The following is a 72089-nucleotide window of genomic DNA, read 5'->3' on the forward strand; positions in this document are numbered from 1 at the left end:
GTTAAATGGTTCACAAGTTCTACCGAATGACAAAATTTGGTATATATAGTTGGTCATATGCATGTGTTGTTCAATTGTTGACAACGACAAAACCTGATTCTATCTTCATTCTATTTATCTTGTTTAATTGTTCATAAGTTTTGCAAATGACTTTCTATTTTCATGATATACCAATCAGAATGAGGGTCCTACCTACGTACATGATTGATGGGTGGGGGTAGGGAGGGGCGGGGGTTCAACTTAATGCGGGAGAGGCATGAGTGCAGTTCGATCTTGTGGTGTATTCGTTTATAGCCTCTTTCTCGTTGATCATTGTCGAATGGAAAAATCTTGCTTGTGTTCAATTTTTCACAAGTTTTGCAAGACAAACAAAACTTGATATTATCTTCATTCTACCTATCTTGTTGAATTGTTTACAAATTTTGCCGAATGGATAAATCATGTCTGTGTTGTACATATGTTCACTCAACATTTGTCAACGATTCAATAGCAGAGGCATGAAGGGTGGACAGTGCGGACTTCACAGACGACATAAAAAATAGATGGAGTAATGTTCCAATTTGTCATCGATTCAAGTGGTCAGAAAATAATTCTCACTGACAGTGAATCATTCTTTCATATCAAACTGTCTAGTGAGTCAGAAAGAAGAATAGCCTCTCTTTTATGTACACAACATTTATCTACATTAAGAATGAGAATCACAAATCAAGAGCTGGTTCCCAATGACCGGAGAAGCAATGTGTTCCCAAATAGAGCAACAAGTAACAAAACAGTAACTGCGTGCTGTCATAAGGTATTGGTGTTGGTGTAACCAGAAAACAAGATGAAGCGAGTAGAACGTAATATGCCTCAATTGTTAGGCTACTACGCGTTTTGCTTTAGGGTGTGGCCTAGCGGTCTAAGCATTAATAAGGTGACCTACCAGTCAATGAAATGAATTGAAAGTTATGAAAAATCACGGTCCAAATACAAGCAATGTAAAAAGCCAATCAGGTTATAAACCAAAGTGGATAGGAGTTACCTATACATGCGAATAGTGAGAGGTAGTTGGATGATAGTTATGAAAAATCAGGGTTCAATTCTTAGTGTGGGTACCAAACGTTAGATGATTTCTTCTCATTTATCTAAGACAGGTGGGTAGCCTAATGAAATAGACGATGAGCGTGCAAATGAGTCTGCGCATCATCATTTATCAAATGGAAAATGCCTTTTATACATTTCCTTTCAGAGAAATATCATATAACAAAGTTCTAATGCAACTCAATAAGTAAGGCAGATTTGTAAAAGTCAATAAGCCAGAACTCCAAAGTAGAGAACAAAATATATTGCAAAACAAACAAGCATGCACCATTGCGCACTTGCATCCGAGACAACACATCGCATTCAAAATTTAATATTGCAGGAAACATTATGTGAAACTTCTCTCAAGATCCTCATGCCACATTTTGAAGGTTAAGCACCGAAAAACAAATGCCCCGGTTACCTATTCATGTAACTGGAATTGATCTACTAAAAAAAGTTACCATCTTGTACACTATTTAATCATAAGTCCTACGAAAAATTGAAAACTGTACATGTATATGCTAAAAAGAAGAATTATGCTTCTATATTTGCCTGGAATAACCTCCTTGTTTGTCATTTGTTGATTTGTCAAAAGAAAAGGATGTGAAAAATCACCTTTTCTCCTGTAATTCTGCAACAGGTACAAAGATAACCGAAGATTCATCTACACGTGAAGCATCTGCTCTTCTATATCTGCGATTTGGAAGCCTTAGTAAAATGTCCTGTAGTCTCGCTATTTTGTCCTTGATTCCGCAAAGCTTCTGCATCTCAGCTTCAGCTTCTTGGATTCTTTCCCTTTCCTTGGAATTGAGTTTTCTCCTTTCCTTTTTTGCTCTCTCTCTCAGTAGTTTCAAGCTCACATCATCGCCAAATTCTACAGTTGTCTGCTTGGAACAGAAAATTCTTAGAACACAAATATAACGTACCTCGGCCTTTCAAATAGACTTCTCAAGTGAAAAATGACTAAAATGGGAAATAAATCTGTTTTTTCAACTAGAGTACACATTGAACAATAACTAAGAAAGGAATACGGGAAATGCTACTTGTATAAACTTCTACGAAAACTGAAAAAGTTTGAATTTTGAAATAGGAAATAGCAAGCAAATTGTGCTTGAAATAGCATGCATTGAGATAAAAACGGGAGGGTTTCCACGATTGCGTTCATAGATTGGTTGCCTATTTCTGCAGCTAAATTTGCATTCATTATTTTTTGAAAACCTGTAGTACATGTCACTTCAGTCATGGTCACGATCCTCTAACCGGCAAAAAGTATCTTCTCACCCAGATGATAAGCTATTTTCTTTCCTAATACTCTTTTGCCTTTGTTAATTTCCTTTTAATTATTCTTTTAAATAATTTTCTTTTTCTGATAGTTAAACCCACATGATAACTTTCTCTAGAGAGAATATGATCCCGAGCTAAGAAATGAAGCGCAGGCAAAGAATATTTTCTTATACTTCAGAATAGAAATCAGTCATCCAATATGCTATAGCATATATTTATTAATGTAGAAGAAGACCAAATAGAACTACACATGGGTTCTCCGATAAAACGTACCTCTAATTTGTCAATTGATGGTTTTACGGCTTTTTTGCCATGCTTTTTCTTGGAAGTACTGATCATCAAGTTGGCAGTTTCTTCATTAGGTGATCTCTCAAGGTTACATGCATGGGCTGCATTTTCTTCTTCATCCCTTGACGAAATCTGATCTGCAGGTTTATCCTTTACAGTCTCATATACACATCCTTCTGATGTTGTAGGACTAGTAACTTGGCACGGTTCTGCACTCTCAACCTGCTGATACCCATGAATGTAAAAGGACTTCAGAACAGAAATATTCAGCTCTGGGCCAAATGTACGTCAGCCCCTGAAGTTTAGAGTTCATAAAGTAGCCCGTAAAAGAACAGAAAAGTAACTGATAAAATGATAATGCCAAAGGTAATGTAATGATCATCATAGTCATGACAAAAGCAGAAATGGCAAGAAAAAAGATGGAGAAGGCTCTGAGAAACTTAAGGACTAAAATTGAAGTACGGATCATCAAGGAGAATCGGAAGAGGCTCTGGGTAACTTAAGGACTAAAATTGACGGACACCTGTAACTTTAGCTCAATCCTTACCTTTCGAGCTTTAAGAGCCATATACCGTGCATTCTTGAACCATTTGTTAACCTAGAAATAGCATGAAAAAGACAAATAAGCAAACGGCAACAAAATATAAAGCTAATAGTTTAAAGTAGCTTCCACCAACCTATCCCTCAACAGACATCTCATCAGGCCTTAAGGTTTAGGCTTTCGAACATTCAATTTATACCCCGAACATGTAACAATATCAGTTGCTAGAGTAACACATTAAACTACGTGGATTATTGACCAATTAAGTTGCCAATTTCTAACAGTTTTGGCTTCAAACGTTAGCTTTAATAATAATGGAAGACTACAGTACTACAGGAATTAAACTTCCAGGTGTTTATCAACAAACTAATATTATCATTACCTTCTCCGATTCAAGTCCTAGCTGCTTGGAGAGGTTCTCCCTCATTTCTTTAGATGGAAGTTCATTCTCAGCAAATGCACGGCGAAGTTCCTGGTAAAGATCAGAAGTATTGAACGGTTAGAATAGTGTAAAAGATGATACTCTTTGATGTAACAGCAAATAATGCAAAGACGCATATCTACCTCGACCGCATCAGGAGGAATCCTGAATATTGCTCTCTTCGCTGGTTTATCAAAAGACTCTTTTTCCTCATCATCCGCTCTTTTTTCAGGACAATTTTTCTCACTTTCTAAAAGGGTTATAAGGGTGCTTGCAGCATCTGATTCAGACTCCTTTCTTCTACGCTTTCTTTTACCTGGACCCCAATCTTCGTCTTCACTATTTTGCTCGATTGCAGGAGCATGCTTTCCAAACATTTCCTGTGCCACATAAGAGCATCAATGGTTTCTCGCTAACAGCATGCAGTAGAAAGTTAAATAGCAACTTATGGACACTAATGTACTCACATCATTTAATTTGATATAATCAACAGCTTTTCTCTGTCGGGGCCCAGATAGAACTTCAAAGTCAGTCATCTCCTCATAATCTAACCCAGCAATCTGTTCAGAAAGATAATCTTTTCCACTGCTTCCGTCTTCTGGCTTTCCTGTTAAGGCTAACAATTCATCCTCAAGTGATCCCAACATGCTTGCACTGCTTGCTTCACTGGAAGAACCACTCTCAAAGCTGTCAGTACTACTATGACTATAAGCAATTTTTTCGGGATCATAGTCATCATCTTCAGAGTCATCAGATGGCCAGTCTTGTTCTGGGCATAACAGGGATTCCCCACCTTCGGGCAGAAGAGCTTCTTCCTTAAAGATATCCTATATTAATCGAATAGATACATAATCATTAAATACTGATCAATAGATATTTCTTGGAGGGGTGAAAGATGATTTTATGAAGAGTACAACAATGTATTAGCCAACCTCCCAATTACTATCCATAGCAAAGTGGGTGCCGATATGAGCATTTGTTGCGTCTATTATTTCCATCTTACATTTGCAAAATTTGCAAAACCAGCCTTCATCATCTGGCGGTACTGCAAGTTAACAGAAGTTACAAATTTAGACGTAACACGCTGCTCTGCATAAGCAGTGGAAGAAAAAGGAGCAATAAAAACACATATTCAAGCGAACTTACTATTTTCTGTTGATAGTGGAGGATCAAGACACTTCTGATGGAACGCGCAGTTGCATGTACCATCACAAAGTATGATATCATTGTCAGGGAATGCCTCTTGCAATTTGCATTTGGCACAGATAATCTGAAAATAAAGCAGGAAAAATCTAAATTCTGTACCAAGTTTGATTATCTGTCTATTTATGCATTTTCCCCCTATTTCAGCTTTGATGCTGCTATAAGTTTGTAAGAGGGTAGGGAAAAAGGGAAGTTGTGCAAACATAAGTATGCACAAGCAAAAACATGAAATGAAGTGTAATAACAAATAGAAAAGAGAATCAGCCACTCATAGTACTGGGTGACACGCAAGAGTTAATTAACAGTCGAAGACAAAAACGTATTGTGAAAGGATGCTTACATGTTCATGATGGACAGATCCATCAGGAGCAATAGCAGAATCCTCGATCTGCCCGGGAGAGCTAAGCAAATCCAGACGGTGAACTATCTCCCTTATTCCAAGCTTGCATTTTAATATTTGTTTCTTCGCTCTTTGTAATTCTCTTTCTGGCCTAATTTTTTCTCGGCTGAATGAAAAACCGAAAGCTGTCACTTATCACATGAGCTGCTCACTTGAAAGCAAAAAGTTATACTAGCATTTACAAATTGAATATGTCTAAAGTGGACACTGAGTGTAATTGATCCTTTCATTCTGCTGATTCTACTGTCAGAGGTTTAATTTTGGGGTAGTCACTTGTGGAGTCAAACAATATTCGGATTGCAGGTCAGAAAATGATGGGCATGGAAATTGTTACCCTAGTTTAAGACATAAATACATCTTCTGGACTGGAAAAAAATTATATCGTGTTTTCTCTTGTCATATACGAAGGCATCGCTGATGCTCAGATCCATATTAATGTTTTAGATCTTTACTATTTTTTTATTTATAATGGTGGTGTCCGGTCCAACTTGTGTGTAGCATCGTATATTAGAAGTAATCAATCTAATATTTCCCTCATTATTCCAATCTCAAATTTGATGCATATCGTCTTTTATTTCTCAAACCACATAACGGATCTTACTCACTATTTTCCTTTTTCGATTGAACTTACTCTTTTTCAGCATCAATATCATCATTAGCAATGAATGATCAAAAATAAAGAAACATCACAGCTATGTGCTTATACAATGTTCAAGACCCATTTGGCCAGAACAAGACCAACCTTGGATGGAAATCCAAATAGATCTCTCTATCTATCTTTATACACACACACATATACCATAAATGGAGTGCGAGAGAGAGGAGCTACGTGTGGTTTGGGTAAATGACTGAAGCAGTAGAGAAGATTAGAAATAATTACGTCTGTCAAAGGTGCTAGTATCACACATAAAGGCTAACTTCAGAGAAAGTGGCATGAGATGGTTTGGCCATGTCATACGCAGACCTCTAAAATGCACAAGCTAAGAGATGTGACACTATAATGATTGAAAATGCTGAAAAGGTACGAGATAGATCTAAAACTACTTGAGGAAAATTGCCTCAAGACCTACAATCTCTTGAAACCTATCCAAACTTAGTGAATAAGAACATAATGGAAGCAAAGAATTTATAAAGGAGATACCAACTAGTCAGGTTTCTGTTGTTGAAACACTTAGTACATTTGTCTTCTAATATCTTGCAACTCAAAACTCAAACAGGATAATCTTTCCCGCTATTTGAACTAACTATACATTAATATCTAAAATAGAAGGTCGATCCAATTTCTTTTCCAATTTAATATCAAAATGGTACATCTTTTCAACTTGCAATGTTAAAAACCATACAGAAGTTGAACCAGGATATTCCGTTTGAAGCAGAGCAAACTACATGAGCTATTATGAACAACATGGAGTCCCTCATTAACAATGGGCTGAAATTTTCCTTCTGCTAAACCTCTTACTAGAAGCAGTCCTCCCAATACCACACTCTAACTTAAAGAGCAGATAGTGATATTTGCATAATAACTTTATACCCTTCAGTATATCAGTTAGTCAACCGGTTGAAGCAACTGCCCAGCACCATTAAGATTTAACAGCAAAGGAATGTTGAATATCTTTAGCGCCAAATATTTCAAGTTCCTCAATTTCTCATTCTTTTAGAGCACAAGACAAGTTTCAAAAATTACCTAAAAAGGCTTATTGGATTAGAGCATTCAACTAAAAGCTTAAAGCAAAAAAGTTGAAACTTTTTAGTTAATGGTTAACGAGGAAACAAATCCATCAAACATGCATATTTATCACACCTTCGACCAAGCGGACACAAACATTTTTACTTTTGCAATTTGTTTCTTACCATTTGAGGACCAAAACAGTTCAGATACTCGGTATAGAGTCTCTAGGCAAGTAAATCCGTCTATGTAGATAAGAGGGATAAGGCACGCACCTCTGACCTTTCCAGCCTTCTGCAGAATAAGCATCAATAAGGTTCTGCTCTAGCTTCATCTTAATCAAGAGGTATCTCGTCCTCCTTTGTAAACGTGAAACATCATCGGGATCTGCATTATGTTTTCTCTTTTTCCTTCTCCTTCTCTTTAACTTCTCAGACCCGGTATCCACGTTTTCATGTTTTAAGTTGACTTTTGAGTTGCAAGCTTGAAGCTCTTCTCCTCGACAGCTCAATTTAGACTGCTTCTTTGACGATTTAGCTTTTTGCGGAATTTCCTTTCTCTTACCTTCACCAGCAACTGTTCTCTTTGATGAAGATGCACGAGCAGCCCTCCCGTGAGATTTTGATTTCAGCTTTGATCTCTTTTTGTCTAATCTTCTCAATGCATCTTTTACTTGTGACAAGTTTGCAACCGTTTTGTGCATATCTTTATTTGTTTTCCCAGCCATAATAGTTTGTTGCTTGACATGAAAAGTCCTGCATGGACAAGAGGAATCAGTGATCAATGAACTCTAAGACAACGCGACAAGGCAGTATGAAAATTGTAAGTTTAGTTTCATTATTCACAGAAAAGAAAAAGAGAAAAAAGAAAGAAAGAAAGAAAGAAAGAAAGAAAAACTGCGTACAGGCATAGTAACTCTTAGTTAACTGAGAAGCATGAGTGCAGTATACCTATCAATTAGGAGACTAAGTACACAAATCTGAAGAGCCTAAAATGTGGATGTTCATCTCCATGAGAATCTTTTCTGTTACAGGCAAGAAATTTCATCTATGTTAAAATTGTTTACTTTCCTCGACTGAAGCTGTCAATGAAGCATGATAAAGAATAAGCAAGACATCTGAGCAAATACCAATATATACACAAGAGTAACCTCTACGATCTAAACATTGACAAGTATCAAGACCCAGCTAATGAAGAAAAGTGAATTATGCTAATTGAGATATCCACGAAAAGAAGCAACCTTCTTGAAAACAAATAGTACATACTTACTATTAAAGTAAAACTAGTTTACTCTTGGATCAGATTGGGTTTTGAGACACCAGAGAACTGTACTGAAAGTTATCAGACAATGTAACATGCCAATGGATAACGACTGTTCGACAATGGACTTGTGTTTTTCTAATTCTTTTCCTCTGATATACAGTTTCAATTGATTAATTGGGGAAAAAGTTGAAATGGGGTATTGGCTTTCATCAAATAGAAATCATCAATCTAATAAATCAAACTCTCAATCAGGATCCAATCTTTCATTAAATCTTCCCCCAAATAAACCCCAATTCAAGTCACTCTATGCACAACCAGCAAAGCTCAATGTATTCAAGAAACACAAAAAAAAACTTACAACAATGATTCATGTATCACTTAGTGTAATAACAAAAGGTGAAAACTTTACAAATACCCATAAAATAATTAACCAAGAATTCTCAAAGAAACCACTAAACACACACATTTACACAGCAAAAAATCCAAATTTCAACTCATGATCAATCAGTTCCCAACCCCAACTAGGCACAAAAGACTCAAAACTTTACCAAGAATTCTCAAATAAACCAACAAAAACTTACTTACAACAGTAAAAGATTCAAACTTTACATAATTAATCAAATGGGTATCCTTAAAAAGATGGAGAAACCAAATGGGTTTACCTTATAATGGAGGAAAAGAAAGATCTTGAGAGTAGCAGAGATTCATCAAACGGACGGTTAAGTATCTTACTAGTCTTTTTGAATGCACAATTCTACCTTCTTGCTCTTTGAGAATTTGGATTAAGGAAGTACTTATTGCTTAAGTGCTTCTAATTACTCAATCATAATGAATAATAGGAATAACAATACATGATTTATTGTTCATATATAGTACTACTACTTAATAATCTTCAGTAACTTGATATGCCTACCGTTTCTGTTTGTTTCTTTTCTTTAATCACTTCTAAGTATTGATGAGTTTCATGTTTGGTTTGGTAATTTTTATTACCACATTTATCATTATTATATCTCGTCATATTAAATTCATGGACATTTGAGAATAAAAAAAAAACTTAATGGAGAGCGTTTTTCTTTTAATGATCTCACATAAATTTGAATTCGATCAATTAAAAAAATATCATGTAAATTTGAATTAAGCGGCTCAATACTAATACTAAACACCAAGCAGAAAACAAAGTAATCAAGTTCTTGTCACAATTTATTAGATTATACTATGATAATATTATGTCGAAGTGTAATTGATACTTGCTTATGAGTTTGTTCTGAATTGCCTTCTAAGCGTTGATAAGCAGGGGTGTATGTCGTACGGATTAATCAGTTTTTACTTAAAAAGGATCAAAATACTATGCCAATTATTTTTTCAATATTTGCTCGTGCTTTTTATCTTTTATTTTTTGTGATCACATACACATACTCACATATCATATATTTAAAAGTTTTACTGTAATAATTTATGTTGAAAATAAAAAATAAAAGATTTTTTTGAACATAAAAAAATATTTATTTATTTATAATAACTAGAGTACGGACAGTAGCGAACTACCGTCGTTATAATTGCCTCGATGGGCTATAGTTATGCCTCTTAGGGCATTATCATTAACTAAGGTAGCCAACTTACAACACAAAATATTCGTAACTTTCCCTACACAAACAAAACCTTCCTGGTCTTTGTGATAGGCATCTATCATTGATTCAAAAGGCGAAACTAAAATAACAATTTATTATAACTAGGGTGCATACGAGCTTCCTTTGCCAAGAGATGTGCCACACTATTTCCTTCACGAAAGTTATGTTTCACCACGATCTCCTCTATTTGCATTGCCTTCTCCATTAAACACCTGTAATCATAGATTAAATCATTGTAAGTTGGATAATCATCATGCAGAGATCTTATAATCTCCATAGCATCTGTTTCCATTTCCACTGTGATTATTTTTTCCCTGACAATGATTTGATGTGCCTGCTTCAGTGCTTGTAATTCTACATGTATGCCATTTCCCACTGGCCCTTGCTGTTTCGGATGGCTCCGCTTATTCCTCCCTGTAGGTTGTCGCTTTTAAAAGCACCATCAATATTGATTTTGTACCAACCCTTTGAAGGAGCTTGCCAGTTGATGCTAATATTTTTCTTTAAGTTATTAGTAGTAGGATTAGAAGTTAAGAGTTTGTATTTTATAGCTTGGTCAATAATCCTTTTTATATGAATACGGTTATTAGTATAGTTTTGGTTATTATGGTTTCTATTGTTCCATATAGTTCACAGGGTGAATGGGAATAGTTCTTCCCATGTTACGTACTTGTTTTTTATGTTGATATTAGCAATTTTGAGCCTATCAACCCAGTGTATTGCAATAGTTTGAGGAGTTATATTCTATTCCATTAATCCCAATACGATTTTGTAATGTTACATTCCCAGAAGATGTGGGCTATTGTCTTATTTGTGTTCTTGCATACTCAGCAGTTAGGATCAATATTAACACCAATTTTACTAAGGTAAGCCCTGCTTGGAAGTCTGTTATGATAGCATTTTCACATAAACTTAATTTTATTAGGACATTTTAAGTCCCATATCCAATTGAAGTTATTATTATGAGATTCTTGATCGTCAATTAACTTATAGCAAGAACTTATAGAAAACACGCCACTAGAATTTATATTCCATGGGAGATTATTGGGAGATCTAACAGGCTTGTTTGGGGTTAGCGCATTAATGTTATTTATAATATTTTCTGGGAGTTTAAAAGAGATTTTTCCCAGATCCCATATTCCTTTATCACATATAACCTTTATTCTCAAATTGCTCTTTTTCATTGTTAATGGGCCAGTAATATTGCTCCTAAGGTTAGTAATGTTTGGAATCCAATTTGTGTCCCAAATGTTTAAATCAAAGTGTTGGTTTATCGTCCACCTAATGCCCTTGTTGCAAAAGGACCATCTTTTTAGGAGACTATTCTGTAATGACCCGGCCGATCATTTTTAGAATTAACGTCCCGATCCCCTATTAACTACTTTCCCCAAGTTTATTTCTGCCAATTTGATTTGTCGGGACGTTCGGTTTTGAGTTTCGGAGAATTTTGGGACACTTAGTCCCTAAATGAGAGCTTAAGTGTTGGAAAGTTGACCGTAGTCGGAGCAGTGTGAAGATGGCCTCAAAATGGAAATCCGATGGTTCCGTTAGCTCCGTTAGGTGATTTCGGGGTTAAGAGCGTGATCAAAATGTATTTTGGAGGTCCGTAGCTAATTTAGGCTTGAAATGCCGAAGTTTGAATTTTTGAAGTTTCGGGTCCAATAGTGAGATTTTGATTCGAGGGTCAGAATGGAATTTCGGAAGTTCCGTTATATCATTTGGGATGTGTGCGCAAAATTTCAGGTCATTCAGACGTGGTTTTGTTATGTTTCTGATCGAAAGCGTATTTTGGGAAATTTGGAGTTCTTAGGCTTAAATTCTTAATTAATTCGAGGTTTCGATGTTGTTTTAGGTGTTTTAAGGATTGGAACAAGTTTGAATGAGGTATTAGGTGATGTTGGTGCTTTTGGTTGAGGTCCGGGGGGCCTCAGGATGATTTCGGATGGATGACGGAAGAATTTTTGAAGTTGAGAGATTGCTCATGCAGCTGGTACCTGTCATAACTGCACCTGCGGTTTGGGTTCCGCAGGTGCGGAGCCGCAGAAGCGGATTTTTGGCTTCTTCTTCAGTTTCCACAGATGCGGAATGTATACCGCAGAAGCGGTTGCGTATCTGCGAAAGAGTGATCGCAGATACGGTCTCTGGCCTTTTTAATGATAGCCGCAGATGCGATGTTGTGTCCGCAGAAGCGGGACCGCAGATGCGGTTCCTTTGTCGCAAATGCGGAAATCGCTGGGCAGAACATATAAATAGTTGCCTTTGCAAAAATTGGCTATTCTTCCACCATTTTCATCCGGGTTTGAAGCTTTTGAGAGGTATTGTTGAGGAAAACAAAGGGAAATCACATGGAGGTAACGTCCTTGACTTCATAACTCGTTTTTATGTGATTAAAGACCTAACTAATGGTGAAAATTTTGGGAAAATGGGAAATTAGGGCTTGAGTTTATGAGACCTTTAATTGAGGAATTGAAGGGCCATTTGGACTCTGATTTCAGTGTTCTTGTTATGTATAGACTCGTGAGAGTACGAGGCTTCTGAAAATATAAATTTCACCCGATTCCGAGACGTGGGTCTAAGGGGCATTTTGGTCATTTTACATAATTTCGCTTATTAGCTTAGAATTTAATTGTAGAATCAGTTACTTGAAGTATTATTTACATTATGAAATTGAATTGAATAGATTTGGGCCATTTGGAGTCGAGTACTCGTAGCAAGAGTGTGGTATCCGGTTGAGTATTGAGCCGGTTCGAGGTAAGTGGCTTGTCTAATCTTGTGTGGGGGACCTTCTCCTTAGGATATGATATTTGATACTTGAAATGCCTTGCACGTGAAGTGACGAGTGCGTACTTGAGCTAATTGTTGAAAATACAATTTTATTTCAAGTATGTAAACTGAGTTCCTTTCTTTCCTGTATTATTCTACTTGTAAACTTAGCATGTGTTAGTTTAGAGAAGCATGCTTAGATGACTTAATTGCTTATTTGCTTAAACTGCCTTAATTGCATTTCGTGGAGCATGTTAGACTAGAATTAATTGTTTATTTAGTACGAAATTAGCATGTTATTGAATATTCTTGTGTTGCTACTGTGTGTTTAAATTTGGGACTATAGGACGACATCCCGGGAGATCCCCTTCACGTATTTATGATCTGGACTGAGGTGTGGGATACCAAGAGATACCTGGCACGTATATTGAGGATACTGAGAGATCCCCGGGATACTAAGAGATCCCTGTCACATATTGAGGATACCGCGAGATCCTATATTGAGGATACCAAGAGATCCTCGGGATATTAAGAGATCCCCGATTATTATCCTTGTTGTGAGTGGTATTTTCTTGTAGTTTTCCTTTATCTCTGTTTCCGTTATTGCACTCTTATTATATTGTGTAGATCTTTAATATAGATTCTCAGTTTTACTGCTTATTTATCCGGTCATTTTATTATTTATTAACCTCAGTAGGGCCCTGACCTTCCTCGTCACTACCCGACCGAGGTTAGGCTTGACACTTATTGAGTACCGCTGTGGTGTACTCACGCCTTTTCTACGCATGTTTTTCAAGTGCAGATCTAGGTACTTCTACCCATGACTACCATCATTGAGGGAGACATCTGCTACGGAGACTTCGAGGTACATCTGCCGCATCCGCAGACCGAGGAGTCTCTTTCCTTTCTAGCTGTTGAACATTTTACCCCTTTTGTATTTTTCCTTCTTGTTAGATATTCTGGAGTTAGACTGTTAGATATTCCAAAGGCTTGTGTTCCCGTGAGTTTTCGGGTTTTGGGATAGTGTTTTAGAAATTATGAGATGTTGAGCTGTATATGCCGAGTGACATTCTATTTACTGTTTCTCGTTGGTTATTCTTGGCTTTTAATTTATATTTTTGCAAGTTTCTAACTATTTTCGCGTTTGTTAGGCTTACCTAGTCGTAAAGACTAGGTGCCGTTGACAGTTCACATAGGGCGAACTGGGGTCGTGACAAGTTGGTATCAGAGCTATAGGTTCATAGGAGTCACGGATCACAAGCCGGTTTATTAGAGTCTCGCTGATCGGTATGGAGACGTCTGTACTTATCTACAAGAGGCTATGTAGTTGTTAGGAAAATTCCACTTCATTTGATTTCCTTGTCGTGCGATATTTTGACATCATAATTCTAAACTTTTGTCTTCTATTCTCTTACAGATGGTGAGGACACGTGCTACTCGAGATGATGAGGCACCCGCGCCCCCTATTGTAGCCGCCAGATGCCGGGGCCGGGGTAGAGGCCGAGGGCGCGCACATGGTGCAGCCAGAGCACCTGCGCGAGCTGCCGCCGAGGTACCACCAGTAGATCCAGCCGGAGTCCAGGCACCTGACACGCCTACTGATACTACTACTCCAGCCCTTCAGGAGACTGGCACAATTCATGAGCATGTACACCATTTTGGCTCAGGCAGGGTTGCTTCCCCTTGCTGCAGCCACATCCCAGGCCGGGGGAGGAGCACAGACTTCCGCCGCCCACACTCCTGAGCAGCGAGTGCATGTTGAGCAGGTCCTTGAGATTATTCCTGCACCGCATGCAGTGCCAGTTCAGCCCGAGGGCATGGCAGCGGCTTCCGAGCAGGAGCAGCTGAGACTTGAGAGGTTCAAGAGGTATAAGCCTCCTGAGTTCAGTGGTCTAGCATCAGAGGATGCTTTGGGATTTCTTGATGAGTGTTACCGCATTCTCCATACTATGGGTATCTCAGATCGAGCGGGGTTTCTTTCACTACTTTCCAGCTTCGAGGAGCTACCTATGATGGGTGGCGCACCTATGAGTTAGACAGTCCAGATGAGGCTGCTTCACTGACTTGGGCTCAGTTTTCGGATTTGTTCTTGAGAGAGTATGTTCCTCAGAGCCTCATGGACGCATGGCACGCAGAGTTTGAACATTTACACCAGGGCGCTATGACCGTTTCAGAGTATGCTGTCCGTTACACCAGTTTGGCTAGGCATGCACCAGCCTTGGTTGCTACTGTTCGTGAGAGGCTTCGTCAGTTTATCGAGAGGCTTATTCCCAGCATCAGGTCTAGCATGGCTCATGAGTTGGGGATGGATATTTCTTATCAGTAGGTGGTGAGCATTGCTAGGAGGATTGGGGTATGCATACTAGAGAGAAGGAGGAGAGGGAGGCCAAGAGGTTTCGAGAGTCGAGCCATTTCTCTGGTGCCCGTGCCCCAGCTTTAGGTCGTCATGGTAGGGTTATATGAGTCGCCCCGTTCATTCAGCTCTTCCAGCAGCCAGCAGTGCTCCAGCTCTTCCTAAGCCTCACGAGCCTTATTATGCACCTCCGGTTTCTAGCGCGCCTCCTGCGCGGGGTGCTTTCAGAGGTTAGTACAGCAAACCTGGCCCGAGCCAGTCATAGCCACCACGTCCTCCCATAGCTTGTTTTGAGTGTGGTGACACCCTCCATGTGGTGCGGTATTTCCCTAGACTTGGGAGGAGTGCACCTCCATAGACTTCTCAGCCACAGCGTGCCCCACAGAGTTCTCAGGCTATGATTACAGCTCCAGTTGCTACCCCACCTGCTCAGCCAGCTAGAGGTGGAGGTCGAGGAGGTAGAGGTCGCCCTAGAGGGGAAGGCCATGCCAGATATTATGCTCTTCCTACCCGTACCGAGGTTGTTGCCTCCGATTCTGTCATCACAGGTATTGTCATGGTTTGTCATAGAGATGCATTGGTTGTATTCGATCCAGGATCCACTTATTCTTATGTGTCTTCTTATTTTGATCCGCATTTGGGAGTACCTCGGGATTCTTTGAGTTCCCATGTTTATGTTTCTACTTCTGTGGGAGATTCTCTTATTGTGGACCGCGTTTATTGGTCGTGTTTGGTTGCTCTTAGTGGTTTTGAGACCAGAGATGATTTATTGTTACTCATAATGGTTTATTTTGATATTATCTTGGGCATGGACTAGTTGTTGCCCCATTATGCTATTCTTGATTGTCACGCCAAGACCGTGACGCTGGCTATGCCAGGTGTACCACGTGTTGAGTGGAGGGGTACTTTAGATCACACTCCCAGTAGAGTTATTTCCTTCCTTAAGGCTCAGCGTATGGTTGAGAATGGGTGTGACACGTATCTAGCTTATGTGAGAGATGTCAGTATTGATACCCCTTCTATTGATTCAGTCCCTATAGTACGGGACTTTCCCGATGTGTTTCCAGCTGATCTTCCGGGTATGCTGCCTGATAGAGATATTGATTTTGGCATTGATCTGTTGTCGGGCATGCATCCCATTTTCATTCCTCCTAAGTTGAAGGATCAGTTACAGGAATTGCTTGATAAGGGTTTTATTCAGCCCAGTGTTTCACCTTGGGGGTGCTCCGGTCTTGTTTGTGAAGAAAAAGGATGGTTCTATGCATATGCGTATTGATTATTGCCAGTTGAACAAGGTTACAGTGAAGAACCGTTATCCTTTGCCTCATATTGATGATCTTTTTGACCAGCTTCAGGGCGCACATGTGTTTTCTAAGATTGACTTGCGCTTAGGTTACTATCAGTTGAAGATTCGGGAGCCAAATATCGCGAAGACTGCCTTCCGGACTCGGTATGGTCATTACGAGTTCCTTGTCATGTTATTTGGGCTGACCAATGCCCCAACAACTTTCATGCATTTGATACACAGTGTGTTCAGGCCATATCTCGACTCATTCGTCATTGTCTTTATTGATGATATTTTTGTGTACTCTCGGAGTCAAGAAGATCATAAGCAACACCTGAGGATAGTGCTTCAGACTCTGAGAGAAAAGAAATTATATGCAAAGTTCTCGAAATGTGAGTTTTGGTTGGATTCCTTGGCTTTCTTGGGTCACGTGGTGTCGAGTGAGGGTATACAGGTGGATCCGAAGAAAGTAGAGGCAGTACAAAGTTGGCCCAGACCATCCACAGCTATAGAGATTTGCAGTTTCCTTGGCTTGGAGGGTTATTATCGTCGATTTGTTGAGGGGTTTTCATCCGTTGCAACACCTATGACTAGACTGACCCAGAAGGGTGCTCCGTTTCAGTGGACGAAGAGTGTGAGGCAAGCTGAAGACAGCTTTGACTACAGTCCCAGTTTTGATATTGCCTACAGGTTCGGGTTCTTATACTGTCTATTGTGATGCCTCAAGGATTGTCCTTGGAGCGATTTTGATGCAGGAGGGTAGGGTGATTGCCTACGTGTCTAGACAGTTGAAGGTACATGAGAAGAATTATCCTGTCCATGATCTTGAGTTAGCTGCTATTGTTCATGCCTTGAAGATCTAGCGTCATTATTTGTACGATTTACCTTGTGAGATTTATACGGATCATCGGAGCTTGCAGCACTTGTTCAAGCAAAAGGATCTAAATTTGCGCCAGAGGAGGTGGTTAGAGTTGCTGAAGGACTATGATATCACTATTTTGTATCACTCGGGCAAGGCCAATGTGGTGGCCGATGCCTTGAGTCGCCGGGCAGAGAGTTTGGCATATCTACCAACATCAGAGAGGCCTATGGCGAGGGATGTTCAGGCCTTAGCCATCCAGTTTGTGATATTGGATCTTTCGGAGCCCAGTCGGGTTCTAGCTTGCGTGGTTTCTCGGTCTTCCTTAACTGATCGTATCAGGGAGCGGCAGTATGATGACTCTCATTTGTTTGTCCTCAAGGACAGGGTTCAGCATGGCGATGCCAGGATGTGACTATTGGTGATGATGTGGTATTGAGGATGCAGGGTCGGGTTTGTGTACCCAATGTTGATGGTATTCGGGAGTTGATATTAGAGGAGGCTCATAGTTTGCGGTATTTTATTCATCCGGGTCCTGCGAAGATGCATCAGGATTTGAGGAAGCACTATTGGTGGAGGTGGATGAAGAAAGACATAGTGGGATTTGTAGCTCGGTGCCTCAACTGTCAGCAGGTGAAGTATGAGCACTAGAGGCTGGGTGGATTGCTCCAGCAGATAGAGATTCCGGAGTGGAAATGGAAGAGGATCACCATGGACTTTGTAGTTGGACTCCCTCGGACTGCGAAGAAGTTCGATGCCATTTGGGTGATTGTGGATCGGCTGACCAAGTTCGCGCACTTCATTCCTATGTGTACTATTCATTCCTCGGAGCGGTTAGCAGAGATTTATATTCGGGAGATTGTTCGTCTATATGGTATTCCAGTTTCCATCATTTTAGACAGAGGTACACAGTTCACATCACGGTTCTGGAGGGCCATTCAGCAGGAGTTGGGTACTCGGGTGGAGTTGAGCACATCATTTCACCCTCAGACGGACGGACAATCCGAGCGCACTATTCAGATTCTTGAGGATATGCTCCGTGCGTGCGTGATTGAGTTTGGAGGGTCTTGGGATCAGTTCTTGCCATTGACGGAGTTTGCTTACAACAACAGTTATCAGTCCAGCATTCAGATGACACCGTATGTGGCTTTATATGGTAGGAGGTGCAGGTCTCCGGTGGGTTGGTTTGAGTCGTGTGAGGCTAGACTATTGGGCACAGACTTGGTTCAGGATGCTTTGGAGAAGGTTAAGGTGATTCAGGATAGACTCCGTACAGCCCAGTCCAGACAGAAGAGTTACGCGGGTTCTGCTTCGGGTCTCGCCTATGAAGGGCGTCATGAGATTTGGGAAGAAAGGGAAGTTAAGTCAGATATTTATTGGCCCTTTTGAGATATTAAGGCGTGTTGGGGAGGTCACTTATGAGCTTGCCTTACCTCCCAGCTTGGCAGGAGTTCATATGGTATTTCATGTTTCAATGCTCCGAAGGTATCACGGTGATCCGTCGCACGTGTGGGATTTCAGTTCAGTCCAGTTGGACAAGGATCTATCCTATGTTGAGGAGCCAGTGGCAATATTGGACAGGCAGGTCAGAAAGCTGAGGTCAAAGAACATTGCATCGGTGAAGGTTCAGTGGTGGGGTCAGCCGGTCGAGGAGGCGACCTGGGAGACCGAGCAGGATATGCGCAACCGATACCCTTATCTTTTCACTACTTCAGGTATGTCTCTATGCTCGTTCGAGGATGAACGAATATTTAAGTGTGGGAGGATGTAACGACCCGGCCGGTCATTTATAGAATTAACGCCCCAATCCCCGATTAACTGCTTTCCCCAAATTTATTTCTACTAATTTGATTTGCCGGGACGTTCGGTTTTGAGTTTCGAAGAGTTTTGGGACACTTAGTCCCTAAATGAGAGCTTAAGTGTTGGAAAGTTGACCATAGTCGGAGCAGTGTGAAGACGGCCTCAGAATGGAAATCCGATGTTTCTGTTAGCTCCGTTAGGTGATTTCATTGTTAGGAGCGTGATCAGAATGTGTTTTGGAGGTCCGTAGCTAATTTAGGCTTGAAATGCCGAAGTTTGAATTTTTCAAGTTTCTGGTCCGATAGTGAAATTTTAATCCGAGGGTTAGAATGGAATTCTGGAAGTTGCAGTAGTTCCGTTATGTCATTTGGGATGTGTGTGCAAAATTTTAGTTCATTCGGACGTGGTTTGGTTAGGTTTCTGATCGAAAGCGTATTTTTGGGAAATTTAGAGTTCTTAGGCTTAAATCCTTGATTAATTCTAGGTTTCGATGTTGTTTTAGGTGTTTTAAGGATTGGAACAAGTTTGAATGAGGTATTAGGTGATGTTGGTGCTTTTGGTTGATGTCCGGGGGGCCTCGGGATGATTTCAGATGGTTGACGAAAGGATTTTTGAAGTTGAGAGATTGCTGATGTAGCTGGGTTCCGCAGGTGCGGAGCCGCAGAAGCGAGGTTGGAGCAGCAGAAGCGGATTTTTGGCTTCTCCTTCAGTTTCCGCAGATGCGGAATGTATACCGCAGAAGCGATTGCGTATCTGCGAAAGAGTGATCGCAAATGCGGTCTCTGGCCTTTTTAATGATAGTCGCAGATGCGACGTCGTGTCCGCAGAAGCGGGACCACATATGCGGTTCCTTTGTCACAAATGCGAAACTCGCTGGGCAGAACATATAAATAGTTGCCTTTACGAAAATTGGCTATTCTTCCACCATTTTCATCCGGGTTTGAAGCTTTTGAGAGGGATTGTTGAGGAAAACAAAGGGAAGTCACTTGGAGGTAACGTCCTTGACTTCATAACCCGTTTTTATGTGATTAAAGACCTAATTAATGGTGAGAAATTTGGGGAAAATGGGAAATTAGGGCTTGAGTTTAGAAGACCTTTAATTGAGGAATTGAAGGGTCATTTGGACTCTGATTTTAGTGTTCTTGTTATGTATAGACTCGTGAGAGTACGAGGTTTCTAAAAATATAAATTTCACCCGATTCTGAGACGTGGGCTTGAGGGGCATTTTGGTCATTTTACATAATTTCGCGTATTTGCTTAGAATTTAATTGTAGAATTAGTTACTTGAAGTATTATTTACATTATGAAATTGAATTGAATAGATTTGGGCCATTTAGAGTCGAGTACTCGTGGCAAGAGCGTGGTATCGGGTTGAGTATTGAGCCGGTTCGAGGTAAGTAGCTTGTCTAACCTTGTGTGGGGGACCTTCCCCTTAGGATATGATATTTGATACTTGAAATGCCTTGTACATGAGGTGACGAGTGCGTACTTGAGCTAATTTTTGAAAATACGATTTTACTTTAAGTATGTAAACTTAGTTCATTTCTTTCCTGTTTTATTCTACTTGTGTTAGCCTGTGTTAGTTTAGAGAAGCATGCTTAGATGACTTAATTGCTTATTTGCTTAAACTGCCTTAATTGCATTTCATGAAGCATGTTAGACTAGAATTAACTGTTTACTTAGTACGAAATTAGCATGTTATTGAATATTCTTGTGTTGCTACTGTCACACCTCCTTTTTCCGCCCCCGCGGCGGTGAAGGAGTTTTCTCCAATTGAAGGACAGTCGAAACGGGATTTATTTAATTATTTCAGAGTCGCCACCTGGGAATTTTAAGGCGTCCCAAGTCACCGGTTTTAATCCCTGAATCGAGGAGAATATGACTCTGTTTATTATTCTGCGAACCAGAAATCCTGAGTAAGGAATTCTGTTAATCCGGAAGAAGGTGTTAGGCATTTCCGAATTCCGTGGTTCTAGCACGGTCGCTTAACTGTTTTTATTCTTGGCTTAATTATCTCGATTTTACATTTTTTATTGCATGATTTTGTTATCGCTTCTGTTTAGATTGTTTATAATTAAAGACCCTTCTTCGAATCGAATCACGCATACGTGTATCCGTTTTATATATTATATATTTTTTAACGTGAAAAATTGTGTTACGCATACGTATACACAATGATATTGATAATATAACAATAATTATTTATTTTTTTTTCGAAATTTTTATTTATTTATAAAAATAGACTTAAGTTCGAAATTGTGCTTAAAATAAAATTAAGAACGTCTGTCGCTCTTGTATGATTAAATAGTGAACTGCACATCTCGGGTTATATGAAATTAATTTGATATTCTCCGAAGAACCCCTTTTTAATAAAAATTTGCTCGAAGTTGCGCGAACGCATAATCCGAATTGCCTTTAGAAGTATAATCAAGTCACGCGAACGCATCCTTAATTATGCAAATATTCTTTTCAGTAATATAAATTCTCTACAAAAGTTTATTGCATCCATCTATTTTTAAATGTAAGAGACATGGAGAATCACCGATTGGGATGCCACCAAATTTCTTGACAAAGAATTCAAAATTTATTAGGCGTTGACTGCGAGTTATATTTTACGCGTATGAATTATATTCCTCCAAGTCATTCGAATTTAAGGAGTAAAAATGAACAACGTGTGATTACTACCATTTGTAGTGAATACATTATTTGCCTACCCAAATAAACAACGTGCGAATTACGTATAAACATTGGGAAAGAATTGATGTAAGAAAGGAAATGATATTTTCCAAGAATTTTCATCATTCTATTTGAGGCGAATACTATATTTTTTTTATATTTTTTTAAAATGTTATAATCTATAGACCTAATCACCTTCTACGTTACTTGTTTTTAATCCAAAGTTATAATCGTTTAGTTAATTTGTTTTCAATGGTAGATAAGAATCAAGTTGATAAGAAAGAGAACTATTATACAAATTGATTCAATAAAATTGCATCACATGCTATATCAAATCACCTTCCACATATGATTATATATATACTCATCTTCATGCCATATATGAACATATAACTTATATCAATCTAAACCAAAATCAGATTTTTTGCAAGATATACTAATAATGTAATTTCTTGATACTTCCATTCTATTTTACATTTAGCTAACAATATTACGAGATGTAATTAATGGCCCATTTTATACCATGTTCCCTACCTTGATATTTCAATCATGACTTCGCTTAATGAAAATTCCGAAATAGGTGATATTATTACAACACTTAAACGAACTTTATGAGGTAACAATTATCTTATATTCATTACGTCAAACGTACTACTATATTAATCAACTGAAACAAAAAACCAAATTTTAAACTAATGAATCTTGAATGAATGGAAAACATAATTATAATTCCCGAACTTCATTAATTTGTCATGTTGAAGCTTTTCATGACATGAATTTACAGATATGTACCTGATATTGGAAGCAAAAGAAAATGATGATGAGAATCAACAGCAGTAATAACAGTACAATAGCAACAACTGCCCAGCAACAGTAACAACCCAGTAACAGACCGGTGGAGTAGTAATCCCAAAAATAAAAGCTTTAAGCTTTGAATGAAACAACAACCATTAATACTAATTTCAAACAAAGAAAGAAAGCAGAAGATTTTTTAGTTTTTATTTTTTATTTTGAAAGCTTAAATATTTTTCGGAATTTTTCTTTCTCTTAAATGTTCAGCCCTTTTTTCTCTCTTCTATTCTCTGTCAGTTTTTTTTCTCTCTATCTGTATGTCTATTTTTTCTTATCTCGTATCTCTCTTTGTATTTTTCTTGTCTTGTGTTCAAGACCTCCTATATATAATCCCAACCCTTTAATCAATTAAAATCAATCCATCTTCTCTACCAAACTCATTATCTTCCCACTCATCCCCATTACATTAAATAAACATATCACACCACCCCATTATATTTTGTCCCCCATGCCTATATTAAACAAGTACAAGATTCCTCCCACTAAATTTTGTCTTGTCCCCCTTTATATTAAACAACTATATCACAACCCACCCCATTTCATTTTGTCCCCCATGCTTCATATAAATAATTACAAAATGTACAATTCCTAAACTACCCCTCCGACCCTATTACAAATTACTATTTTACCCCCGAAAGTACTATAAATTACCAAACTACCCATCAGCTATAACACATCAATTAATCAAACTTAACCAAAATATAGACAATATGATTAATTTCTAACAATGTTCAAACAACAAATTTCATGAACATGATTTCTTCAACATTTCAACAACAAATCACATGAACATGATTTCTTCAACATTTCAACAACAAATCACATGAACACAAATTGAACAACAAAGAACAACTAAAATTTGATTGAACAATATTTTAGCAACAAACAATCCTATTTTCGGATTCAACAACAACAACAAACAAGTATATTTAGATTTCTAAATTCAATAATATTGAACTTAAAATCAACTCTAACAACATTACAACAAACAATTCTTATATTAAACTTTAAACAAGATTATGAGACCAATTCAAGAAATAATCATAAATGGTAAACAAGAAATCAAACTATACACATTTCGGATTCAAGATCAAACAAACATAATATGAACATGAATTAAATCTAAAAATAAAAACGACGGATTCAAATGATTAAAACCAACATACTTCCCTTATTACAACTAAATTCTTTTAGGCAAATGACAAAACAAAACCTAAGAAGAAACAATTATGAATTTAAACTTGAACTTAACAATATTAACAATTTCCGGAAAATACATAAAATACATGAAACAAATTGAAGAAACAATTAATTAAACTTCAATTTGTATCTAACTAATATTAAACTAACAAATATTCACTTAAACAATAATACAAACATGAAATAAACATGAAAACAACTAATTAAACTTCCATTTTGAAATCTGAAAATTAATTTAACAAACAACACATGAACATGAACTAAAAATTAATTCAAACGATAAACAAAACAAACATTTGTTGATTTTAGATTCGAAAATATCAAAACAAAATACGGACAAAATAAAACTCAAAAACTACTAACCGGATCGAAATGATGAACAACGACCAAACAAACAATGAACTTGACGATGAACTCACGACGTACAGGATCTTCACTCGACGAAAAACCCTCGACCTTTGCCGGACTTTAACCGGACTGCCTTGCGTCGTCAACAACAATACAATGGTGAGCAACCAAACGGCAGACTCATGGGGTCGTCGACGGCAGTACGCAGCAGCGAAGGAGACGACGTGAAGCAGCAACAGTCCGAAGCAGCGAGCAGCAGCACGGCGCGGACAGCCATGGACGACGACATGGTCGACGTCGAAGCTCGTCCATGACTGGACGTAGTAGAAGGCAGAAGAAGATGGAACGCAGCAACGACAGTGGCAGCAGCTGTCCGTCGAGGGGGACAACGGGGAGAAGAAGAAACATCGGCAGAAGCAGCGATGGGGAGGTTGACGATGAAGCAGCTGCGACACGAGTGTTTGGACGTAAGGTTTGAGCTGGTCGACGAGCAAAACGCAGCAACAACGTTGCTCGTCAATGGCGGACGGTGGATGGGTCTGGTTTTGGTGGAGATGGTGAAGTAGCCATTGATGGAGCTTGTCTTTCTTGAGGAAGAAGAAGAAAAAAAGATAGAAAAGGGGGGGGGGTAGTTTAGTGTTTAGGGTTTTTGTCTTCTTTTTGTTTTGTTTTGTTTTGTAAAATGTAAGACAAAGGGGTTTGGGTCTTTTGGGTTATGGATTGGGTCGACCCAGTTCGAAATGGACTGGGTCGTAGGGAAGATTGGGCCATTTCTTGGGCTTGTGGCTTGAAATCGAAGAAGAGGCCCAATTCCGACTTTCTTTATATTTTTGCTCTCTTTTCTTCTTTTATTTTTTTAAAACTAAATTATAAAAATACTTAAACTATTATTAAGAATTAAATTAAGTTATAAAAGCGCAAATTAACTCCCAATATCAATTAACGCCCAATTAAGTAGTAATTAAGCATAAAATTGTATATTTGGACATTAAATGCTAAAAATGCAAACGATGCTTATTTTTGTAATTTTTAATTTTTGTAAAACAAATTTAATTACTAACAATTGTAGAATTAAATCCTACATGCAAAATGCGACATATTTTTGTATTTTTTTATTATTTTAGCAAATAAACATGCACAGACAAATGCAAATAATTATTCAAAATATCACAAAATTGCACACCAAAGAAAAATCATTTTATTTTTGAATTTTTTGGGAGTAATTCTCATATTGGGCAAAAATCACGTGCTTACAGCTACTGTGTGTTTAAATTTGGGACTATGGGACGACATTCCGGGAGATCCCCTGCACCTATTTATGATCTGGACTAAGATGCGGAATACCAAGAGATCTCTGGCACATATATTGAGGATACTGAGAGATCCTCGGGATACTAAGAGATCCCTGACACATATTGAGGATACCAAGAGATCTCTAGCACATATTAAGGATACCGAGAGATCCTATATTGAGGATATCAATAGATCCTCGGGATACTAAGAGATCCCCGATTATTATCCTTGTTGTGAGTGGTATTTCCTCGTAGTTTTCCTTTATCCCTGTTTTCGTTATTGCACTCTTATTATACTGTGTAGATCCTTAATATAGAATCTCAGTTTTACTGCTTATTTATCCTATCATTTTATTATTTATTAACCCCAGTAGGGCCTTGACCTTACTCGTCACTACCCGACCGAGGTTATGCTTGGCACTTACTTAGTACCGCTGTGGTGTACTCATGCCCTTTCTGCGCATGTTTTTCATATGCAGATCCAAGTACTTATACCTAGGCCTACTATCCTTGAGGGAGGCATCTGCTACGGAGACTTCGAGGTACATCTACCGCGCCCGCATACCGAGGAGTCTCTTTCCTTTCTAGCTATTGAACATTTTACCCCTTCTGTATTTTTCCTTCTTGTTAGATATTCTGGAGTTAGACTGTTAGATATTCCAAAGGCTTGTGTTCCCGTGAGTTTCCGGGTTTGGGATAGTGTTTTAGAAATTCTGAGATGTTGAGCTGTATATGCCGAGCGACATTCTATTTACTGTTTCTCGTTGGTTATTCCTGACTTTTTATTTATATTTTTGCAAGTTTGTAATTATTTCCGCGTTTGTTAGGCTTACCTAGTCGTAGAGACTAGGTGCCATCACAACAGTTCACGGAGGGCGAACTAGGGTCGTGACATATTCCAAGTACGTGAACCACTCTTAGTATTTTTAGTCTTCCTATATTTACCAATTAGAACTTTTGCCCAAAGAGATGACGGGTTGTTAAGGATTCTCCATGCCACGCTGGTTGATAGATCTAAGTTTTTTGACTTAGCTTTTCTAATACCTAAGCCACCATGAGTTTTTGTTCTGGTAATAGTGTCCCACTTAATTAAGTGAAGTTTTTTCTTCTCTGCAGTAGTACCCCATAAGAAGTCTCTTTGTATTTTGTCGATTTCTTTCAGTCTTTTTTTAGGTAGAAGGGATATTTTCTGAGGTGATTTAGAATGGTGTTGAGGGTAGATGATACTAAGGTACTTCTACCAGTCATGCTTAACCACCTAGCATAACAATTGTTTAGCCTTGCTCACATTTTATCAATCAAGAATTGACAATCCTTGTGCTTTGGATTATTATTGAGTATTGGGAATTCTAGGTATATCCCAAAATTATTACTAATTTTTATGTCAAAGAAACTGGTCAAAAGGTTTTTGGTTGAAGCTTTACAAATTTTGGAGACAATTAGATTCGATTTTTCTCTATCGATATTCAGCCCACAATAGTTACAAAAACTATCCATGCTCCACCAAATTGTATGAATTGTTTTGTCATTGCCTTCCCCATCAGGGTTACAAAAAATAGATGAGATAGGGGAGGGCTTCTATGGTTTAATTTAATAGGATCCCAATTCCTGATGTCTACTTGATTTTTCATATTTTTTGAGAGCATATCCATGCATAAGATAAATAGGTATGGGGACATGAAGTCTCTTTGTCTTACGCCCCTTGTAGGAATGAATTCTTTTGTTTTGTTTCCGTTCACTCGAATGGATATAGTACTAGTTGAGTTGCAGCTAGCCACTTGAGTGGAAATTAAGGGAGTTAATAGGTTATTATCATCTAGTGGATTAATTTGATTAGACTTATCCAAATCATTTGGTATTAGTATAGCAAATTGATTAGTGGTTAGTATAGGGGTTATAGGTTTTTCAGAAATATTATGAGTATTAAGTATATGAGTAGTACTATTAATGGTTAATTTTGTAAAAGGAAGATTATTAGGGGTTGTAGATACATACTTACCTGAAGCCTTTGTAGGAGTAGCACCCAAAGGTGGCACTGATTGTAGTTGATTTGCTTTGTAAGGATTGATTGACATGGAATTTTTTCGTTTGGGGAATTACACCGTCTTCTATTCCTCAGTAGATGTAACATAATTATTTGTTAAGTTAGGGGTGGGAATGGTTGAAGGTGTAGTGGTAGACATATCAGTAGTAATTTGATCTTGTAATTGATAGGTACAACCTCCACTTCCAACCGAGAGGTTGTGAGTTCGAGTCTCCCCAAGAGCAAGGTGGGAAGTTCTTGGAGGGAAGGATGTCGGGGGTCTATTTGGAAACAGTCTCTCTACCCTAGGGTAGGGGTAAGGTCTGCGTACACACTACCCTCCCCAGACCCCACTAAGTGGGATTATACTGGGTTGTTGTTGTTGTTGTTGTAATTGATAGGTACAAACCCTTTGATTATACCCCATCCGACCACACTTAGTACATAGCAAATTTAATCCTTCATAAAGGATATTTTGCTTATGAGTTCCAAGGTAAATATGTGTATGTAAAGGTTGATCCACTGGTATTTCAACACATAACCTGGCATATCTTCCTCTAGTTGTGGAAGAGGTGCAAGTATCAACAGTTAATAATTTCCCATTTTGTTACCTACTTTCTGAAGAATCTGAAAATCATAAAATTCCGTAGGTAATTCAAATAATCGCAACCATATAGCAGAGTAAGTTATTTTTGTTTCAGAAGCCATAAATTTAGGTTCCCATTGACGAACAGATAGAAAGTGACTTAAGATGAACCAATTTCCATCATGTAGTGCACGATTCTTATTTTCTTCTTTTTGGAATTTAAGAAGAAAAAATCCGATCCTAAATCAATGAGAGGTAGATTTTCAGTAGGTTGCCATGCATCCTAGTAAGATCAAACCTATTCAAGGACAAGGATGAAGCTTTGGAATCTCAAAGAGGGCATTTAACAAGATCTCAAGCTAAAAAGCTATAAAACAAGGTCATTGGACTTCACGAGCGATCAAAGAAGTTGTTAGTTGAGAGGAAGAGCTTAAGGATAAACTATATGAGTTATCTAGGTGTTATAATTATTTTATGGCCCAAGTTCATGTCCAAGAAGAGGTGGATTAGATCCCAAGAAACATCATCTGAAGAAAGTCCAAATCAGGCCATTGTTGGACAATTTTGGTAAACTTTTATCAAAGTCTGTTCGTTTTTTCTATTCGTTTTTTCTACACTTAAACCACACTCCCAATCCATAAATCAAGAAGATGTTTTCACCCAATCTAAATTACCTACGCAGACTACAAACTACACCCAGGAAACCCACTCATCGTCTCCAACACAACAACACTCCATTCACTCCATTCTCCCACCCTCCTCCACATCTGATAATGGAGCCCAATACCATTATCTATACAGCTCAAACCCCTCATGCACCAACACATCTCACTTTCTGGCTCGATACAGGCTTACAAAATCATGCCTTAACTTTCACGATGGAGGTCAATCATCAAGAGGTGACAATTCTAATCAACCATCCCAGGGACCTAGCACAAATAGTAGCGGAGGGCATGCAGTTAAGGACGAAGATTTATGGGAGATACCATTGGTCCATGATGCAAGTACCCTACCTTGCGCCTTATCACCTAATTCCTCTCCCAACACCATATTGAGATCCCCTTCATCTTCACCCACATCTTCTCCAAATGCCATTTTACCCACCACCCACTCCTACCATACCATGGATCCAACCCTACATGGATCCACCGATAAATATACTACCACTGGAACCAATAACACCTCCAACACCAACTTCATCACCAATTCACTCACCACCCCACATTCCCAATCCAGTAGAACAAGACATCAACTTTCAAGCAGAACTAGAAGCAGTAGTCCTTTACAACAGAGAAATACGACCAATTCATTTATGACTCGACGGAATCAAGGTCTTTGTCCAGAAGGAGGAGTACAAAAGAAAGATATACATAAGGTGTCCTCTGAATCTACTAAAAACATCATTCAGACTAAGGCCAACTACAAATCCATACGTGGGGAAGTATGCCATGCTTCTACTTCCTAGGTTTCTACTTCGACCAGGGCAGTCAAGCAACCAGAGGAACCACAGGAGCAGTCCGCAGCTTGAACCAATCCTTAGCTATATGAATTTTATTATTTGGGATTGTATGGGTGCTCAGTCAAATGATTTTAGAAGAAATTTTCGTTCACTACTTGACTACAATAGACCATCATTGGTTGTATTGTTGGAAACTCACTGCCAAAGTCATCAAACAGTTAAGGAGGATTTTAATTTTATTGGATTAATTGAAGTTGCTGCAACTGGCCAGTCGGGAGGAATTGCTATTTCATGGCTTTCAGATGTACTTTATGTGAAACCAGTGGCCACTACCTCTCAGGAAATCCATTGCCATATTCAGGTGCTCCCTTTTCCATTTAAAGTTTTATTTACTGCCATCTATGCTAGTACTGACTTAGCAACTAGACAATCTTTATGGCATAATATAATGTGTGTATATGATCATTATACGGGTCCATGGTTATTAGGTGGTGATTTTAATGAGATACTGCATGCAAATGATAAATTTGGTGGTTTATCTATTAATAATTCAAGATCTAATAAATTATTAGTCTGTTTAAATTATTCACGTTTAACGGATTTGGGATACAAAGGCAGTCGTTATACATGGATAAATGGTAGACATAATAGTTTTAATATACTTGAATGCATTGATCATCTTACGGCTAATTATGATTGGCTCAAACAATACCCTGATGCACTGGTTACACATCTTCCCCGTACACATTCAGACTATTGTCCTATAAAATTAGAACTTTAACACTGTCCTTTACCTCGTAAATTTTTTTTAGTTTTGAAACTATTTGGACTACACACCCTACTTTTCCATCTATAGTTCAACAAGCATGGCTTGATAATTTATATTTACTACCTGCTATTAATCAATTCGCTAGTACAATACAAGAGTGGAACAAATCAACTTTTGATAATTTATTTAATCATAAAAAGAAAATAATGGCTCGTTTGAATGGTATTCAATCCTCTATCAATTACCCAACTAGTACTTTTCTACACAACCTGGAATATACATTAAATGGAATTTAATAAAATCCTTAGACTTGAGGAGGATTTTTGAAAATTAAAGTCACGTATTGACTGGTTAAATGATGGAGATGCAAATACTAAATTTTTTCATCTTACCACTCTAAATCGTAGAAGACATAATCATATCACTGCTCTTCAAGACCAAGGAAAAAATTGGATAACTGATCATTATCATATTCGGGATCATATTACACAATACTATCCACATCTATTTACTACTCAACAAATAATTTCTACTACAAACAATAATTTACATCCTTTCAATATTTTAACAATATATGAACAAGCTGCTTTAACTAATCGGTTACAAGACTGTGAAATTATTAATGCTATTAATTCTTTTAAATCACTAAAAGCACCAGGACAAGATGGATTTCATCCCTTATTTTACCAAAAATATTGGCACATAATTGGTAATTCTGTTAAAAACTATTGTCATAAAGTTTTTTACGAACATCAGATTGAGCCTTCTATTAATACAACTTTCATTTGCTTAATTCCTAAAAATAATACTGCATCCACAATATTACAATTCCGACCTATTAGTCTTTGTAATACGAGCTATAAAATTATTACAAAAATAATTGTAAACAGACTAAAACCTATTCTGGACAATATTATTCATCCAACTCAATCCAGTTTCCAGAAAAATAAAAGGGCAGCTGATAATGCTATCATTGTACAAGAAATTCTTACCAAATTCCAAAAAATGAAGGGTAATAACTTAAACATGCTCTTGAAGCTGGATTTGGAAAAAGCTTTTGATAAATTAGAGTGGTCGTTTATATATAATTCACTAATCACTCTTAATTTCCCATCTTCTTTTATTTAACTCATTATGTCATGTATAACAACTAATACTACTTCTATTTTGATTAATGGTAACCCTAAAGAATACTTCACACCCTCAAGAGGTATTAGACAGGGAGATCTTTTATCACCATACTTATTTATTCTATGCTTGGAAATGCTTTCGCGAAAAATAAATACATCAGTGAATTATCATAATTGGATGCCAATATCAATGGGGAATAATGGGCCTCAGTTATCCCACTTATTTTTTGCTGATGATATTATTCTCACATCTAAAATAACTGATAAATCTTGTCAATCCACTGTTAATACTATTGCTCATTTTACATATCACTCGGGACAAACTATAAATTTTGATAAATCTAAAATCTTCTTCTCTAATAATTGCTCACCTAATATAAGATCTACTGTACTACAAATTTTCAAAATGAATGAAGGAAAAAGTTTTGAAAAAATACTTAGGTTTTTCCATATTTACTAAGAAGCCTACTAAAAGTGATTATCAATTCCTAACTGACAATTTCAAGAACTAATTAGTAGGGTGGAAAACCAGCTTTTTATCAAAAGCATGCAGGACTACTCTAATTCCTTCCACTTTAAACCATCTTCCCAATCACATTATGCAATACATTAAAATCCCTTCTTATATACTTTCCTATCTAAATCGTTATCAATGTAACTTTCTCTGGGGAACAACTCAACAAAAGAAAAAAATTACATTTAATAAAGTGGGCTACCAATACACAACCTCTGGATCAAGGAGGATTAGGCATACAAAACCTCTCTACAAAAAATCAAGCATTACATGCAAGTCTTGCTTGGAGGTTGTTTCAGAACCTTCATCAGCTATAGGCACAAGTGTTATTACACTATTACGTACGACCACCACATTTGATCAAAAAACAAAATTCAATAACTTGGCGTAATATTATGAAAGGATGGTCCTACTGTTGTCTAGGGTATAAATGGAATCTAACCACGGAAAATCATGTAAAATTCCGGAATGATCCTTGGATTAGTCAGAATTATTTAATTCGTAATTGTATATATGAACCCCTTCCACAATATGAGGACAAAAAAATTATTTCACACTACTATTACAATCACAAATGACACTTTAACATGTTACCTTTTTGTTTACCTCCTAACTTACAAACTGCAATCACTGATATTTATATGCCATTTGCATCCTCAACATATGATAAAATATTTTGGGCTCTCACACATAATAGCATTTTTCAGTCAAATCAATGTACACTGCTATCATAAATAACACACCTTCTACAACAACTGCTCCACTCTATGCTTTTAAATGGATTTGGCAATTGCATATTCCTCCAAAAATTTCTTTCTTCTTATGGTTAATTTGTCATGATCGACTTCCAACAACTGCATATCTCACAAGAATAGGTATTCTTAATTCCTCTATATGTCCACAGTGCCATATGGCCCCTGAAACATTACAGCATCTCTTCCTAGAATGTCCGACTACCATACAATTATGGACTATGCTTAAGATGTCAACTATCAATGAAAATTTCCCTCTATCCCACAATGCTACTATAAATTGGTTATACCAATTTATACATCAACAGTCAATATTCAAACATCATACAATTCCAAATACCACCCTCATACCCTTTGTATTATGGGAGCTTTGGATTATACGTAATAAAAATACACTAGATCATAAGAAAACCTTTTTGAATATATCTTTCATATTAAAAAAGGCTGCAGAATTTTATTACCTCACAAATCCAATATCAAAAAATTATACTCTCATACCTTTATATATAAAATGGCACCCCCCCAAACAATCCCTTTTACAAGCTTAACATTGAGGGTTCTTGCTCAATCCAACAAAATAACTATGGTATTGGTGGTATTTTTCGTAATCATCTAGGCAATTGGATCATAGGATTTGCAGAAACAACACTACATGGGGCACCTCTCCAGACAAAACTTCTAGCTTTGCTCATGGGATTGAAACTTGCTGTCCAAAAGAACCTCAAATCACTCATCATTGAGACAGATGCACAAGCCCTACTCGGTATGTTTAATAGCACTACAATGCAATACACTAATATAATTAATGATTGTAGGTTATTACTACTACAGCTGGATAGTCCCCCTCTCCAAACCATCTATAAGGAGCAAATTTGTGTGGCAGATTGTCAGGCCAACTATGGAGCTTTGCATGCAAAGGAAACCTGTATCATTTTTGAAAGTCCACCACTTTTTGCTTCCACTTTACATCAACAAGATCAAGGAGGGATGCTTAGAAAAAGGTTGATTAAAAAACAGTCTGTTTTGTGTAATAATAGGTCTTCCACTAGTACTGTACTAAGTAACTATAGTAATGTTTTAGCTAGTTCAAGTTTAGTTCGTAGTAATGGTTCCTATACGGGGGCCTTAAAAACAATCACTACTAATGTAAATCTGATGCCACTCATACATCTTGTAAACAGCTCTCTTGTACGAGCTTAGCTATATATATATATATATATATATATATATATATATATATATATATATAATATAAATATCTTTTTGACCAAAAAAATAATAATTAGAGAAGAAATATTTGGAGGGAATTTAAATTTTTTTAAAGTTTTGTAAATGTAAGACCATTCTAATTTATCAAAAGCCTTCTCCAAATCAATCTTAAGGATTAAGCTAGGCCTGCCCATTGATGAATTGATCTTCTTCATGACTTCTTGGATAACGATAGCATTATCACTAGCCCAACTATATTTTAAAAAGCTAGATTGTTGTTGGTTGATAAGTTAGTGTAGGAAGGGCTTGATTCGATTGGCAATGATTTTTGTTATAACTTTATAGATGGTGTTACATAGGCTTATAGGCCGAAAGTTCTTAGAAATTGTTTGTATTATTGAATTTGGGGATGAGGCATAGGTAAGTGTTATTGATGTCCGGTGGCATTGTTTTTGTTTGAAATTTTTTTGGCACAAATTTATGACCTTGCATATAATGTGCCAATATTTTTGGAAGAAAAAGGAGTGCAACCCGTCCGGGCCTGGAGCTTTGTATGGTTTAAATGAGAAGACTTTCCTTATTTCATGATTTCTTAAGGGATCATCAAGGCTTGAGAGGTCAATATTACGAAAGCTTTTCTTGTCACTTTTGATAATCGACCAATCAGTTTTTACATGGGAGGTTGTGAAAATGTTTAAGAAATAATTCCTTGTATGGTTCATTAGAGAAATTTAGTCATCTATCCAATTCCCATTATTATCTTTGAAGAAAACAATGTTGTTTTTCCTCCTTCTGTTGGTTGCCTTAATATGAAAAAAATTTATATTTGTATCGCCATTATTTAGCCAAGTTAAATACAATTACATAGACTATAAATCAAGATGAGTAATAAAAATATAAAATAAAGACCGTACACTAATAAAATTGCACAAGTATCAAATATAAGATCATTTTGGTTCTTACTCTACATATTGGCAAGACGAATTATAAGAAGCAACGCCAACTATTATTAATACAAAATCATTTTGGAATCCTCTATAACAGTCTATGAAAATACTTTTCTTATTTTTCCTCAAAAAAAAACAAAAATTGTAAACTAGCACCATAATGATCATATATGAAGTATTCCAAAATTATAAACACGTCAAACTGTCATTCAAGATAGATAAATCTATTCAGAAATAATAATTAGAACTTACAAAAGAGGAACCTAAATGCAAGTGAACCGATGTTTCTTTCTTTTGTTATTACAATATAATAAGAGCTAAAGAGATGGAGGAAGGAAGCGAAAAGGAATGATACTTATAAAATCTAGTTGAACAAAACTGTAAAACTTTTCTACCAAAAATATTTTATTGGATTTCTTTCTTAAGTAATCAATTCCATTTTTCTTCAAGTTTTGATTTCCTATTACAATAACAACCACCACCCAATATAATCCCAGAAGTGGGGTCTGGGGATGATAGGATATACGCAGTCTTACCCCTACCTTGGATGGGCAGAGAGACTATTTATGATAGACCCCCGGCTAAAGAAGGTGAAAAAAGCCCTGATATCAAGTAATAACAAGGCAAATAATTAAAAAACTAAATCAAAAGTAGCAACAGAGAATATGAAAGGGGTATCGATAGCAAGTAATAGCAAGTTAATATGTTTAGAAAACTAAATCCAAGGCAACAAACGAGAATATGAACGAAGTACTGCTAGCAAACTACGGAATTACCGATGGCAAGTAATAACGAAACAAAACATGCGAATATAGCAAACTAAGAAAAAAAGGGATACCGTACTAGTACTAATACTATCGAACTGAGAAGACAAAGGGAAACACATGACTACCTACTAACCTTTTATCCTAATCTTCAACCTCCACACTTTTCTATCTAGGGTCATGTCCTCGGTTAGCTCAAGCTGCGCCATCTCCCGCCTGATCACCTCTCCCCAAGACTTCTTTGTCCTACCTCTATCCCTCCTCCCACCTCCCAAGGCCAACCTCTCACATCTCCTGATTGGGGCATCTGTGCTTCTCCTCTTAACATGCCCGAACCATATCAACCTTGCTTTACGCATCTTTGCCTCCATAAGAGCTACTCCCACCTTGTCCCGAATAATTTCATTCCTAATTCTATCCAACCTATTATGCCCACACATCCATCTCAATATCCTCGTTTCCGCTACTTTCATCTGCTGGACATGAGAGTTTTTGACTGGCCAATACTCTGCCCCATACAACATAGTCAATCTAACCACTACCTTGTAGAACTTACCCTTAGGTCTCAACAACATATTCTTATCACATAAGACATCGGAAGCGAGCCTCCACTTCATCCACTCTGCTCTGATACGGTGTGTGAAATCCTCATCTATCTCCCAATCCTTCTGAATTATAGATCTCAGATACTTGAAACTCTCTCTCCTGGGAATGACTTGCGTATCGAGTCTCACATTCCCGTCTGCCTCCTGGGTAACACTGCTGAACTTGCACTCCAAGTATTCTGTCTTGGTCCTACTCAACTTGAAACCCTTAGACTCCAGAGTATGTCTCCATACCTCCAACCTCTCGTTAACGCCACATCGCGTCTCATCAATCAGGACTATGTCATATGCAAATAACAAGTACCAAGGCACCTCCCCTTGAATGTGACGCGTCAAAGAATCCATCTCCAAGAAAAACAAAAACGGGATAAGTGTTGATCCCTGATGCAACCCCATCTCAACCGGAAAGTAGTCAGAGTCTCCTTCTGTTGTCCTAACCCGTGTCTTAGATCTATCATACAAGTCCTGAATCACTCTAATATATGCTACATGCACTCCTCTAGCCTCCAAATATCTCCATATAACCTCTCTTTGGGACTTTGTCATAGGCTTTCTCCAGGCCAATGCACACCATATGCAATCCTTATTCACCACCCTATACTGCTCCACCAACTTTCTCACAATGTGAATGGCCTCAGTAGTCGACCGTTCCGGCATGAAACCAAATTGGTTCTCGGAAATAGACACACACCTCCTCAACCTTCCTTCAATCATCATCTCCCACACTTTCATCGTATGACTTAACAACTTGATACCCTTATAGTTAGTGTAGTTTTGGACATCCCCCTTGTTCCTGTACATCGGGATTATCGTACTCCTCCTCCAGTCTTCGGGAATCTTCTTCGTCCTAAAAATGACGTTAAACAACCTAGCAATCCATTCCAATCCCTCCTTACTCACGCTCTTCCATAATTCCACCGGAATCTCGTTCGGTCCAATCGCTCTACCTCTGCTCATCCTGCGCATTGCCCTTATAACCTCCCCCACTCGTATGTGTCTACAGTATCCAAAATCTCGTTGCCGCTCCGAGTACTCTAACTCCTCCAGCATAATGCCCCTATATCCCTCTTCATTCAAGAGTTTATGGAAGTAAGATTGTCATCTCTGCCTAATCTGTGCCCACTCCAATAAAACTTTTCCCTCCTCATCTTTTATGCATCTCACTTGGTCCAGATCCCAGGCCTTCCGCTCCCTCACCTTCGCTAGCCTGTACAACTTCTTATCCCCGCCTTTATCCCCAATTTCTTTGTATAAACGACTAAACACTGCGGTCTTAACCGTAATAACCGCCAACTTCGCCTCCTTCCTAGCCTTCTCATACCCCTCCCTGTTGGTACTCTTCTGCCTCTCGTCTATACTTTCTACTAGCTTCAAATATGCTGCTTTCTTGGCTTCCACTTTCCCCTGAACCTCTTCGTTCCACCACCAACCCCCTTTATGGCCACCAGAAAAACCCTTTGAGACCGCTAACACCTCTCTCGCCGCCTCTCTAATACAATTTGCTGTCATAGACCATATACAACTCGCGTCCCCGCTACTCCTCTAGGTTCCCATAGCCAGCAACTTCTCCCCCAACTCCTGGACCTTGTCCTTAGTCAATGCACCACACCTAACCCTAGGTATAGCCCTCTTCTTCCTCGTCCACTTGATCTCTAAGTCCATAATCAAAAGCATATGTTGGGTCGTACGATTCTCACTCGGGATGACCTTGCAATCCGTGCATAAACCTCTATCACATTTTCGGAGAAGTAGATAATCAATCTGGGTTTTGTCCACCGTACTCCGAAAAGTTATCATCGCCTTCTTCGGGTAACACGAGTTAGCGATCACCAGCTCAAAAGCTTTAACGTACTCCAGCAGCGAAGTACCTCCTCCATTTCTATCTCCAAAATCGAAGCCACCATGCACACCGTCATATCACCCGGGCGACCTCCCAATGTGGCCGTTAAAATCACCCCATATGCTTCTCGGTGGACGACATACCCCGCACCAACCCATCCAAATCTTCCTAGAAGCGTCTTTTAACCTCCTCGCCCAAACCCACCTGAGGCGCGTAAAGACTAATTATGTTCAGAGTATACCCTCCCACGACTATCTTAATGGCCATCAACCTGTCATTCACCCTCTTAACCTCAACGACAAGCTCCCTTAGATCTTTATCAACTAAAATGCCTACCCGTTCTTCCCTCTCACCCTCCCTAAATACCACAACTTAAACCCATCAGCCTCCCGAACCCTGTTCCCCACCCATCTAGTCTCCTGGACACAAGCTATGTTAATCTTCCTATTATGGAGAATCTTTGCTAACTCTCTAGACTTCCCTGTTAGAGTCCCTATGTTCCATGACCCCACTCTCAACCTAGAAGGTGCCTTAGCCCCCCTTGCCACCCTTACCATCTACCCCCGCTCCTCTGAGGACATGCCCTCACTCTATCATAGCTCAGCGCGACCACTAGATCAGCACAAAGCAAAAAGAATAGACTCAAGTTTTTATTTCCTATTAAGGAATCATTTTTTTTAATTTTTACTATTTTATTAATTGTGTGTGTAATTTTAGTAAACTTTGTACGTATTAATAGGGTTACAGACACGAATCGTATGCCGAGAAACTAGTTAATTTAGAAGTAGAGCCATCTTGCAAAAAATACATTCAGCGACAAACATCTAAGATATAATTATCTTGAACCATGAAGAATAGAAAGAAGAAAAAGCAAAAAGAAATTTAAAATCATCCAACGAAAAGTATATTTTCAACAAATCTTTGTAATACAATCAAACATAAAATTACTTTGGGATACATGAATCATAAGTTAAAAAGACTATTCATTATAAATAAACAATTTGGATCACTCTTCTCCGTAGGATCCATAACATGAAATCTACAACTTAGTGCTTTCCATGACTTTCTTGATGTTTTTTATGTTCAAGGTGACGAAGTTCTTCAGGGAGCGCGACCAAATAAGAGAAGGCCATACCACCAAAACAAACATGATAAACGGGTTCAACTGAACTCGTTATAATGTATCTCGAATGATAATTGTCTAAGCCTTTGGCTATAAATCTTCTCACATACGAGATCATTATGACTTTGTAATCTTCAAATAGGAATTTAGAAGCAAAAAAGGATGAGGGTCTTGTAACAAATCGCAAAAGGAAGACAAAGCAGAAGTTTTAAGAATGGAGTTGGGAAAGATTTTAAAATGGAAAAAAAAAACATAAGAACTTGGGTTGTTATATACTGTGCCTTTTAACTAACGACGTGTGCCATTGTGATCCTTAACTCGAGGATAATATGAGGTTCTTTTGCTTGACTTCAGTTATCCATTTTGCCTTTTATTCCTCGGAATCGAGCGGGCAGCAAGAATTAGAATCAACCTATATAACATTTGTTCCCATGTAGTCGGCATTCTAGACTGCAGGGAAGATTGATTTCGTAGTTGGAAACTTTATTAAGTTGTGAAATATGCGATCAAATTAAAGGAACCATAATTGTTCAAAATGGATAAATTTTCGGATTATGAATGACGTTTACGAGCACTTATAATTCGGATACATCTTTAACGAAAATTGAATTCTCGCAAATAAAATTGTCATTGTTGAACTTGTCCAAATTTCTGATGATGGAAATATGGATACTTTTCAAAATATCATACATAGTTTCTTAAGTTCTGGGCTTGATAAATGGTCTTATCATGTTAAATAACAGACAATTGTAAAAGGTAAGAGTATTTGAAAATTTAAGAGATTACTTAAAGTTCAATTAACTACAATTCAATCTCAGATCAGTTGTGATTGGCGTCAATTTCCAACACTAAATAATAGCCATTTTAACATAAATTATTCTCTAAATTTAATTTTTTTCTAAATCCCGCACTTAATGTTACAAGCATTTTGGTACGAGGAAATGTGAAATGAAGTGGGTAGTAGAGAAAGAGTACAGTAGTAGTGGTATTACAAAATTACCATTACTCCTCCGTTTTGAGTAAGTTGAGGTGGATCATATGAATCTTTACTGATTATGTCTTTCATTAAAGCCCGTTAAGCATGTCTCAAAGCTGAAAACAACTCCAGTTGCATAGCTCAAAGCTGCCTATGGATTAAACAAGTAAATCTGTCAGTCCACTGCAGATGCAGGTTTATACTAACCTGGGACCTTTTTCATAAGGTAGACAAGATAAATAACCCAGCGAAAAAGGAATAACAAAACAAAACCAATTTCTTTTTAGTCAATAAAGCAGTGAAAATGTAAAGAAATTTCCAATAGGAACAAAAACCGGGCATCAATGGTGACTGCAGTTGTTGTGAGATGTTCTACTAAGTTGATAGGGTGGTTTATTATAAGAAGAGATTGTAAAAGAGAGTATGAAACTCGGAGGCTCACTCTCTCCATTATAAGCTTTCCCAATTGCAGTAAATAAATCACATATTGGTTGACTCGTTTATTTGCAGAAAATGTCCGAAACCAATACAGAGAATCGAAATAAGTTGAAGTGTCCGCACACTGCTGGCAGAACACCTTTTGCTTTAATTCGCGAGGTTTGATGTTTTATCTTTCTTATTTTTTTAAATTATGAACTTGCTAACTTTATATGGAAAGATTCTTATACTTGTTTTCATGTAACTAGGCAAAAAAGAAGGAAATCTCTGATACTTCAGATACTATATCAAGTAAGGACATCTTTGCGGCTACAAGAAAAGAAAACTTGCCCGAGTATACAAAAGCTCATATGACAATACGATTAGTAAAATTGTACGAAATTTCTAATTTAAAGTTTGTCGTGCTTATTTATTTGTTCTTAATTATTGATTCAACTTTAGTTACTTAAAACTCTTTTTTCTCGCATTTTTGGTTTGTAGGCTGAAATGGAGAGAATACAATCAACTCAGAAAAGTGAAGATGACCGTCATTTAGATGACGCTTTTGCATCAGTCATGGGACCTGAACATCCAGGTCGCGTGAGATTGTATGGACGAAGGGTTACCAAGACTGTGTTAAAGGGGCAAAAAGGGAATCTTGGATCTTCTGATGAGAGGATGCATCAGAAAATGGAGGAAATGGAAGAGAGGACGCAACAAAGAATGCATGAAAATTTGAACGAACAAAAGGATGCCATGGAACAAAATATTACAATGAACGTCATCGCACGACTTCAGCGTCTGAACCCAGATTTGCGACTTGATCCTGACATGTTAAGGTTCAGTGCACGTTCACTTGTAGAAGCTTCCTCTGCACAATAAGTTGTTGTTCAACTAAACAGTCGACCATCTGCTGGTAGTAACAATCAAGGTCAGTACGTACCAAATGTTATACATCTTCTTCTATTTCTTCTTCTTCTCCTCCTCTTTCCTTGCTTGGGATTTTGCTTTGGTTCAAGGCAGAGGGGATATGGTAAAGTGTTTAGCATAATCCTCTAAGTAAGAAATGAACTGTTTTTTTGAAGGGTATTTAGGAATTTTTTTACGAAAACCAAATAATGGGAGTTGACAACAATTTGTCAAATTTTTAGGAAAACCAAGTAATAGTACCAGGATTTCTTGAAAATGATGTTGTGTGTTGACTTTGATGAAGATTCTCAAAATTGTATCCTGCATATTCTTCAGTGAGTTCTCTGCCTCTTTACACTTTCTTTTCTGCCTGCATAAAGCATGAAAAAAGAAATAGCATAAGCATAATATCATAGAAATGATACAATATTTCAACAGTGCAATTGGAGAAAAATGCCAAGGGATAATGTTCACCATTAATATACGCAAATCATTAAGTCTTTACGAATTGACTGTGCAGAAGTAAGTAACTAATACTAGCTAGTTCCAATTTTAAATATATTGAGTTATTAGTTTTAAGAATACTTTAATTCAAATTTCTTTATGCATCCAAGGACATTTGTATGATTATTAAGTTGTTATTACTGAAATGTGGTGAAAGAACTGTTGATAAATGCTGTTTATTGATCATTTTCACCGTTTAGTTAAATCGACATTAGCTTGCTTAACAATATATTTGTTGTTTCTAAATTGTTGTCAAATTTCAGTACTTTGAAAATGATTCATTATTGTCAAATAAGAATGTTGTTGGCTATCAGGTACCACAACTACTTAGCTTAACCTAGTGGTTTAAACTAGTTCCATGTAGGAAGTTTTGAAGTATCAGTTTTAGAAATACTCATGTCTCTAGAAACTGCGAGCTTCTTGTTCTTTCCTTACTTTCTTCAACCGTGATATGAGAACGAGTAAGTAAAGACTCCAGCACTACCTGTATGGTATGATATGGAGAAACATATGGTAGCGGCCTTCATCCTTGTGAAGGAAATGTAGATTTTGTTACCACATATCTTAGGGTAGAAATATTCTACCCTCTTTTTTCTTTATGTGAGAAGAATTTGGAGCAATTGTCATCTAATGAGCTGAAGCAACTATTAGTGTCTTTTCCTTGATAAATGTGGTGTGTATTTTCTTTTTTTCTCACTGGAGCTATTTTTCTTCTTCCTCACTGGTGATTGAAACTGCTAAACCAGAGGTCCAGCACCTACTATTATAGGTCCATTAACCCATAACCATTTTGGTTGTTGATCATTTTTTTTCTTCTTCTTTACAAGAACCTATGTTGAGCAAAAAGAATATAGCAAAAGAAAAAGAGAAGGCACTTTTCAGTGGTTAATCCTCCATTGAAAAGAACTTGATCAGATTGGAGTAGATCTTTCTTCTGCATTAGGTTCTTGAAATAATTGTTGTCAAGCTTTTTGTCTGTGACCAAATCGAGTGGGGCCAAACTTCCATTCCCTCCATTTTTAGGACATTGCAATGTCCCTCTATATCGGATGTATTGTATATTCTGTTCCGAAATGAAGAGCAATGTGATTGGCCAATGGTGTGTGCCCCTACAAATAATCGAGTTTGATTTACAGCAAGTAATGAGAATGTTATTTGGAAAATGAAATAAGTTGACGATGATGAATATATATATTCCAACCCATTTTGAGCAAAAAGAATATGGCAAAAGAAAAAGAGAAGGCACTTTTCTGCTTTAGCCTTTTGAAAAAGAGTGTAATAACTGAGAGTTTTCTCTGTTTTTTGCACTCTGTAATAGTAGCTAGCTCTCTGTTCTTTTTTTTTTCATGGCAATTTGTACTATGAGTATTCTTAGACCGTATTCTCTTGAAGGACAATAACTTTATTTATCCTCTTTTGTAGGTGGAGTAGATCAAAAAATGGATGATGAAGACGATGAAGAACTAGACTTTACTTGAGATAATTTTGAATTGTTATAGATGAATGTTCTAGGAATCTTTTGTTATCAACATTTTTTGAAACTTATTTACCCTCTTGAAATGTACTAAACTTATGCACTCACATGGTAGAACATTTGCCTTATGAATATTATTATTTGCTTGATGGATAATTTTATATTATTAATAGTTTCATTTTATGATGTATTTAAATTTTAGTGTTATTATAATTTATTATATGTATAAATTTTATTTATAACATGTGCTATATTTTGGTTTTAATTGAACTGATACAATAACCTACCAGAACCGTTGCAATAGGATACAAATGGTGTTCTAGTAGACAATGTAAACCGTTGCAATAGGTCCCATAACCTGTTCCAAAATGATCTACAAAACCGTTCCAAATACAAATATAACCGTTACGATAGCTTAAAGAAACCGTTGCTATATCCAACATAACCGTAGCAATAGCTTACATAAATATTGCTTTAAATAATATGGCAACGGTTAACAACCGTTGTATAAACAATATAGTAACGGTTTTAAACCGTTCCAATTGAAAAAAATAATCGTTCCAACAGAGAAGGGGAAAACTGTTGCGATAGACATATCTATTGTCACAGCGATGCAAACCGTTGCAAGAACCGTTCCAGTAGACCTATGGGTACGCCGGCTGATGTAACGGGCGGTAAACCGTTCCAAAATCCCTACGGCAACGGTTTGGCAGTCTATGGGGACGATTTCCAACCGTTACCGTAGACCAATTTTTCAGTAGTGAATTTCATTAAAGCCCGTTAAGTATGTCTCAATGTGAGGATTCATCCTAAATTGACAGATTTTATGTTTGTTGTCAACCTACCATAATTTTCATTCTTTATTCGGATTTGAGACCGATAATATAAACAAGCTCACAAATTAATAGTAGTAAGCAATGACTGATGATTTTGTTCTCATGCTTTGGTTAACCATCGTGTAATTCGTATGGATGCAGAAACTCTATTTTGGTAACAAGTGCATATGAGCTTAGTTTTTGAATTTACAATTTCAGAATGCTCTAAAATGTTTAAGGCCAATATCAGTTTATTTACTACAAAATTCATCTTTCCTAAGCAAGACTAGGAAAGATTTTGAAGTTTATGTCTTGGCTTTTTTACGTACTCAAGTATGTGAATCTCATCTTCACATCTAATTTTCCATATTAGTTCATATGTTATTAATTTGTCCATATTAGTTCATATGGAAACATCGAAGTTTTGATCCACTTGAGAACACCATCCCAAATCCTAATGTCGGAGTAGTAACAAGGTCTGCTTTAAGAAACTTATATGCCTTCACAACTTTTTTGTCTCAAATTGAACCTAAAAATATTAAAGAAGCCTGAAGTGTTGGCTAAATTGTTGTAATGCCAAAAGAACTGAACCAGTTTAAGAGAAGCAAGATTTGGAATCTAGTGTTAAGACATTATGATCGAACAGTTATTGGAACAATGTGAACAACCTAAATGGTCAGAATGAAAATGTCAGACTGGTTGTTCAAGGGTATAATCAGGAAGAGAAACTTAATAGTGATGAGACATTTGTTCATGTAGCTAGAATTTAGGCTATTAGAATGCTGATAGCTTTGTATTTATGGAATTCACTTTGTATAAAAAAAGAGGAGTAGTAGGGACGCAAGCGCTATGTGAAGAGTTGTGGACCACGACCGTGCAGTGCATTAGGGAAGCCACGAGAGAGGTATAGGGGTCTCAAAGGATTACTCTGGTGGTCACAAGGGAGACCGGTGATGGAATGGAGAGGTGCAATGAAAAGTGGAACCAAGAAAGCAGCGTATCTGAACCTAGTGAAAAGTGTAGACGAGGAGGAAAAGAGGGCGAATAGGGAGCACTATAAGTTGGCTAAGAAAGAGGCAAAGCTAGTAGTTACGGCGGCCAAGACTACAACTTTTAGTCGTTTGTATGAGGAACTCGAGGGCCGAGGTGGGGATAAGAGGTTGTTCAGGTTAGCTAAGGTGCAAGAAAGAAAGGCTCGTGACTTGGACCAAGTGAAGTGCATCAAGGACGAAGACGGTAGAGTTTTGTTGGATAAGAGGCTTATCTATCGGAGATGGCAGACTTACTTCCACAGTCTCTTGAACGAGGAGGGGGACAAAAGCATTGTACGGGGTGATTTGGAATTCTCCGGAAGTCGTTGTGACTCTGGGTATTGTGGGCAACCTAGAGTTGATAAGGTTGAGGCGTAAGATGAGCAGGGACAAAGTGACCGGGCCAGTTGAAATCCCAATGGAGTTTAGGAAGAGTACGTGCAAGGCGGGCTTGAAGTGGCTCACTAGGTTATATAATGTCATTTTTAGAATAAATAAGTTACCCGAAGAGTGGATGTGGAGCACGATAGTTCCAGTATAAAAAAAACAAGGGTGATATCTAAAATTGCAATAACTATCGGGGTATCAAGCTTCTCAACCATACTATGAAAGTCTGGGAGAGAGTGATAGATCTAAGGGTGAGGAAGAGTGTGTCTATTTTCGAGAACTAGTTCGGGTTTATGACGGGGCGTTCGACTACAGAAGCCATCCACCTTGTTAGGAAATTGACGGAGCAGTATAGGGAGAGGAAGAAGGACTTGCATATGGAGTTTATCGACTTTAAAAAGGCGTACGATAAAGTTCTGAGAGAGGAGTTTTATGGAGATGTTTGGAGGCTAGAGGTGTACCTATTGCTTACATTAGGGTGATTAAGGACATGTATAATGGAGCAAAGACCCGAGTGATAACGGTGGGTGGGGACTCGGATCATTTTCCAGTTATGATTGGATTGCATTAGGGGTCGGCACTCAACCCCTTTTTGTTTGCCCTTGCTATAGATGTGCTGACGCGCCACCTCCAAGGGGAGGTTCCGTGGTACATGCTATTTGCAGATAATATTGTAATAATTGACGAAAGGAGAGGCGGTGTGGATGTGTAGTTAGATGTATGGAGGCAGACCCTAGAGTCTAAAGGTTTCAAATTAAGCAAGACCAAGACAGAATACTTGGAGTGTAAGTTCAGTGGTGAGACTCAGGGAGGGGAAGGGGAGGTGAGGCTGGACTCGCAGGTTATCCCTAGGAGAGGAAGTTTTAAGTACCTTGGGTCTATTATTCAGGGGAATGAGGATACTGATGAAGATGTCACACATCGTTTTGGGATGGAATGGATGAAATAGAGACTCGCTTCCGGTGTTTTGTGTAACAAAAAGGTGCCACCGAAACTTAAAGCTAAGTTCTACAGAGTGGTGGTTAGACCGACTATATTGTATAGGACTGAGTGTTGGCTAGTCAAGACCGCACATGTCCAGAAGATGAAAGTAACATAAATAATGATGTTGAGATAGATGTACGGGCAAACCAGGTTAGATATGATTAGGAATGAGGTTATTCGCAATAAGGTGGGTGTGTCCCCTGTTGAGGACAAGATGCGGAAGTGCAACTTAGGTGGTTTGATCATGTGAGGAGGAGGAGCACAGACTCCCCGGTGAGGAGGTATGAGAGGTTGACAATAGAGGGCCTACGGTGAGGTAGAGTAGGGCAAAGAAGAGGTGGGGAGAGGTAATTAGGAAAGACATATCGCAACTTCAGTTGATCGAGGACATGATCTTTGATAGGAAGGTATGTAGGTTGAGGATTAAAGTAGCAGGATAGGTAGTCTAGAGTGATCATAACAGTAGTATTGGCACGCAGTCTCGCTTTCTTTTGGTAGTAGGTTTTTATGACTAACCATTATTTTCTTTCATTGTTGATCACCTTACTATCTTGTTGTTTTTGTTCTGCTTTTATATGTCTTTTTGGTGGTGTCCCTTATTATTTATATTTTCGTTAATGTGGTGCTTATATTTTCTTGAGCCGAGGGTCTATTGGAAACAACCTCTCTATCCTCACAAGGTAGGGTTAAGGTCTGCATACACACTACCCTCCTAGAGTGGGATAATACTATGTATGTTATTATTATTATTATTATTGTTGTTGTTGTTGTACTTTGTATCAAAATGATGTCAAAAGTGCCATCTAGAATATATAACTTAAAGAAGAAGAGTTTATTAAATAACCATCCGGTTTTGAAGTAGATGACTTTTCAGATTTTATTAATATGCTAGACAAAGCTATGGAGTGAAGCAAGCTCTCAGATCTTAATATGAAAGGTTGTCAAAGTTTCTTCCAAAAAATTGTTTCTAGAGAGAAAAAATGAATAACATACTGTTCTTGAAAAGTAAAGGTAAAAGTCTTCTTATTGTGTAAGTTTTTGTAGATGGCATTATTTTTGGTTCAATTAGTGATGCCCTGTGTCAGGAGTTTAGTACACTTATAGGGAGTGAGTTTGAGATAAGCATGATAACTGAAATACATCGAGGAACTACTTAATAGATACAACCTAGAGTCAACCAAGTCAAATGATAAACATATTGTAACTGCTACAAAACTGAACTTTGATGTAGAAGAAAAGAGTGTGTATCAAAAATTATATAGGGAATAATAGGATCACTCTTGTACTTAACTACTAGCAGGACTGATATTATTTTCAGTATATTTTGTGCAAGGTTTCAAGCAGAACTAGAGGAGTTTCATATGAAAGTTGTAAAAACAATATTTAAATATCCGAAGGAGACAATTGATTTATGTCTGAGGTATCCCAAGGGATACAACACTTCAGGAACATCTCATTTTGTTAGTTCTTGCCTAATTTCTTGGGCGGCTAAGAAGCATAACTTAGTTGAACTTTCCACAGCTGAAACAAAATATATTATTGCAGGCCCCATGTTATGCACAGGTGTTCTGGATCAAGCAAAATTAAGGGATTATGGTATCTTTATTGATAATGCACCTATTTTCTATGATAACACCAGTGCCATTAATATTGCTAAAAATCCTCGTCAACATAAGAGAACCATACATATAGATATTAGGCACCATTTTCTCAGGGTCAATATAAACAAGGAAAATATCTTAATAATTTTTTGCAAAATTGAAGATCAAATGTTGTTAGGTACTAAGAAGAGATTATTTTGAAAGAAACATACTAGATTTAGGACTAAAAAAACTTCCTCTCTGATTATGAACCCAATGATTGGTTAGTAAGTTACATCTTTATTAAAAAAACTAGCAAGCGTTTGGCACAGTCTTATGCTGTTAAAAGAATGCATGCTAGCATTAGGAATCTAACAATTACTGATATCTGATGATATTACTGTATTGGGAAAAAACTGAGTCTGAATATTGAAGATGACGTGTCATGACACGTGGACTGGTCAAAAGGTCAAAACGCAACGAATAGCCAAGAGGCACGGTAGACAACAGATAGGGGGAAAAGAAAGCAACATAGGTGTGGACCGTTACTAAAATAGGTACGAGTCTCGTACCTATTCGAGTCGTTTAAAGATTAAAGATCAGAAGAAGTTGAAGATACGAATCTGATGACACAAAAGAATCCAAATACAACATTAAATGTCAAATACGTTAGAGAATCTGAATTAAATAGAAATGATTGTGTAACGTTTCTTTTAAATATCATTTATTGCTCATAATTGCCTCATTAAGACAAAGACATTATATCTTCTCCTAAAATCAACTATAAAAGGGAAAAGACTCAACATCTGTAAGGACACGAAATACGATTAAGATCTTACTGAAATACAAAACTATTTACTACTTTACCATCATTCTCAAAAATATTTTATTTTCGTCTCCTGATTATTAGTAACCCGAATTTCTTTCTAACTTTGACCAAAGACTCAGATTTTTGGTTAAACAAATTGGTTCTGTTATCGGGAATCTGATAATCGTTTCTTTTAAGCTACATCTTGTCCATTGTTATCACCATTTCAAACAACAACACCAACAATAACAATGAAAATATTTTGGGAAACCCTGAAAATCAAATCCATCAAAATCAAGGAGATTTACATAACATTGAAGTGGTTCCCTCCCCTCAAAATTCACCACGTCAATCTCGTGAAGGCACTCCTGAATCTCGTGCTGATCAACAAGAACAATCTGAACACTTTGAAGGTGGTACAAATGAAGTTTTACAAAAGCTAATTGATGCACAGGTCGGCAAAGCTCTTCAGGCTCTAGTTAGTCGATTGTCTGTTGCACCACCCACACCAACTCCTAATAATAATACATTGGAGAATCCTCGTTCTGGTCTTGTTAATTCTGGAAATTGAGGAACCATCAGTGAACCACAGGAAGGGGAACCAGGTAATTCAAATAATTCCTATTTGCAAAATTTAGTACTAACCTTGCAGAAACAGATTAAGGAACAAAATGAACGTATTGAGCAAATCCCTGGAGTTCCGCCTGTAATAAAAGGAGTTGACATGGACAAATACTCACAACAACCTTGGAAGCCAAGTGTTGCTCCCCTTCCAATTCCGAAAAAGTTCAAAATGCCTGACATCCCGAAATATGATGGTACTACAGACCCATGTGACCACGTGACTGCATTTACAACAGGCGTAAAAGGCAACGACTTGACCAAACAAGAAATTGAATCAGTACTGGTCAAGAAATTTGGAGAAACACTCACCAAGGGTGCATTAACCTGGTATTCTCTTTTATCTGAAAATTCTATAAATTCTTTTGCTGAGCTTGCAGATTCTTTTATTAAAGCACATTCGGGAGCACAAAAGGTTGAGAAAAGAATGGAAGATATTTTCAAAATCAAACAAGGAGATTCAGAGTTGCTCAGAGACTTTGTTGATAGATTCCAACGTGAAAGAATGACTCTACCCCGTGTGCCTGACAACTGGGCTGCAATAGCTTTTGCAAGTAATTTAAATGACAAAAGTTCTGAAGCCACGAGAAGACTCAAAGAAAGCCTTCGAGAATTCCCTGCAACCACGTGGAATGATGTTTACAACAGGTATAGTACGAAGCTGCGAATTGAAGAAGATACCGTACCTAAGTTTCATCATGAAGAAAGGGGTGGTTCCAGAAGATCAGAAACCGAAAAAAGATCAGGTAAAAACAGGTACGATCCATATACGGGACCAGTAGGAAAAGACCCACGGTCAAAACAAGATAGCCAGCAATATGATCAAAAATCGAGGAATAGGGACTCTGGTTCTTCATCGAAATTTAGAAATGATCGGAACAGACAAGAGTCACGAGATGATGACAAAAGTTTAAAGGCACGGTTCAGCGGATATAACTTTAATGTCACTACCTCCGAGCTCGTGGATGTTTTGAGAAGTATGGGAGATAAGGTGAGGTGGCCAAAAGAGATGCGTTCAAATCCAAATAGACGCAATCCAGATCATTGGTGCGAATTCCACAATGATCACGAGCACAAAACTTCAGAATGTAGATTCTTGCAAAGTGAAGTGGACCATCTATTGAAGCAAGGGTACCTCACTGAGTTATTTAGTGAAAAAGGTAAACAGGCCTATATGAAAAATAGGCAAGAGCCATCAAAGCCTCATTCACCCAAGAGAACAGTGAATGTGATAAGTGGGGGAGAAGATATTCACGGCATAACCTACACAGCCTCCAACAAGGTTTCTAAAGTAACAATTACACACGGGAAACAGGTACGATAGGTTTTAGAAAATGAAAGTATTTCATTCGATGATGCAGATACCGAAGGAGTGATAACTCCACATAATGACGCACTGGTAATATCTTTACTTGTACGTGATACTAATGTAAAACGAGTTTTGATTGATCCAGGGAGTTCCGTAAATATTATATTACTAAGGGTATTATGTGAAATGCAAGCTGAAGACAAAATGATACCCAAGGCGCATACCTTGTCAGGCTTCGACAATTCAAGTGTGGTAATAAAAGGAGAGGTAATTCTAACAACCTTTGTTGCAGGTGTTGTTAAAGAAACTAAATTTCAGGTGGTAGATATGGAAATGGCTTATAATATGATCATGGGAAGACCGTGGATACAAGATATGGATGATATCCCATCAACTCTACATCGAGTTATTAAATTCCCATCACTATGGGGAATTTGCCAAATTCGTGGGGATCAGCAAACAGCTAAGAGTATCAACGCTGTAACAGGTACGAGCACTGTAAATAAAGAAAAATAGCAATTACAGGAAACAGTTGAAGGATTCAAGGATCAAACCTCAGTTGAACAAGAAAAGACGGATTTAGACTCGAGACCTGATACAATTCAAGAACCTGAAGAGAATGAAAATATCAAAACAACAATTGAAGAACTCGAAACTGTGATATTATTCGAACAGTGGCCTGAACGGAAGGTTTACATTGGAGCCAATTTAAGCTCAGATATGCGAGGTATGTTGATTAAATTTTTAAAAGCTAATGTGGACTGTTTTGCTTGGTCCCACGCCGACATGACAGGGATACCACCGGATGACTCACAAATTAAACGAAGATCCATCCTTTACACCAATAAAGTAAAAGAAAAGAAAGCAAGGGGCTTTCAAAAACCAGGTGATTCAAGATGAGGTCCAAAAGCTATTAAAAATTGGGTCAATCCGCGAGGTAAAGTACCCTAATTGGTTAGCCAACAGAGTTGTTGTACCTAAGAAAAATGGTAAGTGGCGAGTCTGTGTAGATTATATAGATCTTAATAAAGCTTGTCCAAAAGATTTTTTTCCTTTACCACATATAGATCAGTTAATCGATGCAATTGCAGGACATGAACTTCTAAGCTTTTTAGATGTATATTCAGGGTACAACCAAATTAAAATGGACCCTAGTGATGAAGAAAAAACTTCTTTCATTACAGACAGGGGGACTTACTGTTATAAAGTAATGCCTTTTGGTCTCAAAAATGCTGGGGCAACCTATCAAAGGTTGGTTACCAAAATGTTCCAAGAATATTTAGGAAAAACAATGGAGGTATATATAGACGATATGCTCATCAAAACCCAGCAGTCTCATGATCATATTTCTCATCTATCTGTTACATTTGAAATTTTGCGAAAATTTAATATGAAACTCAACCCAGAAAAATGTGCATTTGGAGTTGCATCAGGTAAGTTTTTGGGTTTTCTTGTTTCTAACCGTGGTATTGAGGTAAATCCTTCTCAGATCAAAGCAATAGAAGAAATCCCTGATATCCTTACTAATAAAAAGGAAGTCCAAAGATTAACGGGAAGAATTGCAGCTTTGGGGAGATTTATTTCCAAATCCTCAGAAAAGTGTTTTAAGTTTTTCTCTGCACTCAAAAAGCAAGATCATTTTGAATGGAATGAAGATTGTCAACAAGCCCTTAGAAATTTGAAAGCTTATTTGTCAAAACCACCGTTATTGGCAAAACCAAAGGTGGGAGAAAAGCTTCTCATCTATCTGGTTGTATCTGAAGTTGCGGTAAGTGCTGTTTTAGTCCGTGAGGACCAAGGTAAACAATCTCCTATTTATTATGTAAGTAAGTCCTTATTAGATGCTGAGACACGATACCCACAGCTAGAAAAGTTAGCATTAGCTTTGATCATGGCATCTAGAAAATTAAGACCTTATTTTCAATGTCATCCCATTATTGTAGTTACTGCTTTTCCGCTTCGAAATATTTTGCATAAACATGAACTGTCAGGAAGATTAGCAAAATAGGCTATAGAACTAAGTGAATACGAAATCATTTATCAACTCAGGACCGCTATAAAATCTCAAGTACTAGCTGATTTCGTGGCTGATTTTAGTCAGGGGATGCATTTAGAAGCAACAAAAGAATTACAAGTTTTTAATGGTGCAAACCCGGGGACTTGGGTTTTATTCACTGATGGTTCATCTAATATAAAAGGAGCAGGTGGGTATAGTTCTCATACCACCTACGGGTGAAATTATTAGGCAAGCTATAAAATGTCATTCTATAACTAACAATGAAGCAGAGTACGAAGTTGTAATTGCAGGTTTGGAATTGGCAAGAGAACTCGGCATAACACAAATTATAATCAAGAGTGATTCTCAACTCGTGGTCAATCAAATGCTGGGGACTTACAGCCAGGGAAACTCGAATGCAAGAATATCTCGAAAAGGTACGGGAACTAATTAAGCAATTCCAAACTTGGAAGGTAATGCAGATTCCAAGAGATGAGAATGTGGAGGTAGATGCTTTAGCTAATCTCGCATCTGCAGCTGACGTAGCAAACGACGCAAATGCTTCAGTCATACATTTATTTCATTCCGTTCTCGAACCTGATAAGAATGAGGTAAACTTTAATCATCTAACATGGGATTGGAGAAACGAAATTATTGTTTTTTACAACACGAAACCGTGCCTATTGACAAAGGTAAGGGTCACGCGCTTCGCAAAAAAGCCGCTCGATATTGTTTGTATCAAGGAAATCTTTATTGAAAGATGTTCGGTGGACTACTAGCACGGTGTCTCGGACCCTCTTAAACAGAATATGTGATGAGGGAAGTGCACGAAGGACATTGTGGAAATCACGTAAGAGGAAGGTCGCTGGTAAGAACATTGATTCGAGCAGGATATTATTGGCCTAAGATGGAAGACGAGGCAAACAGTTTCGTGTCCAAATGTGATAAATGTCAAAGATACGACAATAATATGCACAGACCAGCTGAGTTACTACACCCTGTTATAGCCCCGTGACCTTTTATGAAATGGAGAATGGATATCGTAGGTCCACTTCCACAAGCAAAAGGTCAGGTAAAGTTTCTACTTGTACTCACAGATTATTTCACTAAATGGGTAGAAGCATGAGCATTTAAACAGGTACGAGAGAATGAAGTTAAAGACTTCATATGGCGAAATATAATATGCCGTTTTGGAGCACCAAAGGAGATCGTGTGGGACAATGGACCACAATTCATAGGAGCTCAAATCACAGAATTTCTTCAAAGTTGGCAGATTAAAAGGATAACGTCTACGCCATACCATCCAGTGGGTAATGGACAAGCGGAATCCACTAACAAAGTCATTATCAACAACTAGAAGAAGAGGTTACAGGATTCAAAAGGTAATTGGCCTGAGGTATTACCTAGAGTATTATGGGCTTATCGTACAACGACAAAAACAAGCACTGGAGAAACACCATTTTCAATGGTTTATGGTGCGGAAGCCTTAATTCCAGTTGAAATAGGTAAACCAAGCACACGGTACGTTCGGGAAACGGAGGAATCTAATGATGAAGAGATGCGGGTCAACCTTGATTTGCTTGAAGGAAGAAGAGAAGCTGTATTGATAAGAATGGCAGCACAAAAGCAAGTAATTGAACGATATTACAATAGGAAAACACGCCTTAGATTTTTCAAAATTGGGGACTTCGTGCTTAAAAAAGTGTTCCAATCTGCAAAGGCTGCTAATTCAGGAAAGCTAAGTCCAACGTGGGAAGGACCATACAGAGTTCGTGACATTGCGGGAAAAGGAGCATACGAGTTGGAGACAATGGACGACAAAGTTTTACCCTCACATTGGAATGCCGTCCATTTAAAGAGATATTACTTCTAAGAAAGTACCCACTGTCAGGTATCGCCATGTTAAAAATTTTCTTTTGAATTATTAAAGTTTTACAAACAATTTTAGATGCTAGTCAAAAACCCTAACTCGTGCCAAATGATGAGTCACGACCTGCAAGGCAAAATGGAGTATTTTAAAATTCCCAGCCCAGGTTTACAATTAATCTGATGGAAATACACACGAGTTAGGCAGTCTTCATCTATAATCGCACCTCCGAGTCCCGTATATTTTTCTGTTTCAGGAAAAGGACCAAATTGAAAGAAATAAACAAGTGCTCGAGGCTTCATACTTCACCGCTCAAACACTTGGGGGACTACATATTATACACAGATACGAATATCGAACAAAAGTCGGCCACAAAGAGGCAAGTGTTGAGAAAAAGTTACGAAGTCTTCAGCATTCATCATCGTGTTCAACAAACACAAGACATTCATCATAATGTTTTTCCCATGAGAACAACAGAGTCATCTCTCAAACTCATAAACGAAGTCACCTATCAAACTCTTCATATAAAGATAGGGTCATGACTATGTACTGAAACAGGTTATGAAGAAAAACCTTGTTTATTTTATATTATGTAAAAATCTGTTACAAGAAAAATAGTTACGAGGAAGTTATAGATGTATTTTAATACATGTAATAGTCAAAAAACTTGTTAAAGTTCATGAATAAAAACTTGTCAAAGTTGTTTCATACAAAACATGTGTATTCCTATTTCTTTCATCGTATTATAACACCATTGTGAAGTTGAGACGTCTTCTTCATTAAGTGTCGATAAAATAAAAGGGTCCTCTTTTATAAACCTCATGTTAATAAGTCATGAGAAGAATCATAAAGCATTTTCAAAGGATAAAAATGTTAAACTATTTTATAAGTCCTAAATAAGTAAGGAAAAGGCAAGAATAGAACACATTGAAGTACTAACAAAACTTCTTAATATAATTAAAAAGACTAAGTAGAAACTTAGTCAATAAAAGTTTATACAAGTGCCCCATTATGATAACTGGGGACTTTCACCAAAAAATCCCTTAAAAACTAAGGGATAAAACCATCATCCAATTGAAGGGGTTAGCACATCAGAAGTTGCAATATTAATTTCACTTTCAGCCACAGGCACGGTGGCAACTTCTGAAGAAGCAGCAACAGGAACGGTTTCAGCTGAGCTTGAAATGTTAGGATCAACGAGGGAAGCAGGAGTCACGGAAGCTTCAACTTCCACAGACTGAGTCATAGAAGTTTCACCCTCTGAAGCTGGAATTGCAACATTTTCAACTTCAACTGCCATAGCAACGGCTTCTTCATTTAAAGGTTCTTCAGCCACGGGAGCTTCAATTAACGGAAAGGGAAAGTCAAGTGGTTGTTGGGTTTTCTCAATGGTCTCTAAAACTTTGGCCAACTCTGAGTTTAAATCAAAGTTTTCTTGACTGGCCTCTATTAAAGCATCACGATGAGAGTTTAGAAAAGCCCAACTCACCTCTATGTTAAAATTCTCCTCAAGAAGTTCATACTCCCTTTCCCACATAGCAAGATCATTCTTTAACACTTGATTTTCAGCTAAAGAGGATTCAAAGGATGCTTCAAGGGAGGCATGAGAACTCTCTAAGGTACGTACCTTATCAGAAGAGATTTTTAAATCAGCTTGAGCTTGAGTCAAGCTTTGCACTAACTCCCCTGCATACTCTTCTTTCTTGGCCAAGAGTACCTTAAGTTCTCTGATCTCTTCACTACAATTTGATAGTTGTTCTGAAAATGAACACTCAAGGCGCTCCTTATCTTTCTCAAATTGGCTTGAAGAAGCTTTGGCAACTGCTAGCTCAGAAGTCAAACCTCGCTTTTATTGCTCCAGGAGATTTCTACTCTCTAATAATTCTTCTATAGTTGCCTGAGCATTCTCAAACTGCTCTTTCCAATTGGCTGCTTCTAGCTGTGCTCCCCTGGCTATTTCCTCAGCCTCGTGGATAGACTTTTCAGACTCACGGGCTTTCTTTTTTAGAAGGGAAATTCTTCCCATCAATTCTGTACCAATGAGGTTAGCCTGCAGTGACAATTTATAGAAATAAGATTTTTTTTTTTAAAAAAAAACAAACTTGTTAGTAAGTAAAGGAAGAATACCTTCAAAGTAGAATGAACAATGTCATTCATCAAAGTTAAGCAGTTATGGTTGTCCATCTTCTTCTTCTCAATAACTCCAATCAAAGGCCTAAGCCAATCATCTGCTCTACCAGACTTCCTTAAAAGGCTGTTGTTAGCAGGAACTTCAAGCGTAACGCTCCTCATAGCCAAGCTTCTGCTACTAGAACCCTCCACTGCATATTGAACAGAGGAAGGGGGAGCTATAAAAGGAAGAGTGGTAGAAGAAGTGAAAATAACATGAGTCATAGGACTCGAAGTAGGTTAGGGAACAGAAGTAGGTAAAGAAGCAGGAAAAGAAGGAATGGGAACAGAGGAAGAAAGAGGAACTTCATCTAAAACTGGACCTAGTTCTCCACTTTCAAAACCACCAACGAAGAGACGATGAATAGATTCGTTGGTGTCCCTCGGAGTGGTTTCATCTTCAGAGGGAATGTGAACAGGTTCAGTAAGAGAGGCACAGACAGGGGTAACTTCAACTTCATTCTCGGAAACTATGCGTCTCCTAGCTCTTGGTCTAGCTATCAAAGAGGTGTCTTCGTCTTCATCGTCCTCAGAATATTCTTCTACAACTTTCCTCTTTGACAGCCTAGCTTGAGTTCTCTCCACAGAAAGAGAAGTACCAGAAGAGGCTCGAAGGGCAGTAGCCACTTCGGTTGTCATTCCTCGAATAGCATATCCTGACAAAAAGAAGGATTTTAAAAAAAAGTTAGAAAAAAAAATAAAGGACTTGTCATACGAAAAATGATAAAGAGATGCATACCGTGAGTTTTCACTTTCCAACCACGTAAATTGGAAAAGGATTTCCACGTTCTCGCCTCCATAGGCATGGCTCTCATGATTAAATCTACCCAACCACGGAAATTAGGAACGAGTTCCACATCTCCCATGGTTGCTATAGAAGAGCAAAAAAGGATGAACTTAGTAAAGAAGTTGAAATTTTTAAGAGGTAAAAACGGTAAGTAAAAAAAAACTTACGTGCAAAGTTCCACTTCTCAGGGAAGGGGATATTTGTTTCACCCACCAAATCAACTGTGCGTACCGCAACATAACGAGTGTACCACCCGCGGTCCTTGTCATCTTCAGGGCTTACTAAGACCTTTTTACTTCTTGCAGTTAGAGTAAAAACTCTATTGCGAAATAACTTAGGGTGGTAAAGATGAATAACGTGGGGAAAGGAAAAATAAACACCGGCTTTAATAGATAAATACCTCAAACAAGCCACTGTTCTCCATACAAGGGGACCGATTTGTCCCAAACAAATTTTGAAAAAATGACAGAAAGCAAGTATGACTGGGTCAATTGTAGGAATAAATCCCAAAGTGTAGGGGTAAGTATAAACAAAAGAAAATCCAATCCTAAAAGAAGATATTCTTTGATTTGGATTAGGGATTACTATACGAAAATCACTTCTCCAGTTGCAATCTTTTCGAACAATAGAAACCAAAGGTTCAGTGATTAAAGAAGGAAAAGTGTCAGCTTTCTCTAAATACTTGGGGGACTACATATTATACACAGATACGAATATCGAACAAAAGTCGGCCACAAAGAGGCAAGTGTTGAGAAAAAGTTACGAAGTCTTCAGCATTCATCATCGTGTTCAACAAACACAAGACATTCATCATAATGTTTTTCCCATGAGAACAACAGAGTGATCTCTCAAACTCATAAACGAAGTCACCTCTCAAACTCTTCATATAAAGATAGGGTCATGACTATGTACTGAAACAGGTTATGAAGAAAAATCTTGTTTATTTTATATTATGTAAAAATCTGTTACAAGAAAAATAGTTACGAGGAAGTTATAGATGTATTTTAATACATGTAATAGTCAAAAAACTTGTTAAAGTTCATGAATAAAAACTTGTCAAAGTTGTTTCATACAAAACATGTGTATTCCTATTTCTTTCATCGTATTATAACACCATTGTGAAGTTGAGACGTCTTCTTCATTAAGTGTCGATAAAATAAAAGGGTCCTCTTTTATAAACCTCATGTTAATAAGTCATGAGAAGAATCATAAAGCATTTTCAAAGGATAAAAATGCTAAACTATTTTATAAGTCCTAAATAAGTAAGGAAAAGGCAAGAATAGAACACATTGAAGTACTAACAAAACTTCTTAATATAATTAAAAAGACTAAGTAGAAACTTAGTCAATAAAAGTTTATACAAGTGCCCCATTATGATAACTGGGGACTTTCACCAAAAAATCCCTTAAAAACTAAGGGATAAAACCATCATCCAATTGAAGGGGTTAGCACATCAGAAGTTGCAATATTAATTTCACTTTCAGCCACAGGCACGGTGGCAACTTCTGAAGAAGCAGCAACAGGAACGGTTTCAGCTGAGCTTGAAATGTTAGGATCAACGAGGGAAGCAGGAGTCACGGAAGCTTCAACTTCCACAGACTGAGTCATAGAAGTTTCACCCTCTGAAGCTGGAATTGCAACATTTTCAACTTCAACTGCCATAGCAACGGCTTCTTCATTTAAAGGTTCTTCAGCCACGGGAGCTTCAATTAACGGAAAGGGAAAGTCAAGTGGTTGTTGGGTTTTATCAATGGTCTCTAAAACTTTGGCCAACTCTGAGTTTAAATCAAAGTTTTCTTGACTGGCCTCTATTAAAGCATCACGATGAGAGTTTAGAAAAGCCCAACTCACCTCTATGTTAAAATTCTCCTCAAGAAGTTCATACTCCCTTTCCCACATAGCAAGGTCATTCTTTAACACTTGATTTCCAGCTAAAGAGGATTCAAAAGATGCTTCAAGGGAGGCATGAGAACTCTCTAAGGTACGTACCTTATCAGAAGAGATTTTTAAATCAGCTTGAGCTGGAGTCAAGCTTTGCACTAACTCCCCTGCATACTCTTCTTTCTTGGCCAAGAGTACCTTAAGTTCTATGATCTCTTCACTACAATTTGATAGTTGTTCTGAAAATGAACACTCAAGGCGCTCCTTATCTTTCTCAAATTGGCTTGAAGAAGCCTTGGCAACTGCTAGCTCAGAAGTCAAACCTCGCTTTTATTGCTCCAGGAGATTTCTACTCTCTAGCAATTCTTCTATAGTTCCCTGAGCATTCTCAAACTGCTCTTTCCAATTGGCTGCTTCTAGCTGTGCTCCCCTGGCTATTTCCTCAGCCTCGTGGATAGACTTTTCAGACTCACGGGCTTTCTTTTTCAGAAGGGAAATTCTTCCCATTAATTCTGTACCAATGAGGTTAGCCTGCAGTGACAATTTATAGAAATAAGATTTTTTTTAAAAAAAAAAACTTGTTAGTAAGTAAAGGAAGAATACCTTCAAAGTAGAATGAACAATGTCATTCATCAAAGTTAAGCAGCTATGGTTGTCCATCTTCTTCTTCTCAATATCTCCAATCAAAGGCCTAAGCCAGTCATCTGCTCTACCAGACTTCCTTAAAAGGCTGTTGTTAGCAGGAACTTCAAGCGTAACGCTCCTCATAGCCAAGCTTCTGCTACTAGAACCCTCCTCTGCATATTGAACAGAGGAAGGGGGGCTATAAAAGGAAGAGTGGTAGAAGAAGTGAAAATAACAGGAGTCATAGGACTCGAAGTAGGTAAGGGAACAGAAGTAGGTAAAGAAGCAGGAAAAGAAGGAATGGGAACAGAGGAAGAAAGAGGAACTTCATCTAAAACTGGACCTAGTTCTCCACTTTCAAAACCACCAACGAAGAGACGATGAATAGATTCGTTGGTGTCCCTCGGAGTGGTTTCATCTTCAGAGGGAATGTGAACAGGTTCAGTAAGAGAGGCACAGACAGGGGTAACTTCAACTTCATTCTCGGAAACTATGCGTCTCCTGGCTCTTGGTCTAGCTATCAAAGAGGTGTCTTCGTCTTCATCGTCCTCAGAATATTCTTCTACAACTTTCCTCTTTGACAGCCTAGCTTGAGTTCTCTCCACAGAAAGAGAAGTACCAGAAGAGGCTCAAAGGGCAGTAGCCACTTCGGTTGTCATTCCTCGAATAGCATATCCTGACAAAAAGAAGGATTTTAAAAAAAAGTTAGAAAAAAAATAAAGGACTTGTCATACGAAAAATGATAAAGAGATGCATACCGTGAGTTTTCACTTTCCAACCACGTAAATTGGAAATGGATTTCCACGTTCTCGCCTCCATAGGCATAACTCTCATGATTAAATCTACCCAACCACGAAAATTAGGAACGGGTTCCACATCTCCCATGGTTGCTATAGAAGAGCAAAAAAGGATGAACTTAGTAAAGAAGTTGAAATTTTTAAGAGGTAAAAACGGTAAGTAAAAATAAACTTACGTGCAAAGTTCCACTTCTCAGGGAAGGGGATATTTGTTTCACCCACCAAATCAACTGTGCGTACCGCAACATAACGAGTGTACCACCCGCGGTCCTTGTCATCTTCAGAGCTTACTAAGACCCTTTTACTTCTTGCAGTTAGAGTAAAAACTCCATTGCGAAATAACTTGGGGTGGTAAAGATGAATAACGTGGGGAAAGGAAAAATCAACACCGGCTTTAATAGATAAATACCTCAAACAAGCCACTGTTCTCCATACAAGGGGACCGATTTGTCCCAAACAAATTTTGAAAAAATGACAGAAATCAAGTATGACTGGGTCAATTGTAGGAATAAATCCCAAAGTGTAGGGGTAAGTGTAAGCACGTGATTTTTGACCCTCCCCGAGAATTTTACGTTCTAAAGCTTAAATACTTAATTTAGGACTAATATAGCTATTTTGACTATTTTTACTTTATTTTTCTCGCAAAAGAAAAATTACAAAAAATATATATAAATTTTAGTTTATGTATCCCTCATAAACTTGAAAAAATCAAAAATTGCACTTTATTTTTTACTTTATATAATTTCGAAAATTACAAAAAAAAATATAATTCTATTAAGGTTTTGTAATCATTTTAATTTGGAAAAAAATGCAAAAGTATTACTTTATATTTTATCTTTATATAAAAACGAAAATTACAAAAAAAAAAATAGTTTTATTAATATTTTGTAGCTATTTTAAATCTTGAAAAATATTTAAAAAGATATAGTTTTGTTTAAATACTAGTCTTATTTTTGGTAGTTATTTTGCTTACATAGGACTAGTTAAGCAACGTGTTCCTATTTCTCGGGTCCGGGCAAAAGAATAATATTCGGGTTCAAACTACCCGGTTTTAGGCCTAATTTTCGGACCTAGCCCATAATAAACCGAGTCCACCACGCGTGGGACATATGCCTTGAACCCCACCATGCGTGGGGCTCATTTTTCTGGGCAAAGACTATACAAATACACGGACAAACTTTGAAAGGAGGGGATTTTTGGTCAGAAAAAAGAAAAAACGGGAAAAAAAATTTCGAGCACTGTTCATCTTCTTCTTCAAAAAGAAGAAGAAGAGAAAGCCCTAGGAGTCAGCCCCCCCCACGCTTGAACCACCTCAGGCAAAACCCATCCGGTAAAACACCAAACGACCCTTCAACCACCATCGTCAAGACCACCCAACACCACCACGACCCTCCACCTCGTCCAAACCAAACCAGTGACCCCCGCCCCCAACGCCTAAACCCCAGACCCTTCCCTCGATCCAAAAACGCCATAACCACCAGCCCCACCATCGTCAAAACCACCCAACACCACCACGACCCTCCACCTCGTCCAAACCACCCAGTCCTACACCCTAAACCATCGCCAAACCCTACACCAAACAGACCCTCCCGTCGACCCTTCCAGTTTTTCCGACGTCACTCACCGGCGACCACCTGCTGTCCACCATTGCTGCTGCACCACACTGCCCAAACGACCTCATATCAAACTATCATCCCCACCAGTCCAAAAGCTACCATGAGCAGCCCCTCCCGTCGTCACTGCCCAAGGTGACCATCCAGTCGCACCCCCCCCCCCCCCCCCCGTCGACAACAACCCACTGCCGCTGCTCAGCTCGAACGTCAAAACCAGTGGCAGCCATGTTTCATGCTCAATCCGTTCGAGTTTGAGTTTTAGCGTGAACTATTCCGCTTGAGCTGTGATGACTGTTTCCATGGTTTCCCGTTTGAAGTCCGTTCGAGTGCCGAGGTGAGGTTCCAGTTCGTTGGTCTCGTTGCGTCATTTCACCGAATATGGCTCCATTTCGGTTTGATGAATGAGTTGTAAATCCCCAGCAGTGTTTATCATTAGAGGTTCATTTTCTAATCTTTGTTTGAGTTGCTATCGGTTACTATGTGCCCGAGCTTGAATACATGTTATGTTGAAGATTTTGCTTAAATCCGTCGAGTTTTAGTTTTGTGCTTATGTTATTGCTATCTCGAATGGGCATGCTAGACGAAAGTTGTACAAAAGTTTTCATGTTCGTGACTAGTTTGCCGAATGGGTAGGCGGATTGATTTAATAAGCTCTGTTATAATTTTATTAGTCATTATTCAGTTGTTCATCATATGGTTTAGTTCTAAATGTAGGTTCATGTTTAATTGTAATTAGTCAAAGCTTGAGATACTCTTCATTAGCCGTGTATCCTACTAGCTTCCATTGTTCGATTAATAAATTAGGATTTCGTTTTGAGAAACGAACTTAATAGAAAATATAGTCGTTATAGGTTTACCCTTTACAATAAAAACGAGACTAGCTTCGCCAAATAAAAATGTACAGATTGCGGAGCCCTCACAAAAATATATGTATTAAATACTTAGATTCCGGGACGGGCCGTTTAGCAAATTTCACGGCCCAGCCCAAAATAACAATACGCTAGTTGCTTTAGGCGCGCCTTTAATAATATTATCTCCTTAAACTCGGGTGCGCATTTATGTGACCCAAATCCAAATCTCAACGGAGTTAAAATGTGTCTCTAAATCGCGGGTACATTGATTATAACGCGGGTCGAGATGCATGTCCACGACGTTGCGAATTCCTTTAAAAATAAGAATGAGATGAGCCTCGTCGAATAAAAATACAAATTGCGGGGCCCTCAGTAAATACTTGTTTTAAAATTACTTAGAATTCAGGAGGTCCGCTTAGCAAATTTCACGGCCTTCCCAAAATAATAACACGCTAGTCTCTTTAGGCGCGCGTTTAATAATCTACTTTCTTAAACTCGGGTTTGTATTTCATGCGACCCAAGTCCAAATCCTAAAACATCAAATAAAATATGTTTCGGATTGTGGGTGCATTTCATGTGACACAGTCCAAAGATATGTTTTAAGCGATGTTCACATTCCTAAAAAATAATGATAATAAAGCGGTAAAAGATAAAATTTGCACATGGTTCATAATTGTATTAAAAATCAGATAAATAAGCCGAATATAACAGTTGAGCGACCGTGCTAGAACCACGGAACTCGGGAATGCCTAACACCTTCTCCCGGGTTAACAGAATTCCTTATCCAGATTTCTGGTACGCAGACTGTAATATAGAGTCATTATTTTCCTCGATTCGGGATTAAAATTAGTGACTTGGGACACCCTAAATCTCCCAAGTGGCGACTCTGAAATAAATAAGCAAATCTCGTTTCGATTGTCCTTTAATTGGAAAAAACTCCCTGCGCCCCCTGCGGGTGCGGAAAAATGAGGTGTGACAGCTCTGGCGACTCTGCTGGGGATTTTAGACCCAGAACCACTGGTTCAGGGTTAAGAATTCGAGCTTAAAATAATTGTTATTATTTGGCTTTATCTATTATCTGATTTTTACATGTTTGAGACTAATGTGTTAAATGCTGCTTTTACCGCTTTGATATTATTTGAACTGTATATAAACTGTGCCGAAACCCATATCCTTTCTGAGTCTTCTAAATCATGAAGAAGGGTGTACTTCGTACGACTTCTTTTCTGTATAGTGTCAAATCCCAATTTAGAACGAGGTTCGGACAAGTTGCTAAGCCGGTGAAGCTTCTGTATTCCCGGTACGCTGCCCCCCCTCGGCTCGAGCTGTCCGCTCGGGTAAGCCAGGTCTAGAACAAACACCCAGGTTCTGAACCTAGTATAACAAAGCCACATGCCGGATCCCTAGTAGGAACGTTTATTTGCATCATGTGCATTTGACTTAGGGGACTCAACACAGGGGTTGGGTCCGTCTAGGACAAGCAACCTGAAAATAATAGACCATCTTATGACATCCTATGTGCTACATGTTGTATTCAGTCAAGGGCGAATGGGTCATTTGGTCATTTCCAGCATGATGTTATTTTAATCAAAGCATGAGGAACATTTGTGGAATCCAAGAAGCCTTGGAATTCCCTATGTCCCCCACGCTTGCTTTTTGGGAAAACACATGGGGAACATTTGTGGAATCCAAAAAGTCTTGGAATTTCCATATGTCCCCCACGCTTTATATGTTGGAAAATCGCATGGGGAACATTTGCGAAATCCAAGATGTCTTGGAAATCCTTATGTCCCCCATGCCACATTTTTGAAAATATAATAAATATAAAAAATAAAATATATATGTATATATATAAAAAATAAAAAAAACATTGAAAATTTGAAAAAAAAGAGAGATTGTGTATGTTTTCATCATCATCCACAAATTAGAAAATAGTGGAAAATAGGAGAAAATAACAGTGTAGAGATATAACTACTTATTGTTAGAAAAGAAAAACAAATGTCCAAGTAGTGTCGAAACTCTGCCGAAATTTTGAGGATATAAAATAAGATAAAAAAAATATATGTCTTATTAGTTTGTTTTATTAAAGCAAAGGAAAAGTAGAAAAAATAATCATTGTTTTGTCTTATTTTTTTTCTTTTTTTAAAAAAAAAACATTAATAGAAAAGAAAATAGTTTGTCTTGCCATAAAAATGAAAAAAAAGAGTTTGTTTTAAAATATGTGTTATTTGTTTATGAAAATGACAAAATTAAAATAATCCAAAAATATTTTCTCCATTATTGACTTCTTTAGGAAGTCTTTCTAATTGTTTTCAAAAAATAATATAATATAAAAAAAAAAAAAAACAAATCCGAAAATAGTTTGATTCTTTTCAAAAAAAAAAACATTTTTTTTAGAAGCATTTCTTTTATTAAAAGCAAAATTCCGAAAATATTTTCTTCTTCTTCTTTAGAATAAAGAAAAAAAAGAAGCAAATGAAAATTCAAAAAATATATCTTAGAAGTGTTTCTTTTAAAAAGAAAATCAATAAAAAAAAATGCTTCCTTTCTTCTTTTAAAGTAGTTCTTTTGCCCGAACTACGCGGGTTTGATTCTCACCGGATGTGAGATACGTAGGCAACCCTCATCGAGTCCAACCCCACCTTTTGCTAAAAAGCCGAAAACAAATAAATAATAATAAAAGAATAATATGTCAAATTTTAATTTTGTCATAAAGAAGTCGGGTGATGCTGTTTTGTCAGAAATAGCCGAATGTTCCCGAAAGGGACGCCGGAAGGCTGACTTTGCATAAACAACCATCTTTGGGTCATTTTTTAAGATTTGGTCCAGTTGACCCACACAACCTTAAAAATCTTCGTCCCCGAGACGTTGAAAGGTCGTGTTTGCAGTATTTAGTTTTCTAATTTGAAAAACGATAAAAGAGTCGTGAATAGGTCAGGTGATGTTGTTTTGTCATAAACAGCCGAATGTTCCCGAAAGGGACGCCGGAAAGCTGACTTTGCATAAACAGCCACCTTTTGGGTCATGTTTAGGATTTTTTGTCCAATTGACCCACACAGCCTTAAAAATCTTCGTCCCCGAGGCGCTGAAGGGCCGTGTTTGCAACACCAGTTTCTTTTGTAGTTTGAAAAGAAGAAAAAACAACTAGTCAACGGTTAGGTGAATACCGTTCAAATTTTGTCATAATAAGCCGAGCCAGCTTCGGCCGCGTCTTAAACCGTTCTTGCCGAAATAGCCTTAGAGTATCTTTCAGTTGTCGAAAGGTTATTTTCGTAAAAGAATGGACAAGTTTGTAAAGTGTCAAAATAATCTTCCCCGGCCTCGAAATTCATGTGAAATTTGGAAGGGGCCACATTTGCAAAAAATAACCATTTGGTTGCATTTGTCGAACAGAGAAGGGGAGCTGGAATTTTGTTTTTGAGTCTACCAATCTTTTGATTAGAACATGCGGTTTGTTTGATTTTCAAGTTTGCGGGTCATCTTTAAATCCTTGAAACCCGGTTTGTTTCAAATATGAAAATGGGAAAAAAATGTTCGTTATTGTTTATCTTTTATTGGTCCAAACTACGCAAGGTCTGATTCATGCGGGGACATGATACGTAGGCAATCTCCATAAGATTCGACCACCACTAAAATGAAAAAAAAATAAAAAAAAAATATAAAAGAATATATATAATAATAAATAAATAAAAGAGAGTGTGGAAAATTTTCAGGGGGCACAATTGTCTAACTGCTTAGGTACATTGTATCTCTGATATATGATTGTATGTCCAATGCCCTAACGCTAACGTTGATGGCTTCCCTTTGCTTTGTTCATATATAGAAAAGTGGTTGGTTGTGGTAACTCCTCCCTGCAAAGCAAAATCAAAGGACAATGGCTCAGAACCGCAGAACCGAGTGGGTCGGTACTGATGACCGACAACAATTGATCGAACGGAACAGCGGGTTGGTAGAAGAAGTGAGAATGCTGAGACAGCATGTGGCAGACATGTATCAGGCATGGATAACGGGAAAAGCACCACCCCCTCCACCGCCAAGTCTCTTGAGCTCGGTCATTTCCCAAGCACCCAACACCATAATGGAAGATCCCCCATACTCTCCATCCCAACCCACTTATGGCAGCTTTCCCAGCTACCCGAGTAGCTCCATCACTCCTCAATGCTTCTCCGCTCCCCAACACCACTTCTTTCCCCGCCATACTTCACTTTCCAGGCACCCGGCTCCACAAAATGCCTACCCACCTACACAAGCCTACCAAAAGCCACCTGGATCAGGTTTCCGGCCCTGTCAACATGCAAGAATGAAGAGGCTATTGAAACGAGGAAAGACTCTCACCCCTATCGGAGTATCTTATGCCAGTCTGTTTGGAAGGCTAAGGCATGCTGGCTTGATTGAGCCACTCCCCGCATGTACTCCAGATCCACTTGCAAGGAACTTTGATCCGGCAGCGCGATGCGCATACCACTCCAATGTCGTAGGGCACAACGTTGAGAGCTGTCGTACTTTGAAAAGGGAAGTGGAGAAAATGATCCAAGAAGGGCGGATTGTGATCAATAACAGTGACATGGAGCACTCGAACCCTATCGAGAGCTTGTCGACGGAGGTTGATGATGTTGAAGCTGGCAATAGTCTTGGCAGTATTGATGCAAAGCTCAGTGGCTAAGATGCCAGTTTTTGCTAAAGTGGGAGGACGCTTCGTTTCCTTGGTCAGCAAGAGAGAAGCTTGTGGTGGCTTATTTTGTGGTCATTTCTGTTGTTCGGATTATTAAGGTTGTAATTGGGATTTTGTCCTGTGTCAAACCTTCTTATCTTTCCATTTTGTCATAGCAGTTTGTTTAAATTTTGTCCAGTTTGTGTTAGGATTTTATTCTAGTTGTTTTGTTTGTTTTATTATTCAAACCATTTCGCCGGTAGTCTAATACAAAGTCGGTCTTTTGTTAGTTCCAGTCGTCTTTTGTTTAGTCCTTTTATCATTTCGTTCAATACCGATTCTAGGGACATGACATGTGCACACACTTTGGGCCTAGTCTTTAAAGTTAATCATAAAACCCTGGAAAGGAGATCAGACCATTTAAAGAAAATAAGGACGGTTTGAGATTATTCAGAGCTCGAGTCATGTGGAACTGGGGCAAGTTAAGCACAAAGAAAACCGTTAAAAGCAAGATTCGCCAAATTGGCATGAGGGTCGGTCATGATAATGAGAGTGTCGCCCAACGGTGCTTAGAAATGACAAAGGAAAAATAAAATGTTTAACATAATTGTCAAGTCCAGCACCATCAGAAGAGACTACAAATTTAAAGTGTGTTGTTTGCACTTGGCATGTTTTGAAGACTGAAATGACGAAGGCATTTTGTTCTGCTACCTAAACACTTTATCCTTCGTTACCCCTTTTGAGCCTTATTTATTTTTCTTTCATACCCCTCGTTCGGAATCAGTAACAACGAAAAAAAGAGAGAAAGAAAGAAAACAACAACGAAAAAAAGAGAAAAAAAAAAGAAAAGAAAAGAAAAGAAAAGAAATCGATAACAAAGAAAAAAGAAAATCAAATGAAAAAGAGGAATTGGGAACTACGTTTGACCTGATTCCTCAAAGAGGATACGTAGGCGCTTCACGGCTCGGTCATAGTTTTGAAAAATGAAAAAATGATGAGAAAAAAAAATCAATTAAAATAGTTGCGTTTGTTGTAAATAAATCTAATTCCGAAAGTTGTAACTAATAACCCAAAAATTAATGTATTTTTGAGCTTTTTATACCCTTTCTTTCTAGCCTATCCAAAACCCACATTACGGTCCAAAGAAAGACCTTCTGATCAGTCTTCAAAAGATGCCAAGTCAGACAAATGAAGAGTCTTACCGGCAAACATAACATTCTGTTCCACAGCAGAAAAGACTCTAATCTCCAACAGAAAGAGTCGTACCGGCAACACTCAAAATCCCCAGCTGGAAAGTGATGAAATGAGAGAGTCTTATCGGTGAAAATCTTTACGGACACCATAAGACGATGAAAGCTGAGAGAAAAACTAAAATGAGAGAGGCTTGATAGTGAAAACCCTTCGGGCACTACAAGTCGAATAAGATTGGGAATCAGATGGGGAATCGCCAATTGAAGATCTTGAAAGATGATTGACGGTAGAGGATAGGCCACATACGCATGTCATGGCTATTAGAGTCGGTATCTGCGTTTGATAGATTTTTATTTATAGTTTCTTTTGTAAAAGAGTTGCGTTTCATTTGTGCTTTATTTTGTTTCTTTTATCTTTCTCCTTTCATAGAAAACCCCCCCGATAGAGTCTGTCTGGTCAGAACAAGTATGAATTGACTTCAAAATAGGCCATCAGTTTTCCAAAATGAGATCTGACTAGTACATCCAAGTGGTATAGTCAGCAGGGAACAAACGCAAGGCCAGTGTCAAAAAGATATCCCCAGCAAAGGGGAATTGACAGAAGGATTGACAAGCGTCAAGAGGGATACCGTTGCCTTCATCAAAAGTTATAAACCTCAAGGCCAAAGCCCATGAACAAAGCAAGGAAAGCAGTGAGCATGATTTGGCGAAATCCATACTAGACTAAAAGGTCGGGGAAATGCCAGTTTCTGAGCTATGCCACAAAAGAAGAGGGATATCCCCAGCAGAAAGGGATTGTACCCAGCAAATAAAATCGTCCCCAACAAGTTGTGCAACGTAAAGCAAGGAAGGAAAAAAGGAAAAGTCATCCTGTTGGGAGTATCACAACCAACCACCATGTTTTAAACTAACAAATTTTGTTTGATTTGAAACAGGTAAAGGAAATGGCATTGATGCAGAAACGCATGCCACAAGGGATATTATCAAACTGGGGCAGAAAATTTTCCTTCCATTTAGAAAATTTCAGGTAAGTAAATAATTCCCCAACAGTGTTATCCCTAGCAGTTGCGAGGAGTCCAACACAAGGTTGGAAAGTCGGTATCCTCAGCGGTTCCTTTCGGGGAAAGGCAAAACGACTCTCAAGGGAGGTAGTCTTCGAAGGAAGAAGCTATGCAAAAAAGAATTAAAAAAAAAAAAGAAAAAAGAAAAAAAAAAGAAAATCAAATGAAAAAGAGGAAGTGGGAACTAAGTTTGACCTGATTCCTCGAAGAGGATACGTAGGCGCCTCACGGCTCGGTCATAGTGTGCATCATAGTGAATATAGGATGCATAATGTACATAATGTGCATAATAGGCACAATGTGCGTAACGCACATAGCTCAACATAAGTGTAAAAAAATAAATTCCCCAAGCAAGAAAACTGGGGCAGAGGTTATGTTTTAAGTTCCAACAAAGGTTTGATTCCAAAAGTTGTAGCACATCACCCATCAAATTATTTTCATTTTTATAGCCCTTCTTTAACTCCACACCAAAACCAACATCAACGTCCAAAAGACCTCCCGATCAATGTTCAAGAGATGTCGAGTCAGGCAAATGAGGCCGAGAATAATGCACCAATCCCCAGCAAAGAAGAGGATCGTAAGACTGGGAATGAATTGATGGTCAAAGGAATCCTCAGAAGAGAGGGTCGTATCTACAACGCCCAGATTCCTCGAAAGAAATAAAATGAGAGAGTCTTATCGGTGAAAACCTTCACAGGCACCGAGAGGCGATGTAAGATGAGGGATATGAAATGAGAGAGTCTTATTGGTGAAAACCTTCACAGGCACCATAAGGCGCCGGGAGATGAGAGAAAAGAGAGAGTCTCATTAGTGAAAACCCCTCGAAGGGCACTATGAGGCGACAAGACAGATCAACAAAAGCTACCACATTCGAAACGAAATGGACACTCCTTTATCATCCCCAGCAAATCAGACCATCGGGAAAACCCATTGGTACAAATAGACTGGGTCGGGAATCTGTGATGCACGTCATGATCACGGGGACCAGTCAGGTCCTCCAGATAAGTTCTTTTGAGTTTCTTCTCCCACCAAATATTGGTTCAGAAAGACTTTCTCCTTTTTCTATCTTTTATTTCTTTTCCTAAAATTTGTCTTGAAAGGATTTTTCAAAGCTTACTACCAGAAACCGGAGGGGAATTCATCCAATGCAGGATAGTACAAACAGTCTTAAAAGCCGATCCCAGGCAATGCAGTGATCGTGCCCGGCAATTTCGGAGGAAGTAAGCTCCTAAAGGGAGTGGTGTCGGGAGTTAAAAGCAGACTCCCACAGCATGTGCTTAAAGAGAAAGCAGAAAAGGGGATTAATTGAAAGCCAATCCGCAGCAGGCTAGAGACCCCCAGCAGGCAACTCTGCCCACTAATCAATTATGGGGACATAGAGCAAGAAAAAGAGAAGAAAGGAAAAATCATCCGCCCGAAAGGCACCCTCTACCACCACGATGAAAACTAATTAAATCCTTTTGTCTACTGCAGGAAAACAAAGGATTGATGATGGCAGCAAGATGCAACGCCAGGGAAGTCACCAAAAACCGGGGCAGAAAACTTTCTACCGATTGTCGAAATTTTCTCGGAAGAACGGGGAAACAATTTCAAATACTTTTAAGTTCTAGGTCGCCCACCAGTATAATGCGGGAATACTTTTAAGTTCTAGGTCGCCCACCAGTAAAATGCGGGAATACATTTAAGTTCTAGGTCGCCCACCAGTATAATGCGGGAATACTTTTAAGTTCTAGGTCGCCCACCAGTAAAATGCGGGAATACATTTAAGTTCTAGGTCGCCCACCAGTAAAATGCGGGAATACATTTAAGTTCTAGGTCGCCCACCAGTAAAATGCGGGAATACATTTAAGTTCTAGGTCGCCCACCAGTAAAATGCGGGAAT

The 72089-nt window shown here is 38.1% G+C and overlaps 4 protein-coding genes across 6 annotated transcripts; 1 reads left to right on the plus strand and 3 right to left on the minus strand.

Moving 5' to 3' along the window:
• Positions 1–1377: 1377 nt before the first annotated feature.
• On the minus strand, positions 1378–9102 carry LOC104242431 (pathogenesis-related homeodomain protein). 3 transcript variants are annotated; one of them, XM_009797482.2, is made up of 12 exons: positions 8791–9102; positions 7816–7889; positions 7141–7620; positions 5140–5305; positions 4743–4866; positions 4529–4641; positions 4064–4423; positions 3740–3976; positions 3558–3647; positions 3182–3232; positions 2620–2856; positions 1378–1946 (listed from the first exon to the last, which is right to left on the minus strand). In XM_009797482.2, the coding sequence occupies exons 3-12, from the start codon at positions 7590–7592 to the stop codon at positions 1674–1676; spliced, it is 2103 nt and encodes a 700-aa protein (XP_009795784.1). In that variant the 5' UTR covers positions 7593–7620; positions 7816–7889; positions 8791–9102; the 3' UTR covers positions 1378–1673. The 3 variants fall into 3 exon arrangements, with proteins under 3 accessions (XP_009795784.1, XP_009795782.1, XP_009795783.1); XM_009797480.2 differs by having other exon boundaries at positions 2620–2859; XM_009797481.2 differs by lacking the exon at positions 7816–7889 and having other exon boundaries at positions 2620–2859.
• Positions 9103–29361: 20259 nt separating this feature from the next.
• On the plus strand, positions 29362–30033 carry LOC138880879 (uncharacterized). Its single transcript, XM_070161062.1, has one exon. It carries the CDS (start codon positions 29362–29364, stop codon positions 30031–30033), a length of 672 nt encoding a protein of 223 aa, XP_070017163.1.
• A 7007-nt stretch (positions 30034–37040) lies between these two features.
• On the minus strand, positions 37041–37451 carry LOC138880880 (uncharacterized). Its single transcript, XM_070161063.1, has one exon. It carries the CDS (start codon positions 37449–37451, stop codon positions 37041–37043), a length of 411 nt encoding a protein of 136 aa, XP_070017164.1.
• A 13741-nt stretch (positions 37452–51192) lies between these two features.
• LOC138880881 (HDA1 complex subunit 2-like) lies at positions 51193–56977 on the minus strand. The gene is made up of 5 exons (XM_070161064.1): positions 56711–56977; positions 56481–56633; positions 55674–56429; positions 51313–51330; positions 51193–51216 (listed from the first exon to the last, which is right to left on the minus strand). Exons 1-5 carry the CDS (start codon positions 56975–56977, stop codon positions 51193–51195), a joined length of 1218 nt encoding a protein of 405 aa, XP_070017165.1.
• Positions 56978–72089: the final 15112 nt, after the last annotated feature.

This window comes from Nicotiana sylvestris, chromosome 11 (assembly GCF_000393655.2).
Source record: "Nicotiana sylvestris chromosome 11, ASM39365v2, whole genome shotgun sequence".
Classification (NCBI taxonomy): domain Eukaryota; kingdom Viridiplantae; phylum Streptophyta; class Magnoliopsida; order Solanales; family Solanaceae; genus Nicotiana; species Nicotiana sylvestris.

What these genes read in the sequence shown, in the direction of transcription:
- LOC138880880 (XM_070161063.1), bottom strand. Translation starts at nt 37,451, where the DNA reads ATGACAGCAAATTGTATTAGAGAGGCGGCGAGAGAGGTGTTAGCGGTC.
- LOC104242431 (XM_009797481.2), bottom strand. Translation starts at nt 7,592, where the DNA reads ATGGCTGGGAAAACAAATAAAGATATGCACAAAACGGTTGCAAACTTG. An exon ending in TCCACTATCAACAGAAAATA is followed by an intron (nt 4,642 to 4,742) that starts GTAAGTTCGCTT and finishes GTTAACTTGCAG; the next exon opens with TACCGCCAGATGATGAAGGC. An exon ending in CATCAATTGACAAATTAGAG is followed by an intron (nt 1,947 to 2,619) that starts GTACGTTTTATC and finishes TGTTCCAAGCAG; the next exon opens with ACAACTGTAGAATTTGGCGA.
- LOC138880879 (XM_070161062.1), top strand. Translation starts at nt 29,362, where the DNA reads ATGGGTGCTCAGTCAAATGATTTTAGAAGAAATTTTCGTTCACTACTT.
- LOC138880881 (XM_070161064.1), bottom strand. Translation starts at nt 56,977, where the DNA reads ATGACTCATGTTATTTTCACTTCTTCTACCACTCTTCCTTTTATAGCT. An exon ending in TTGTTCATTCTACTTTGAAG is followed by an intron (nt 56,634 to 56,710) that starts GTATTCTTCCTT and finishes TTGTCACTGCAG; the next exon opens with GCTAACCTCATTGGTACAGA. An exon ending in AGCAGTTTGAGAATGCTCAG is followed by an intron (nt 56,430 to 56,480) that starts GCAACTATAGAA and finishes GAGCAATAAAAG; the next exon opens with CGAGGTTTGACTTCTGAGCT.